This window comes from Trichosurus vulpecula, chromosome 3 (genome assembly GCF_011100635.1).
Source record: "Trichosurus vulpecula isolate mTriVul1 chromosome 3, mTriVul1.pri, whole genome shotgun sequence".
Classification (NCBI taxonomy): domain Eukaryota; kingdom Metazoa; phylum Chordata; class Mammalia; order Diprotodontia; family Phalangeridae; genus Trichosurus; species Trichosurus vulpecula.
Genome location: NC_050575.1, coordinates 204,392,060 through 204,463,517, shown reverse-complemented (window position 1 = coordinate 204,463,517; position 71,458 = coordinate 204,392,060). Strand labels below are relative to the sequence as shown.

Below are 71,458 nucleotides of genomic sequence, written 5' to 3'. Positions count from 1 at the left end.
TGAGACAGGGACAGCTCTGCACCCCTTGCCAGCAGAAAGCAGTTTCAGAATTTGAGACCTTCGTAGCTGACCCCAAAAGAATTTAGGTCCTATTTGTTTGAGGGGGGAATGATGAGGGCCCAATATCTGGGAACCCCCTCGAATCTGGAATACAATCTCTGGGAGCCCCCTTGAATTGTCCTTGAATCTTCCAACTAGATCTGGCCTTCCCCTAAGGCCATAAGCCTTACATTATCATTAGGCCCAAATCTCTACCTAGGCTTGCCCTTTATTGTCCAGCTACTTCCCCACCCTTGATATATCAGTATCCATGCCTTCAGCTACTTCCCATCCTTAATTCCATTCTCTAGATTCCTGGACTCTGACCCCACCTTATCCTCCTTAGACTTCTCCTCAAGACCCTCCCTAAACCCCTCCTCTAGTCACCCCAGACCACCCCTCAATCCCTCCTACAATCTTTGTGTATATAATCTCTATCTTGCCTCCATGAAGGTGCTCAGGTTCAATCTAGCTCAGTAGGTTGAATCTGGCCCACTTGTGGAAACAGGCGTCACAAAGGGTGGGATTTCTTAAGACAGCCCATTATGGTGAATCCCTAATAAACTTTCTCTTTTCCCTTGGCTGAGAAGGCTTGAGTCGAATTCTTTCCGCAGGACCTGGCGTGTAGGTATTTTGGGGTCACGAGCACCCCTAGAAACCTATGGTTCCATACAATCATCATTTTTACCTAAACCTCTTCAATATGATCCATTTTCTAGATGAGAACTTGAACCCCTATGGCCTTATCACTATTTACATGAGTATAAATATCCATCTGATGAAGTATAAGTAAATTCTCAAATACATCTGTGACCTCATGGACTATACAAGTCACAAGCCATCCATGCCTGCCTACCCTATTGTGTGAGGTAAATAAAATGTGAAGATTTCACAGGGAAGATATGTATAAATATATATCTATATCTATACTAAGAAATGTTTAAAAATCAAGAAATAGGGAAGTAAAAAAAAAAATCTGAGGCTGTGAGAGTTTGATGGCTTAGCCTCTGGGAAAGTTTACCCTGAAACTTTTTGTTCTTTCTTCTGGTTCTGGTTTAAAGATTTGCTCAGTAAGAATAGGGTCACTGTGACCTGCTTTCCTTTACTGTGAAAATACTGCGGAAGAATGGAGAGGGTCTCCCCCTCCCCTTATCCTATTCTCCTTCTTTACATTTATAGATGTCACCTTAGTTGTAATCATTAACTAAGGGAATGGGAATTGGAGTTTCTGTGCCTCGATTTCCTGGTTCTTTGTCTAGCTTTCGTGCTCAGATTTGAGAAGGGTCAGAGGTAGGCAGGAATTCTCTTGTGTTAGGTATAATAATTGGTGCTTTGCCCCTTGTAAAGAACCTCCTTTGCTGGTTCTGCTGTGTGCTAGCAGAGGAGCCCAATTCTCAAGAATTGAATAAAATTTATTTCTGTTCCCACCCTGAGATGGCTCCTTATTACAAATTTAATTGGTGAGGGTCTTACATCCCACACACTAGGAACTTTTGTCCATGCCTGTCCTAAAGTTCCCCACTGGGGTTCCTCCCAACCTACCAGAGGCCTTTTTTGCTTTCTCCTGACATCATGAGGATATCACTGGAGTACTCAGGTTATAGAACTCAACATTTGCCCTTGTCATGTTCTCTTTAAGGAGTCCCAATGTTCCTTGATAACATATTTTATTCCTGTTCTTTTGATAATTTCTTTGATTATATGTTGCAGTCTGCTCCCACTCACCATGTATGTTTCCCTCAGCCTCTGTAGGATATCCCTTTTTAATTCTTTGGATACTATTTTATCTCATGTCTCAAAACCCTACAGCAATGCCAGCAGAATGTTGATTTTAAGAGGTACTCTTTGCTTTCATAGGAAACTTAAGATTATAAGTGTGCTCTTGTTCAGACATTTCAGTCATGTCTCATTCTTTATGACCCCATTTGGGATTTTCTTGGCAAAGATACTAGAGTGGTTTGCTATTTCCTTCTCTAGTCCATTTTACAGATGAGGAACTGAGGCAAACAAGGTGAAGTGACTTGCCCAGGGTCACACATCTAGTAAGTGTCAAGGCCATATTTGAACTCAGGAAGATGAATTTTCCTGACTGCAGGCCTAGCATTCTGTACCATCAATTGATGTTATAAGAATAGTATTAGTGTTTATTGTTAGTAATATTTAATTATGTATTATTAGTAAAAATTTATTATTAGTAATAATAATAAATACAGTAGAGCAGTGAGTTTGGTACCCGTAGGAAGGCAACACACAGATCACTAGCTCTACCCTATCCCTCTAATTTTGCTATGTGAAATTATCTCAGTGATTTGCATGGCCCTAGGTTAGCAACCCAGGCAGGATGGGAGTTGAAAGGAGTATCCTCATCCTAAGTCAAACAATAGACTGAGCTCAGAAAGTGGCAGCTCAGGCAGAAAGCACAGAAATTCAGAAAACAAAATTAAGCTTGGCATAAGACTGGCCATAGGCAGCAATGGCTCTGACCCACAAAAAAGCTGAAAGTAGTCCCTGGGGCTATGGGTTAAAAAAAAAATCTGAGACCTCCATTTGCAAAAACCTATACAGCAAGTGGAATTCAGTAGGAAACCAGTAGATGGCAGTGGAGAATTACTTGATAACTGCTCAGCAGTGAAAACCAACAGAAGCTATCAATGGCTCCTTGGAGAAAGAACAGTTGGCAGAGGCAGAGGCAGAGGCAGAGAAGGCAGGGAAGGATTCTAGCTGTGGCAGCCCTAGGCGTATGAGTTGCCCTGGTTATGTATAGGTCCTACTAAGTTTTCTTTTGTTCTTTGCTGGGCACTTTTTTTCTCCTTCCCTCCTCTACTCCACCCTAGTGAAAGCTACAATTAAACATATACACAAACGTTACATACATCTATATCTATCCATCTATATGTATACATACATAAATACACATTATATATATATGTATATATATATATATACACATACACATGTGTGTAAAACCATACTGTACACATGTCTAATTATGAGTTCTGTCTCTGGAGGTGGAGAGCAACTTCCTTCATAATCTGTTTCCATGTTTTTCTAAAATCAGCCTGCTCATCATTCCTTATAGCATATAGCACAGTAGTATTCCATCACAATCACATATCACAACTTGCTTAACCATACTCTGGTTGAAGGACATGTATGGTTATAAACAGTCTGATAGATATAAGATGATAATTGGAAGTAGTATTAATTTGCATTTCTCTCATCAATAATGATTTAAATCATTTTTATATGACTATATGTAGTTTTGGTTTCTTCATTGACAAACTGCCTATTCATGTCCTTTGACCATTTATCAATTGGGGAATGAGTCATATTCTTATAAATTTGACAAAGTTCTTTATATATTTGAGAAATGAGACCTTTATCCTTAGATAAAGACTGTCTATGAAAATTTTTCCCAATTTTCTGCTTACTTTGTAATCTTGCCTACATTGGTTTTACTTGTACAAGAACTTTTTCATTTAATATAAATGAATTACACATTTTATACCTCACAATGCTATCTCTTATTTATTCATAAATTGTTCTTCTATCCATAAACAATACCAAAAGATGTAAATAAAATGTGAAGATTTCACAGAGAAGATATGTATAAATTATATATATATGTATATATATATTATATATACTAAGAAATGTTTAAAAATCAAGAAATAGGGAAGTGAAAAAAAAAATTCTGAGGCCATGAGAGTCTGATGGTTCAGCCTCTGGGAAAGTTTACCCTGAAACTTTTTGTTCTTTCTTCTGGTTCTGGTTTAAAGATTTGCTCAGTAAGAATAGGGTCACTGTGACCTGCTTTCCTTTTCTGTAAAAGTACTGTAGAAGAATGGAGAGGGTCCTCCCCTCCCCTTATCCTATTCTCCTTCTTTAGATTTATAGATGTTACCTTAGTTGTAATCATTAACTAAGGAAATGGGAATTGGAATTTCTGTGCCTCAATTTCCCGGTTCTTTGTCTAGCTTTGGTGCTCAGATTGTAAGTCCACCTCTCAGCCAATGGTGAGAAGGGTCAGAGGTAGGTGAGAATTCTCTTGTGTTAGGTATAATTATTGGTGCTTTGCTCCTTGTAAAGCACCTCCTTTGCTGGTTCTGCTCTGTGCTAGCAGAGGACGCCCAATTCTCGAGAATTGAATGAAATTTATTTCTGTTCCCACCCTGAGATGGCTCCTTATTAACTTTTAATTGGTGAGGATCTTTCATCCCACACAATGTTCTTCTAGTTTTCTTGTTATATCTCCCTTTATATCTAAATCATGTGTCCATTTTGACCTCATCTTGGCACATAGTTTAAGATATTGGTCTGCCAAACTGCTTTCCAGTTTTATCAAAAATTTTTACCAAATAATGAATTCTTATCCCCAAAACTTAAATTGTTACATTTGTCAGACACAAGGTTGCTATAATCCTTTACTACTGTGTGTTGTATGTCTACTCTGTTCCCCTGATTGACCTTTCAATTTCTTAGCCAGTACCAGATAGTTGTGATATTTACTGCTGTATAATAAAATTTGAGGTCTGGAACTGCTGAACCTCTTTCCTTTACTTTTTTTTCTTTAGTTCCTTTGAAATATTTGACCTGTTCCACAGATATTCCTTGACCTCATATGTTCTCTTTTTCCACCAGTAGTGTGAAAGAATGTATCCCTTTTATAAGGACTTTTCCATGTCACTTATTTCACTATGGTATTTAATTAATGCATTTTACTTAGAACTATTTAGTTAATCTAGTGAACATCAGTAAGGGCTTGTGAGCTCTAGTTTTATATGGATCTGACCCTCAAGTGTGTCTTGAACCCTAAGAGAGCTTTCCAGAGGTTCCCATTTCTATAGCACTTTAGTGTTTACTAAGGACTCACCTCACAGTAACCCCATGAGTTAAGTTGTATGAATATTATTTTGATTTTATAATGCAGGAAAACTGAACCTCAGAGAAAAGGCAATGACTTTCTTAAAATCACACAATTAGCAAATACCAGAGCCAAGATTGGAGCTCAAGTGTTCGAGACCTCCTGTTTTCGTACTTCCTTCCCTAGATTTGGTCTCCTTCCTGTTTATGGATCATCCAGAACTGACAAAGTGGGCTGATCCCATTACCTGATCTTAGGGGAGGAGAGGTGAGGAACCCACATAGGTCCAGTAGCACAATGGCCTCACAAAATTGCCACCCATTCACCTACCCTTAGGCGATTCATGTCTGGTCAAGAAACAGCTAGGGAAAGAATAATCAAAGAGCAAAGCAAGTACCCAAAGGTTATGGTGGAAATTGAGAGCCTGGGAAATGGTGTGGCCATGGGGTGGGGAGAAGCAGGAGGGATTCTCCCAGGTAGAATGGAGCTCTGAAGCTGACAGTGGGACTGTTATGCTGTAATGGTAAGAGCACTGCTTTTTGAGTCAGAGGATCCAAGCCCAGGTCCTACCTCTTTGAATTATGGCCATAGATGAGTCACTTGATACCCCTGGCTCTCATTTTCCTCATCTGTAAAAGAAGGAAGTCTGCCTAGATGATCTCTAGGACCCTACCAGTCCTCGATCCTATTGTGACTTTGTGAGATATTATCTGGGTACCCTTCCCTATACCAGAGGTCCCCAGATCCACACCACTCATCTAAAGTGTGTCCAAGCAAGAAAGGTAGAGAGACAGCTAACTTACTTCCTGTCAGTTACTTCTGTGGAAGGAAGTGTGGCCATGTATGCAAATAAGAGACTCTATACTAATAACTCCTCCCAGAGTCTTCTCTCACCACAATTGGCCAGAGAAGACCAAATGGTATAATGGCTATAAAAGTGCTTTGAGTATTGTTAAATACTTTATAGGCATGAAAAATAAAAGTGTCAATTGATAAAGGTAGAAGTGGACACATAGACATTGACACCTTAACGTGCTAGTCCTGAGAACAGATTCAGGCACAAACCTTTATTCACCAGAGGAAGATAGTCCTCCCTGCAGGGTTCTGAGGGGGATGAGTGGGTTAGGAATCAGAAAAGGCATCTCCATATTGTGTTATCATATATCAAAGGATAATTCCAACCTCCATTCCCCTTGACTACCCACCAATTCACCAATTACTGGTCACCACATCTGTTAAGACCTCAGTGGAAACTTACCTTCTCCAGGAAACTGTTGTCAGAGTCAGGATCTGAACCTAGGGCATGACTATTTCCAAGTAGCCACACACACACCTTCAGGTACATTTCAACATAAGCTTTAAGGAGGCAATGCCAGCTTTCCAGGCAGAAGCTGTTGTAAGGAAATCACTATAGAAATGGGAGCTGCTAATGGTATTACTTATTAAGGGATTATCTCTGTGGGAGTTTCGGGTCATGGAGTAGGCCAGAGGTGAGGCATCTCTTAAATCTTACTATGTAGATGATCATCTACTCTACTGAAGTGTAGAGCCAGGTTCCTATGCTGGTCCAAATGGGGACAAAAGGGAAGTGAGAGGCTGGAAGAGGGGAGAATTCTCCCAACCTGGACAAGAAGGAGCTACCTAAGCATTGTCTCTCCCCAACAAATATCATCATCCGACCGTCCCACCACTGCCTAGACCCTGGGGACTTCCATTTATAGGAGGAGGTGCTCAGAGCTCCGCACCCTTTACTGGGTCTTTGGGAGAGAGGGTTTCCTCTGGTTATTCAATGCTGGATGCTGGAGTTCCCATGGCAAGGAGGAAGGGAGTGAAGGGTGATGGTGGGGTAAAGGCTGCTTGGATAGTACTAGTGGCAGTTATCTCTAGGAAGGGTTTGGAGGAGTCTGGAAGGACCTTCTATGGGTAGGGACAGAAATAGCCTAGAGTAGGTGGTTGGGGGTAGTGATCTAGAGCCTCAAGGACAACTGAGTCTATTGTATAATCTCCCCCACTCCTAGCCCCCAAGCCTTCCTCCTTCCTCCTGCGGAGGCCAAACTGCTCTGGAGCAACTAGTGCCCAGGGCAGGGGAAATAGGGAAGGGGGATCATAAAATCATGGAATCTTAGAGTTGGAGGAAACTATAGCCCAGAAAGGTAAAGTGACTTGTACCAGAGCTGAGATTTTTTTTAAGATTAGCTAATCTGATTAAAAAGAAGAGCAGAAACTCAAATAAATGTAATGGCAAATAAGTAAGGTGAAATCATGGCAAAACCTGAAGAAATAAAAAGGAATAGGTCCCAATTATTCTTTTTTATCTTTAATATTAAGGTGGTGTGTCCACTTAGGATGTATTATGGAATAGGGCATGAGGTATTAGTATAAGTCTTATTTCTGTCAGACTGCATATAGCTGGGCAGAATATGTTCCAATTATTCATTTTTATTTCTTCAGGTTTTGCCATGATTTCACCTTCCTCATTTGCCATTATATTTATTTGATTTTCTGTTCTTCTTTTTAATCATACTAGCTAAGGGTTTATCAATTTTCTTAGTCTTTCAAAGAACCAGTTTTTAGTTTTATTTATCATTTCTATGGGTTTTTTGTTTCTAGTTTACCAGTTTTCCCTCTCATTTTCACTATTTCCTGCCTTTTTGGGGGGTGTTCATTTATTTGTTGGCTTTCTAATTTTTTAATCGTATATTCAGTACGTTAATCTTCTCTTTTCCTAGTTTGTAATGTATGTTTGTAAGGATATAATTTTCCCATGAGAACTGCTTTAGCTGAATCCCAGCAGTGTTTGATATGTTGTTTCATCACTATAATTTTCTTTTATGTAGTTATTCTTTCTATGATTTGTTGTTTGACCTATTCATTATTTGAGATTTCTTTGTTGTCTCCATTTGGATCTATATATTTTTGTTTATGGACCCTGAACCAATTACTATTTTTGCTGCATTATATTCTAAATTAACTATTTCTTCCTTTTTGAATGTGTTTGCAATATCTCTGTGCCCTAGTACATGGTTAATTTTTTTTAAGTCCCGTGTGGTGCTGAAAATTTAATCATAACTCTAGTTTCTCCAATAATTTGTTCAATTCCATATTTTTCCTTTTTTTTATCTTCCTGTTAGACTTAATCCAAAATGGAAAGTGGGATATTGAAGTCTCCTGTCACTATTGTGTTTCTGTCTATGTCCTCCTGAAGTTCAGTTAATTTTTCCTTTATGAATTTAGGTTCTAAGGCATTTGGAGCGTTACTGATACTGGTTTATTGTCTGTGGTTCCTTTTGGCATAATATAGTTTCCTTGTTTATCCCTTCTGGATTTTTGAATGTTTGTTTTTGCTTTGTCAAATAGTGTGTTTGAGAATCCAGCTTATTTGATTTAGTTAATGCATAGTAAATTTTTTCCATCCCTTCAGTTTTATTACATATATATCTTTGTTTTTTAAATGTGTTTCTTGAAAGCAACAGACTGTAGGGCTTTGCTTTCTTCTCTAATCTAATCTGTCACTTCTTTTCATTTTGTTACATTATTTAATCCATTCACATTTAAAGTTATGAAAGTTAAGTGTATATTTTCCTCTAGCTCTAATATTGAGATTTTTTTCAAGGTATGATTTTTTCCATCTTCCGCTGTAAATACAGTACTATATTCTTTCAGTTACTTTACCTTAATCTTTTTTAAGGTGACCATATTCACAGTGGCTCTCTTCTCCTTCCCCATGATGCCTTTCCCTCATTTCTTATCTCTGTCCCTTTGGGGCTTTGCTTATTAGTCCATTTTTCTCTCCTGCTTTTATCTGGTTACATTTTTCTTTCCTCCTTTTTTTCCTCTCAGTTAATTAAGTAGAACACTCCTTTCTCTCCTCCCCTTCAACTAGTCTTGTTCATTAGTTCTTAAATTTCATTTTTGTGCCCGTTTTCAAAAAGGATTTCTCTCTCTTCCATCCATCTTCTCTTTCTGTCTGCTCTAGGCTCTCATTTTCTAATTCATGACTCCTATAATTGTCTGTTCTCTCTTTTCTCTGTATTCTTCATGCAGTCAAAGTTTCTAAGATATTTATTCTAGGCTCTCCCCTCTAGGCACTCTCTATGGATTCCTCTTTTCCACTGTGTCTCAATCCCAGAACAACGCCAATTGTTTGCCAGTGCAACCTTTATTACAGGTGTCAGAGAGGACTCTGCCTCATGGTAAGTCCCCTCCCTCATCACATCCCTGATTAGGCAGCCCACCACTGATTTTTATCCTTTTCTGGTTACCTTTTTCCCCATTTGCCTCAAAATCTCTTATCTAGTTCCATACTCTCCTATTCCCCCAGGAGTCAGTTGACTCCATGATTTCCAACTCAGGTAGGAGTAGGAGACTTTTCAAGTTCCAAATTCCCTAGTGCAAGGTTCCCATCTCCCTTCACAAACCATCTCTCTTCTCCCACAGGAACATTCATCAGTGGAACCCCCTCCCACCCCTAAAGTAATGCCTCCTTCCTTTCCTCCCCTTTTAAATACTTTCCCTTTCTTCCTCATCCTCTCTTCTGCAGGCTCTTCTCTTTCTGAGACTACAAGGGAGTGGGCCCTTGGTTTGACACCAGCATATCACACGTTCTTTTCTATCCCCTTGCTCTCTTCCCCTGTTTGATATACCCTCTCATGTTACAATGTAGTCCCACCAAAAAACATTGATTTACCTGTAAGCAGGCTGTCACCAGGTTCTGTCCATAGTGCCCCATGCCTGCCTCTTCATTGCTTCCACCAGACTTCTTTCACCCCTGTCTCCTTGTGTACATTTAGAAAGAAGTTTCTTACTAGTCTCTCTGCTGTTACTCTGCTGCTGTCCTTGGCTACTGCTTTTATTCACTCCTGTACTTCTGTTGTTTGAGGTGTTCGAGAAGCAAATAATCTCTTCAGATCAGGTTTTCTTTCTAAAAATGTTTCAGACACTTCTTTACTATTGAACATCCATCTTTTATTCATTTATGATTAAGCTTAGATTTGGATTTCATCTTGAGATCCGTTGCTCTTGAGAACACATTATTCCATCTCTTGCTATATTTCCTGGTGGGTGCAAAATAGGCTTGCATTATTCAAATTTCCTTTCCTTTGTATTTATACATCTTTCTCCTAATTGCTTTTAGAACTTGTTGTTCCTAAATTGAACTGTTAAATTTAACCACTGTATGTCTTGGAGATTGTAGCTTTGAGGATTTTTTTTTTCTGGAGGTGATCTATAAATTCTTTCAATTGGAATTTCATTTTCTATGTTCAGAAGTTCTGAGCAGTTCTATTATTTCTTGTATTATGATATTAAGATTTTCTGTCTTGTTATGTTCTTCTCGAAGATCTATGTCTTAGGTTATCTCTATGAATTCTGTCTTTGAGAGCAATATGTTTTGCTTACTTTACATAGTAAATATTTTCCTTACATTTACATAGTAAATATTTTCCTTTACTGTTACTGTTTTTTGCTTCTCTTCTAAAATGCCCTTCACTTCTGTACATTTTTATTTATAATTACTTGTTCTCTCTTTTGTTTCTTTGGTGAGACTTGTCGTCTTAGGCTTAAGTTTTTCTATTCTGCCCATTATTTTTTTTTCTGTATAGGCCTTAAATTCTGCTCTCAATTCTCATGTCTCTTTGGAACCACTCAGGAATAGTGGTTGGAATGTGTTGTAATTCCATGTTCTCCTCACATTCCATGGGGTCTGGTGTCTCATCAAATGCTGGATCATTTTCCTTTGTTTTGTGGTATTTATTCATAGATGCCAGAACTTGTTTACTAGATCTGGAGGTTGAATTTCCTTCTGCTGTTGATATTTCCCTTTTGCTTGTGTTTAAGATCTTTGAGTTTTCTTCTCCCTGAGATTTTTAGTAATTTAAGTCTCTTTTCCCCCTGATTTCCCCCTATTCACTTTCTGCCTCCCTCCCCTCTGATGGGAGTTGGATCTCAAAGTGTCTCAGCCTTCTCCCCTGCTAAGAAATTCATGATTCACCAATCTACGTCTCTCTCAAGTGACATTTGGGTGGTCAGAACTTGTCCCAACTGAATGCCATGCTCCTCTTTCCTCCAGGGTTAATGGAATACTGTGTGTGTCTGCATGTACACACACACACACACACACACACACACACACACACACACACACACACACAATGTCCTGTCCTGGTTACTTGTCCCACTCCCTGTGGTCTACAATTCAATTCAAAGAGCTGCTGTGCTAGTGCTACAGGGTTATCTGCCCTGCCACCTGAAATTCAAAGGTTTGCAGTGCTGAGGTTATAGGGTTGTGGCCCTCTGTCAGGTTTTTGTTCCTGAAGGGCTGTGGCCATGTTAGTTGTCTATTGCTGGCCAGGCAGACTTCTGCAGCTGGGAACCACAGCCTCCATGGCACTGGAAAAAGGGAGGAGGGACCAGTATATAGGGACAGGTTTTGTTTTAAACCCATGTGTCACATCCTTGTGTCTGCTAATGCAGCCTAGTTGCTAGTAGTGTGGGAGGTGGGGAAGGAGGGCTAAATGAGCTCAGGGTCAGTGAGCATCAATTTGTGGGATTTGGGGTTTTTTAAATCTTCTTTTGGATTCTGAGTGTCTTAAACTGTGGAGCCAGCTAAAGTTTCTTTATCTTTGGTGCGTAATTTCTGTTTTGGAGAGATCTGAGAGGTCATGGGAATCGGAGATAATGTCTAGTCCTCCATCTTATTGCTCATGTGACCCAAAAGTAATCAGAGCTGAGACTTTAATCCAAGTCTTGTCTTCTTTCTTTATATATTTTTTTTCTGATCTTGGAGACTGATAGAAGAGAGGTTGGCATGAAATAATGGGCAAAATGATTGGATAATTTTTAGTACAACTCCCACAAGAATATATCCACTCTTCCTGAAGAATTAAAGTTTAGCTCAAAGACAATAAAAGTGAGACTGATATAGATAAATATTCTCCAATTTGTGGGATCTGGTAGAAGATATCAAGAATGTAGAATGATAGATTTAAAGGTGTAAGGTACCTCAGAGGCCATCTACTCCAACCCCATGATTTTATAGATGTGGAAACTGAGGAGCACAGAGGTTAAGTGGCATACTCAAAGTCATACAAGTAGTATCAGATCAGAGATGTGATTTGAACCTAGATCCTCCGAATCCCAGGCTGCTACTCTTCACAATGGGCTATGAAAGAAAGGAGATATAGAATAATAGCTTGAGGGGATGATAGGGTCAAGTAAAGGCTTTTTAAGTGTGGGGGAGACCTGGCCAGGTAGGCAGCAGGGCCAATGGATAAGAAGGGATTAAAATTGAGAAAAGAAAGGGAATTATCAAGGGGTACAAATTCCTGGAGGAGAGAGGAAGTAATAGTAACAAGAGCACAAGTAGGGGGCTAATCTTGGTGAGGAGAAGACATACCTCTTCATGGGAGAGAAAAAGGAGCTTATGACAGATGGCCTCATAGATTTTTAGAGCTAAAAGGACCCTTAGAGGTCATCTAATCCAACCTTCTCATTTTACAGATGTGGACACTGAGGCCTAGAATAGTTAAGTGACTGACCCAAGGTCACACGACAAATCAGGGATAAAAAGCCAAAGCTGGAACCCTGGTCTCCCAAATAGGAAATAAGAGAGCCTAGATTTGAACTCAGGTCCTCTGATCTTCTCACAGTATGAAGAGTCTTGAGTTCATGCCGTATGAGGTTCATTTGAAAGAAAAGGTGATACTTCTCTTCTCTAGAGAAAAGAAAGACATGATAGTTTTCTTTCAGCACTTATTTGAAAGACTATCATGTTGAAGAAGGATTGGACTTGTCCAGTTTGTCCATAGAGGGCCGAACTAGGAGAAACTGGTGGATAGTGTTACAAAGAGATAAATTTAGGCTTCAATGTGAGGAAAAGCTTCCTCATAATTAGAGCTGTCCATAAGAGTGTGACTGGAGGTTGGGAGGAGGGGAGGAAGGATGTCTCTTCTCACTGGGTGTGCTCAAGGAATGACTGAATGATCATGTGAGACTAAGTTTTCCCCTTCTTTATACATCTCTTAGATTCCCCTAGGGTTGAGGACAATGACAAGAACTAAACAATAATAAAAGCAACTCAACATTTCTATGATGCCCTAAGGTTTGCGAAGCACTTGCCTCCTAACAACCATGTGAGATAGACAGTGTTGAATATTATTATCTCCCTTTTACAGATGAGAAAACTGGGCCTGGACACTTGCCTAGGATGACAGACAGACCTTGGTTGGAGCAAGATTTCAATCCAGGTCTCCTGACTCCAGGTCTAGCGTTTTACAATTCCAGCGTTCTATTCATTACAGCTACCTCCCTTATTTAAAGTTCTTGGTAATGCTATAATAACGTATTTACTATTGGTCTTACTACTCTGAGCTCTGATTATTTGGGGGATGATAAAATATCCTTATTCCAAAGAGCCCTTTTATTACATCTCATGATTCATTATGAGTCAGTGCTAACTTCACTGGTGCACTTTTGCTGAATTTTGCCAACTCTGAGGACAATGTCTCAGGACATTACATTGTCATACACAGAGTAGGTGGTCGATAAATGTATGTTTAATTGAATCATTCACTGGCCCTGTGGTATTTTCAGGGGAAGTAAACTTTGGTGAAAACATTGGAGAAGGTAGTTTCCACACTAGAAATTCCCTCCAGTGATATAATCACCAGTTTCAACCACAGAAAAGGTCAAGAAAGAACAAAAGGAAGTCATCTTCTCATACACCAAAGCCCCTTAATATTATATTGAAAAAGGAAATGGGTCAAGTAGGGAAGGGGAAGTGTGACTATTCAGGGAGGAAGATGGTGTTTGAGATTCTGGATTTCTCCTGGTTTTTCTGGCACCATTCTTTGACATCTCCTTTAGAAGGGGCCTCAGAGAACCTCCTATGACTCAACATCCCCACCTGGACCTTTTCCTAGAACTATAAAAAGGCGGTAGCAACATCCTATGAAACCTGGGTAAGACTGAGGTTTTTCATTTGACTTGCAAATATCTAGGTTTATGAAAAGGAGAAACTTTACATGATCATTTAGTTTGAAAATGATCACTGTAATCATCTTTGCTAACACTAGCAACTCTTTAGGAAGTGGTTTTTAAAATCATGGTGGTTTGTCTCTTTTTTAAAAAAATATGTTATTTTTATTACTCTCTGGGGGAGAAAAGCATACTATTTGACTGGTGCACAGTTTACAGAGTCATGAATATTCTAGTGGCCTAGAAATAAGGTTCTGATGAATCAGTCCAACAGGAGCCGTTATAGAGTGGAATGACATGAGCTTCACTTCCAGGGAACCAAAGCTGAGTTGACTGCACCTGAGCTTCTTCAGTTACATAGAAACTAATGGTCATATTATTTGGTTCCCAAGAATAATTAGGAAAAACAGGAGGCCACCAGATGGCACTTCCCCAGGTGAAGTTCTTCACCCTACCCTGAATCTCTCTGGTAGCAGCCAATGTCATGTTTCAATACTGTCCCTGGCTTCTACCTTCTATATGTGTCTTCTTTAAATCTATGCATTCTCTGTATATTTACATTGGTCCCCTTAGACAATTCATCTCTAGTCATAAAGGCCAATGTCTTAATGGCCTCTGTCTCCCTAACCTCCACAAAAAAGTGGTATACCTCTACCCAAAAGGACCTGTCCTAACCAAATTTGTCTTTATAAGGTTAATCTTAGGATGCATTTGCAGCCAATTTCAGAATTTCTAATTCCAGCTCTGAATCTGAAATTCTAGTGGTTGTTATCTAAAATGAACCTTTTCTCTCCTACCTCTGGGTAGGTTCCCTTAGGGGCTAGACCAATAACATTCAATCTGGCATTTTCTCCAGGCTAAGAAGGCCTTAGCTGATTTGATGGCATACCTTGGTCCTTGCTCTGGTTCTGTACTCTAGAAGAAAGTCAGTTCTGCTTAGAGGCTGGAACTAGGAACAAGAGGGTAGCCGTTCAGGAGGTCAATTGGGTTTGATGCAAGGAGCAATCAGACCCAACCAAAATTAGAATAGGACTTTAGGAAGCAGAGTCTTCAAAGGGAGGTTTGGAGGACCACTTACCAGTAATATCATAGGATAGATTCTTTATCCTGTATGGGTTGGGCTTGATGGCCTCTGAAGTCATTTCCAACTCAAAGATTCTGTGATTCTATGAACTCATTGAAGACCACTATGACCTCCTGAACTCATCAAGGGTAACCAGATAGAGTGAGTTGAGCTGAGAAGGAAGTGGGCATGGCTGGAGCCCCATAAGAAATCCCAGCCAGGGACCCACCAATCAGGAGAGCAGGCCCCAGAGTGGAAACATCCCAAGCAAATCAAAATAGAGCAAAATTCTCACCGTCATCCTTTATCATTGACCCATCTATCCCGAGTTTTACCCCTTCTTTGGTCCTTGTCTTGCCTGAAGTATAGTTTTTAAAGTCCTTTTATCCTTACTTTCCTCACCAGCCTCAACTCATTCTGAGCTTTAGCGCTACTGATGCTTTTGCAGTCATGTTTCAATACTGTCCCTGGCTTCCACCTTCTATATGTGTCTTCTTTAAATCTATGCATTCCCTGTATATTTACATTGGTCCCCTTAGACGATTCTCTCTTTTTCTCCCCTTTGGAATTATTTTTCTTTGTGTCTTCAGAATGTATTATTGAGAACTTCTCACCCCTCCTAGGCTATAGAATTTTGGATACAGCACTGGGCTGCAAGTCAGGAAGATCCATCTTCCTGAGTTCAAATCTGGCCTCAGACACTTACTAGCTGTGTGACCTTGGACAAGCCATTTACCTCTGTTTGCTTCAGTTTCTTCAGTTGTGAAATGAGCTGGAAAAGGAAATGGCAAACCACTCCAGTATCTTTGCCAAGAAAACCTCAAATGGGGTCAGGAAGAATTGGATAGGACTGAACAATAAAAAGAACAAAACAACAGAGGAAAACAAACCATGTTGGTAAGCAAAATGGGCTCTTAGCCCTTAGTTCAACCAAGTGCCCTTGAAGAGTTTGGCTTTTGTTTCCTTTGGGTAATTCAGTGTATTTCATTGAGTCTTACTAGGTGCTAAACCCCAGGCCCAAACCCCTATTAGGTGTAAAACCTATGTGGGTTTGGATTGGTAACTAAGGTGGGGCCCAAGGTGGGGCTAACTAAGGGGAGGGCCTAGTTTACACATGAGTTTGAGTGATGTGTTTGGGACATCAGAGGCTTTTAGACCACGTGGGTTCAAGTCGCCTCTTTGTCACGATTCTAGGTCACGTGGGTGAGTTGCATGTGTGACTCACCCTTGACCCTGAAAAAGGTATAAAACCAGGGATTGGCTCTCTCTTCTTTGGAGCTCTTACCCACAGCAGTGGTGGCGCGAGTGACTCTGGGCTAGCCCATGTTATGAGCTCCCGGGCTGAACCTAGATGTTGGTAACTATGAATCTGTATTTGGTCTGTCTGTCCATGTTTGTAATTTGTTTAGGGCTCTCACTCGTGCTGGTGGGCTGATGCGGGGACTCTGGGCAGCTGTAGCTAAGGGCCCTCCAGCTTGTAACCCGGATGCTGGGACTTTGTTAAACTCTGGTAAATATGTATTAGGATTTGAATCAGACAAGGTCTGTCTGTTGATGTTTGTGCTTTGTTTGTATTTTGCTCTGAAGTTCATGGTGCTGGTCTTTTCCCCTGAACTAAATGAATGATATTTGTATGCTGAATTAAAGTAAGCTTGTCAACCCCTTAACATTGCTTTCCTTACTACAGCAGATCAAAAGAATCTGTGCTTTTGCAGCGTGCTGGTAGCATTCTTGTTGGGCTTTTACCCCCACAACAGCTGCTAGCCGGATTGTTGAAACAGATCCGCACAGACCAAATCTAGTCTTCCACCTGTTTTTGTACCGGTTACGAGCTAAGAATAGTTTTTACATTTTTAAATAAAGTTTTATTGTAATTAAAATGTAAAAACCATTCTTAGCTCCTGGGCCATACAAAAACAGGTTAGGCAAACCATCTCTAAGTCTAAGGGAGCCTACCTATCCTTTCCCTAAAAGTTTTGAAATCTCTTCTCCAAAACCCTAAAGTATACATCAGATCACACCTGTCTTCTCTATTCTTCTCTATCACAGACTATAAGATAGAGTGGTCACTCCCCCCTCACCACCCAAATCCCCTTTATTTCTACTTCAGCAATCAATTCCTAGTTATTGGTGAGACTTGGATCCAGAATAGCAGGTCTCCTTAGTGGTTCCTCTACATTTTGAAGAATGAAAGCCACAAAAATATTGATTTCTCCCATGGACAAAGAGAAAACTCTAGCAAATGTCTGGAAAACTGAAATCCCCCATCTCTCCCTCCAGGCCAGGCTTACTATATGTTTCCCAAACTTTCCAACTATTTCTCCATTTTGTCTGGAGGCTTGATGACATACTCTGATAATAACATTCCTTTGGTTTCTGTCTCTGTTGTACCTTTCAAATTCTCATTACCATGCTTCCTACCTCTGGTTGCTTGATTTCTTCATATAAGTGTAGCACCCTGCTCTGAGCTGCTCTCTCCAGAAGGTGGCAGCCGGTACCTCAAGATTCTAAGGGTAGCTGCTATTCTGAAACTATGAGCTCACAGCCCCCACTAGTGCGTTTCCCACTTAACCAGTCAGTAAACAAAATTAGCTCTCCACAAAGGCATTTACAAAGACAGGGTAGTAAAAAAAAGTACCTAAAAATTTCCTCCCACAAACCTGGGGTGCATTTTCTTACATAAAGACACAGCATTCACGGCCAGAGTAGACCCAAACTTAGAATACAATGGTAGTGAAATGTCTTAAGAAGATACCTTCGGGTAGGATGTATATGTGGCAAAGGCAACTCAGCTCCTGATTTTGGAGGACATCCTTTCTTGGTACATTGAGTCCTCAAGAAGCTTTCCTTAGGTGAAGCATCACGGCTGGTTGTGTTCCTAGTTGTTTTCCTGGGATCTGCAGGTCCCCATAGCCCAATTCTTGATTTCCACAGCTAACACTCTTTCTTGAGTCTATAGTTGGTTTTCTCAGTTGCCAGGTCTTTCTTGGAGCTGCTTCCTCCCTTCCTGTATTTGTCTGTCTGGAACGTATATCTTTGCTCTTCAATTGCGGCTTAAACTCTCAAAATCACAAACTCTTGAACTGCTGGATGGGGCTGAGAGAAAACTCTCCACCTCCTCAATCTACAAAGTCTTAAGGAGTTCATTCAGTCCCTAACATCTGAACTTTGTCCTTAGGGATAACTAAAGCCACGAGGGTCTGAGGAAGTTGCTCCCTTAAATTACACGAAAGAAAGTTGTTCACACATCTTTAAGGAACTGCGTCTTTACAGTTAAACACTTTGTGAATACATTCTGAACTTTATGTTGGAGTGGGGATGGTATTCAAAAATCAGCTCCCCTATCTACCAGATAACTGCTAAACTTGCAATGCTATTCCACCCCACCGCCATTTATCTATCCTGTTATTTTTGAATAAGGTACACTGTTCCAGAAATAGAACTGTATTTCGGTTATAAGACTCATCCCAAGTCTCAGTGATACTGATAACATTAAATGTTACTCTTTGAATTAGAATCCCTACTTCATCTATTTATTCATTTGTTTACAGACACCCAGGGCCATGGTTTTATTTCTCTTTTCTCTCATTTTGTCTCCTGGGATTTTTCTGGGCATCCTTAATGACATTCTTTTGACACTGTAGCTACTCTATGTGGTAACTGGTAGAGGAACATATGTAGACTAACTTAACCCCTCTCTGATTTCCATATGTTTAATATCCTTTTTCTTGGTTTTTTAATAGTCTAGGAAAATACATTTTACCATTCCTTCATTCCTTATTACACTCTATCCCTGACCAGAAGCCTGTTTTTCATGTACTTAAGCTATAGTTCAGAAATCCAAATACTCTTCTGAGATGATCTCTTCTTAACCAGTTGTTTACTTCTAAAATCTACCTTTCTCTTTAGAAATCCTTATCTTCAATCTGCAGCAGTGATTTAAAAAGAAACAAAACAACTATGCCCCTAAGGTCTTAGGTGTTTGCCTAAGACTTTATAATCTTTAGCGATACCTTCTAGAGATTTCTTCTAGCAATATCATTTGCCCACAAATGAATCACCCAAAGTGGATGGTAGTCATTAGGTCTGACGCGTTTGGTGAGGCTCCCTTTTAAGCCCTTAGTCCATATCCCAGAAAGATATTATTATCGTAGGGTGCACAAATAGCTGCTCTAATATGCCTCAGGGGAGTCACTACACAATACTAGTGTTCTCTTCTTCCCTGTAGATTACTAGATGCCATTTCCTCTGATAGCGCCTGTGGGCCCACATATCCACATCATCATTCCCTTAGAGCAGAAGTAGCTGCTTCCTCCCCAGAGGGTCCAGATGGTCCTTGTCTAAAAAGTCTCCTATCTATTACTCCTCTCCAAGGGTCTCCTGGTCCTTTCTCCATTCTTTACCTTTCTATCTCATTCTTCTACCCTCCAGTCTCCTGACATAGGTTAAGATTCTCCTCCCTTGGATGATAAAAACCCTCCACCCCCCTCCAGACAGAAAAATCAGAGTATATATTGAGGTATTGTTTGTTTTGGCACAGCCAACGAGAGGATTTGTTTGGTTTCACTATACACATTTGTTTTGGATTTTTCTTGCTTTCTTGATGGTAGGGAGGGGGAGTTGAGAGGGAGAGAATTTAGAATTGAAAATAAAATAAAATTGAATTTTTAAAAACTCATGACAGGGCAGCTAAGTAGTACAGTGGATAGAGAGCAACAGCTTTGGGGTCAGGAGGACCTGAGTTCAAATACAGCCTCAGATAATTATTAGCTGTGTGTTCCTGGGCAAGTCACCTAACCCCAATTACCTCCCCTCCCTATAAAAAAAAAACAACAAAACCTCATGAGGTTGAACATACAAAAATTTTTTTAAAAAATATTCTCTTTGGGGGCAGCTAGGTGGCACAGTTAGTAGAGCACCAACCCTGGAGTCACAAGGACCTGAGTTCGAATCCTGACTCAGACACTTGACACACTTATTAGCTGTGTGACTTTGGGCAAGTCACTTAACCCCAATTGCCCTGCCTTCTCCCCTCAAAAAAAATTTTTTTTAAAAAGAGGAAAAAAAATATTCTCCTTTGTTTTTTCCCCTTGGTTCTAATTCTTCTTTACAACATGACTGATATAGAAATACGTTTAGTATGATGGTACATGTATGGCCTATATCAGATTGCATGTCTTGGGGAGGGAGGAGGAGAAGGAGAGGGAGAAAATTTAAAACTAAAAATCTTATAAAAGTGAAAAACCAAAAATAAATAAATAAATATTTTTTAAAAAAATTTATTCTCCTCCAATGATCAACTACGAATGACTTAGCTATTCTCAGCAATGCTATCCATCTCCAGAGAAAGAACTGATAGAATCCGAATGCAGATTGAAGCATACTATTTTTCACTTTCTGATTTTTTTTCATGTTTTTCTTTTCCTTTGAGTCTATGTCTTCTTTCACAGTATGACTAATATGGTAATATGTTTTGCATGATCGAACATGCATAACCCATATCAAATTGCTTACCATCTCAAGGAGGGGGCAGGTGAGGGAAGGAAGAAAATTTAGTACACGAATTTTTTTTAAATGAATGTTTAAAACTGTCATTACAGGTAACTGGAAGAAAATAAAACAAATTTTTTAAAATGAAAAATATTTTCCTCTCTCTTCAGAGACTTCTGTATTTTTGCATTGAAGGCTTTCTACTGCTTTTCCAAAGTATATTTCAATCTCACTGATAAAATCATTCTAAGAGCTCCTTTGCCTTATTCTCTTCTAGGAGGTAAATCAGGCTGTTCTTTGAGCATAGACAACAACTACTTGACCAGGGAGGAACAAACATTGTATACTGTGCAAGCTACCACAAATTTCTCCCTACTCTGCATAATTTCTGGAAGACAGCTCCTCAGTCTTTTGTCCTTGTTCTTCTTGCTAATAGTTCTTGCGGCCAACTTCCCTAGAAAGCAGCTAACTACCTGGGGATGGAGGAGAGAGGCTCACATCCAGAAATGTCATTTTACTCATATCTTTTGTACCTTTTTCACATTAACAATTTAAAAGGAAACTGAGGTTCAGAGAAGTTATGACTTCTTCAGTGTTGTAGGTTCAACATTGGTAAGCCATCTTGGAGACTTCATTGGTCCATGGGACCGAGGTTTCATTACCTGGGTATCTTCCTGGTTTTGTTTTTGTCATTCAGTTGTGTCCAATTCTTCGTGACCCTATTTGGGGTTTTATTGCCAAAGGTAATGGAGTGGTTTGTCATTTTCTTCTGCAGCTCATTTTGTAGATGAAAAAACTAAGGCAAACAAAGTGAAGGGACTTGTCCAGGGTCACACGGCTAGTAAGTGTCTGAGCCCAGATTTTAACTCAGGAAGATTCCTGACTCCAAGCCCAGCCCTCGATCTACTGCATCACCTAGCTGGAACCAGAAAGATTGGCTGCTTAAGTACAAAAGCCAGTACACAAAGAGTCAGAGGCTCCTTGAGCCTGTCCCACCATACCAATAATGCCACCATGATCAAACAGAGGCAGAGGAGCTGTGCTCAGCCTAGACCAATGCTGTATCCTTACTGAATATAATTTCATATGTTGTTAAGGGAAGCTCCTTTTGTTAAATGTTAGATGGTCTACTGGTGTTTTCTTTCTTTCCAGTCTAGAGTCTAGAGTCTCTAGACCAACCTGAGTCAGGCTTGACCCAGAGCATCAAGGTCACATAGCTAGTTAGTGTCAGAGCTGGGACTGGAACCCAGCACTCCAGACTGCAATTTCTGTTAGGCCATCCTGCCTCTTGGATGATATTTTACCATCTCATCTGTCCAGCTATATATCTGACCAGGTGGCAGTATTTGGGGAAAGGGAAGGCAGTGCTCCTACTCCTAAGTGCTGCCTCCAGCCCAGTACCTTCCAAACCACCAGCCCCTTTATCCAGCCAAGCTCCTGAGGCCAACATCCAGGAGAGCAATCCCCATGGAGAAAGGAATCAATAATCCAAGACCAACAATACCACCTGCAGACCAACTGTCACTAAGTAGGCAGGAATATGCCAGGTGGATCAAACTACTACCACCACCTCAACTTCCACCTACCCTCATAGACAACCTAGTGCGCTGAGCCTAAGAACCCCAGAAATAGCAGTCTCACCCCACCCCCAGAAACCCTGCTTCCAGCCCAGCTCTCATAGCCGTTGTACAGGGAAGAGATCTTTGGGGATTTATGACCTGGCAACTGACTCCTAAGGCACTGCCACTGCTGCCCTCTCAGAAGACCCAGATCTACTGGGTCTTTCTATTGAAGACCGAGTCAAGAAAGTGCTCAATACCAGCCTCTATGGTACTATGAAATGGTGCAACCTCAGACATAGCTATGGTTTTATCATTGGGAATGACGTTAAAGAAGATACATTCTTCTCTGCTATTGCACCCTCATAACCACAGGGCCTTTCCAGCTAACTTGAAGCTGAAACCTCCCGTATATGTTGTCTTGCCCTATTAGGAAGGAGATGAGCTCTTTGAGCGTGAGAACTGTCTTGCTTTTCTATTTATCTATTTTTTCTATTTGTAGCCCCAGAACTTTGCACATTAGTGTTTTTTCAGTCACTCACTCATTCTTTCATTTCATTCATTCCATGAATTTTGGGAGGATTTGCTGGTCAGAGAAACAGAGGCAGGGGAAAATGGGAGGGCAGAGAAGGGCTCTAAGAGTAGAAGTGAGTGGATGTCTACTTTATTCCTTCAGAGTTCTTTCTATCCTATCTAATGAATGAAAGAATGAAAATACCTTTATTAATGCTTACTATATGAATTATCATCAGCCACCAAAACAGAAGGAGGACATAGATAAATTTAGGAAACAGATCACAAGGCAGGTATGGAGGCAATGATGGGGGATTTCAGTTATCCAGATATCCAGAAATTTGCTGAAGCTATTTCTTTGGAGAAATCAGAGAAGCCAATTCTTTCATTGTTATTATAAATATGAACTGGTTATTGAAGTAGAAATATTGGTGACTTTGGAGGAAAGTGAGCCCTCTTTCAGATCTGGCACAAGTGAAAGCAAGGCCCCTCATCTTGGTATTAGATGGGGTCTCCAGTCCTGGTTCTGCCATTGACTCACTATATGACCTCTAACAGGCCATCCCCACCTCTTCCACAGGCCTCCTTTCCCCCCATGTATAAAATGAAAGAGCTGGACTAGATGTTCTCTGTGGATCCTTCTATCTCTTACATTTTAGGATTCTCTGTTTCTTGTTTTCTCTTCCCATAGCCCACCACAAGGAAGCAGGAGATGGTCAGAGCTCACCCTGAAATGTTTGCCTAATAGGCTGGACCCCTACTTATGGAGCAGCCTGAGGTACCATGAGGAGCCTGGCAGAAGGTATGGCTGGGATTTGAGAGTGGCTCCCTCCCTGCCTCCAGCCAATACCCTCTTCCCTCAGTACAACCCCGAGGGCCTTGTTCTCCCCTCACACTAAGGGCTATAAGGAAGGCCTCAGGCTGAGGGATCCAGTTGGGCCAGATGGTAGGGAGTAGAGGCTAAGTAGAATAACACCCCTTCCCCTTATCCCAAGGCCACCCTCAGGGCAGCCTCTTTCTGGGTTCACTTGGCTCAAGGGCAATGAATAGCTCTTATGGTGCTGGGTCAGAATGGCGCACACACCACCACTTCACCACAGCCTGGCCTGTGGCTGGCCAATAATGTCCAGGTTCCCAGAATCCTTTATTCCTCCCAATAAGGATACTACCTACATGGCCTTGAAAAATCTACTGACAATATTGGGAGGGCTGTGAAAAGTCAAGCACACTAATGCATTGTTGCTAAAGCTATGAATTGAGGGGGAGGGGAATTGTAATGTGGTAAAAGTCACTAAATTCTTCATACCTTTTAACCCAGAAATCCTACATATAGACCAAAGAAATGGAGAACAGAAACAATGGTCCAAAAAATATCAAAATATTCATAATAGCACTATTTGTCCTACCATAAACAAGCAAACAAACAAAAACCCTAAAACTCAACCTGGAACCAAAGTGGGGATCTATTGATTAGAGAAGGGACAGCTAGGTGGCACAGTGGATACAGCACCAGGCCTGGAGTCAGGAAGACTAATCTTCTTGAGTTCAAATCTGGCCTCAGACACTCATTGGCTATGTGAGCCTGAGCAAGTCACTTAACCTTGTCCGCCTTAGTTTCCTTATCTGTAAAATGAGCTGGAGAAGTAAATAGCAAAGTACTCCAGTATCTCTGCCAAGAAAACCCCAAAATGGGGTCATTGGAGAGTTGGATGTGGTTGAACAGCATTTCCTAGAGAATGGCTCAACAAACTGTAGTATATGAATGATGCAGAGCAAAGTAAATAAAATCAAGAAAACAATATATAAAATAATTACAATGATGTAGATGAAAAGAACCCTAAAATGAAGTAGGATACTATGTGATTATAATGGTTAACATCGGTCCCAGAGAAGAGATTCACCTTACCTCCTGCTGCTTTCCTCTATGCTAAGCATAGCTTCCCCCCACCCCCTGCTAAAAGTCATCAATCAATGTATCAATCAATTAATCACTTAATTCACAAGACTTATTAAGTGCTTCCTATGTGCTAGATGGCTCAGTGGACAGAGCTCTGGGCCTTGAGTTGGGAAGACCTGAATTCAAATCCAGCCTCAGACACTATCTGTGTGACCCTGGACAAGTCACTTAACCTCTGCTTGCCTTAATCTACTAGAGAAGGAAAAGGCAAGCCACTCTAGTATCTTTGCCATGGACACTACAGTCCATGGGATCAAATGTGCCAGGCTCAGTACTTGATGAGGACATAAATGGTGCCCTAAGGGTTAGCCCTTAGTTTATTCTCTAACTTGGAGGCATCCTAAAGTCTCTTCCCCTTATCTTGAAATATCATAAAACGTCCCCCCTATAAAATTCCTTGTCTCCTCCCATCCTGGGCCATAAAATTTTCCCTGTCCCCCTTATCTCGTGTCTCCTATCCTGTCATCCATCTTCCTCAGCCTGTCTCTAATCTTCAACCCCCATAAAAACCTCTAAAGCTACATCACCATTCTGAAACCTCTATTTAAGCCTAACTCCCCCAGATATCAGAGTCTCACTTAGCTTTCTTGCTCACGTAAAATAAAAGGCTCCCATTGGCTAAAAGAGAAGGTCTAAGTGAATTCTTTCACACCTGAACCAGCTCTCCCAGCTCCAAACCTCATCATACTGAGGGTGTAAGTACAAAGAATGAAATAATCCCCACTCACAGGGAGCTTACATTCTACTGAAAGAGACAAAGAATACATATAAAGTATGTACAGAATAAATATAAGAAGAATAAATACAAAATTGTTAAATACAAGGAAGGGCACTACCCGTTGGTGCCAGCAGGAAGAGGGGAGATATAAAAAAGGCCTCGGGTAGAGGATGATGCTCAAGCTGTTTCCTGAAAGAGTGTGGCATTCTATGAGGTAGAGGTGAGGAAGGAGAGGACATTCCAGGCATGTGGGATGGCCAGTGCAAAGGCCCAGAGGTGGGAGACAGTGTCTTGTGTGAAGAACAGAAAAAACAAAATTTTTAAAATGCCAGTTTGGCTTGGGTTACAGAATAGTTACAGAATATACAAAGGAGAGGAATGTCCAATGACAGGTTGGAGCCAGGTCTCAGAGGGCTTTAGAAGCTAAATGGAGAAGTTTAATCCTAATCATAAAATTATCAAGGGTCTGGGTTACCCAGGTCCTTGGAGACCATCTAGTCCAATCTGCTTGGAGGCACCTAGATGGTTCAGTGGTTAGAACACTTGGCCTGGCATCAGGAACACCTGAATTCAAATCCAGCCAAAGATATTTGGGCAAGTCAGTTACCTCTCTCAGCTTACCTATCATCTATCCAGCCATCTATCTATTTATCTATGAAAAGTCACCAAATTCTTTATGCCTTTTGACCCAGTGATCCCACATATAGCCCAAGGAGATGGAAGACAGAAACAAAGGTCTAAAAAAATACTAAAATATTCATAGTAGTACTATTTGTCCTACCTCTAAAACCCCAACCTGTTACCAAAGCCCCATTAATTAGAAAATCAGCCCATTTAACTAGAAAATGGCTAAACAAACTGTGGTATATGGATGATATAGAGCAAAGAAAACAGAACTAAGAAAACTACATATAAAATGACTACAATAATGTAGATGAAAAGAACACTAAAATGAAGGAGAATCCTATGCAATTATAAATTATATATAATATAATAATAGATAATTTTGTTGTCACTCAGTAATTTTTCAGTCATGTCTGACTTTTTGTGACCCCATTTGGGATTTTCTTGGCAAAGATACTGGAGTGGTTTGCCATTTCCTTCTCCAGCTCATTTTACAGATGAGGAAACTGAGGCAAACAAGGTTAAGTGACTTGCCCAGGGTCACACAGCTAGTAAGTGTCTGAAGCCAGATTTGAACTCAAGAAAATGAGTCTTCTTGACTTCAGGATTGGTATTTTATCCACTGTACTACCTAGCTGCCTTGATATATTATACATTGCATATTATAATGTATAATAATTAACTATATATAATATATAATAATTAATTTTATAATATAATAGTTACATTATAATGTTTATAATAATTATATATAAGTACATTCATATGAGATTATATATAAATGAGATTATAATACATACATGTATCTATAGCTGTAGATATGTAGCAATATAGATATAGAAAGCAATTTAAGATTTGTGTATATATGTATATATACAAACTTTAGATAGCTACATAAATGTTAGCTATTTTACAGATGAGGCAACTAAAGTCTCAAGAGATAAGTGACATGCTCAAAGTCACAGATCAAGCTGGGGCAGAATTAGAACCAGGACCCTGGCATCCTGATTCTTGAGTCAAACTCTGTACCACCAATAGACCCAGAACACTAGGATGGGTCAGGAGACCTGAGTTCTAGTCCAGACTGATGTGTAACCTTCAAAGCAAATCCCTTCCCTCTCTCCCTGAACCTTGTTTTTCTCCCCAGTAAAATGAAAGAGGAGGTTAGTAGGTGCCCATCCATCGGAGAGCAACTGAACAAACTATGATATATATACGTGGGCTAGGGAGTAGGGAGCCTCCTATGGGGAACTCCCTTTTCCAATGCAGTTCAGCATTTTTTCTTAAACTTAGGAGTCTTAGAAAGTTGCCTGGGGGAACTAGGGTTAAGTGACTCGCCCAAGACCACATAGCCAGTGTGTATCAAAGAGACTGGACTGAATCTCATTTTTTTTTGGCTCTGAGGTGGTTGCTGCTAGCTGCCACGCCGCCTAGAGATGAATGTATGGGAGTGTTATTGTACGGTACCAAAAGACAAACATGACAAATTCAGAGAATATTGAAAGATTTGCCTGCAATGAAGCAGGATGAAATAATCAGAACCAGGAGAAGAATACACACAGTGATTAAAATAATATGGATTAAAAAATTACTAAAAGGGAAGTCAAACTCTAAAAAATTTTTAAAAATTAAAAAAGGTCCTCAAAATCTGATAACAAAATATACCCCTGGTCTCTCGCAGAGAAGCTGGTGATTAGGTGGGCAGAGCATTTTCAGATACAGTCCCTGTGATGGCCTATTTATTTGTTTGTTTGTTTATTTATTGGTATAAGGAAGGATTCAATTGAAGGAATTTCAGGGTGGAGAGTGGGATATCCAGCAATGACTATAATGTGAAAATAAACAAAAAATCAATAAAACTTATTCTTTAAATTAAAATTAAATACAATTTTAAGAGAAAGGGGTTGGATGAGGTAATCTAAGGTCCTCTGGGCTCTGATCACCTATAACTCTATTCTCTCCCTCCTGGACTAGAAGGGGAGCTCCCTAAAGGTAGGAAGGACATCTCTTCCTTCTTCCCATTCTCCACAGCACTGAGCACAGGCCCAGGCACACGGGGTAGGGAGGGACTCAATGAGCACTCAGGAAGATACACCAAAGGTAAGGTAGTAAGAAAAAACACTTCCCTGGGAATGAGAGGACCTGGAGTCAAGTCCAGGCTCCACCACTGACTAACTATGTGACTGACAGCAGCTCATTCAGTCTCTTGGAGCCGCAATTTCTTTTTTAATGGGAATAACACACAGAAGAGAGGAGTGGTGGTGTTAATATTCGCACTGCCCACATCACAGGATTTTTGTGAAGATGAAATTAAATAACTGGTATAAAGAGATATTGTTAACCATAAAGTGCTATATAAATGTCACCAATTACAAAGAGCCTTGTACAGTGTGTCCCGATATCCAGGAACTTGAGTGGGTTCTAATCCCATAAATCCTACCAAAGGTATTTGAGGCATCAGTGCCTCAAACCAAGGGTCTGGCAGAGTGCCCAAGCTATCTCCTGTAGTATGGAAGCCAAGAAGACTTCAGAATTCCTGGGGGAGCTACTGGGGTGCCAACTAGACAATGAGTGAGCATGTGCCACTCAACTCCAATACCAAATTTTTCCCCTCTAGGGCACCTCAGGTCTTAGAGCAGAGACATCCTGCTCAGCCTTAGACAAGAAGAGGGATAGAGATGGGGAGGCAAAGATGAGGATGGAACCCTGAAGGTCAGGGAGCCACGTTTCTGTGCCCAACCATCAGGGTTTGCCATTGCCCCACTTTGTTCCCCTGGGATATGTGCCAGCATATACCAGGAGAAACCTCTGAAGTGATCCCAGTCATCAGCTAGTGGGGTTGGGGCCAGAGAAAGATGGGGATTGGCAATGGGGGAATCTGGCTCCCCATCAAATGAGACTATTGGGCAGTCTCCCAGGACTTCCTGGGCCTTATGATGAAATAGCTTCTCCCCATCCTGAGCTTCCCAGCGCCTGAGGCAGGTTCTGGGAACTGCTAGACTCCTAGGCTTCAGGGTGTCTTGGAAAGAACATTGGAATTAGAGTCAAAAGACCTACGTTAGCTTCCTCCTCCACTAAATGAAGATTTGAGTTCTAAAGATGCTGTGCTTCCTCTCTGCTGTCCTAGCCCAAACTAGACCTATGCATCCCTTCCTCCCATCCCTTCTTCCACCATACCTTTCTCCACCCTCCCTGTCAGTGGGCCGTGTTCCAGGAAAAGCCTTTGGGTCAGAGGACATATGTGCCAGGCCCCCTTGGGCATCACTCCATGTGTGTCTAGAGGTTAGAAGCTTTTCAAAAGTGCCTTCCCATCCATTGCCTCATTTGTTCTTCATAGCAATCCTGAGAGGGAAAAGGACAGGGATTATTATCTCTGTTTTACAGGTAAGGAAACTGAGGCCCAGAGAAATGAAATGACTTGTCCAGTTATTTATTGGTAAAGATGAGGAACATGGGTATCATGGAGAGCTGGGGGTGAAATATTCACCAGCACACTACTGTTCAGTTTCCTCCACTGTAAAATGATGGCCTCTTAGGTCCCTTCCGGCTTTATGCCTATGATCCTCTAGTCCTCTGTGTTACAAATGAGGAAACAGACCCAGGGAGGCCAAGTGAATCAAATATTTTTTTAAAGTGACTTGCTGAGGGTCACACAGGCAGGAAATAACAAGTAGAAATTATGAACCCAGGTCTTCTGATACGAGATGTAACATCTTTTCCATCATATCATGCTGCTTCCTGCCCTTCAAAAGCACCTAGATTCTCCTGGATCCCCATGAATCCTAAAGGCTTTAATCTGTCTGCCTCTGGTCTCCAAGCAATTATCTATGATCATAGGATGTCCCTCAGTTACACTTCCCATATAGTCCAGGCATCAAATACACAGGCATCAGCCCACATGCAGCCCACAATACTCCCTAGTGCGGCTGGAACAAGCTTAAAATGTAATTGGGAAATACTGAACAAAACAGACCAAAATACAGTAAAACATAGATAATGTTAATAAGTGGTTCTCTAAGTCAATATGTAGCCTTCAGAGATCCTTAGGTATAGTTTAGTGGCCCATGTTTCTATCTGAGTTTGACACCATTGACCTAAACAATTTCTGCCCAGTGCTGAAGGTAGTGCTGAATTAGGATGTACACATGCTTTATGTTTCTTTAAATTGAATTAAAAATATATATCTGTACATCTGGAAGGGACCCATGAAATAGGATGTTAGAGCTGGAAGGAATCTTGCAAATTAAATAGTCCAACTACCTCATTTTACAGATGGGGAAACTAAGGAGTCTAGAGAGGTTACTATTAACAATAATCTGATATTTGTAGGACAAGGAAAGGACCTGTGATTTTTTTGGTAATGGGAACCTCCTTACCAATACAGGTTGGCATCTTCCTCAACTTAAAAGTCTTTGAGAGTTGTCTAGAGCACACAGTCAAAAGGACTTTCCCAGGATCACAGTATGTGTCAAACATGGGATTTGAACCTTAATATTTGTAGATCATTTTAAAAACATTAAGTATTTGCTATCTCATTTGAACCTCAACAATTTGGGTAGACAAATAGGGAAGATCTTATTATTCCCTTTAACAAATAAAAAAACTAAGGTCCAAAGATGGTGGTTTGGCTGAATGGTCATCAGGGCTAGAACTCAGTTCTCCTGACTTGAAGTCCATGCATCTGCCTCTGCACACCCCTACCTCATTGGATACTCTCACCTCCCAAGCCAAGGCTACCCAGATTCCTTTCAGGAGCACCTTCCATCCACCAGACTTCAGGAGCTCCAGAGATGATGCCAGCTTTCAGGTAAGGCTGATGCCTGGGCAGCCCAGAGGATAATTTGGTTTTTACTCTAATGGGGTTTGCCCAATCCATGCCCAGCCCCTCCAGGCTACCTGGGCCAGAAGCTTGCCAGATACCCCAAGGGTAGGGGCTGGGTTCCTCTTGCCAAAAAACTTTTTGCCTGGAGGTGGGAGGTGGGGAGCATTTCCTCCTCCAGATCATATGATGGGTATGACCAATCCCTCACCTACCTTGCCCCAGGATATAGTTTCCCCCCTTTCTCCCCCACTTTGGTTGAGGATATAAAACCAATCCCAAGAGCTCAAGCCCCCTAATCAAGTGTTATCTACCAGTGGCACCATGAAATTCACCATCATTGCCCTCTGCTTTGCCCTCAGCCTGGCTGGCATGACCAGTTCAGAAAAACTTCTAGGTAAGTAGCACCCCCCTTCCCCAGGAGAAAGAATAGATCATGGCAGCAGCTGGGACTATTAAGATGCTACTCTTACCTCCAAAGTTGATATTATTTGAGAGGGAGTCAGTGTAGAACAGTTCCATATGAAGAACACTGGGCTGAAAGCCAGGAGAACTGGGTTCTAGTCTGACTTAGTGGGCTCATGAGTTCATAGATTTAGGGCTGAAAGGGCCCTTAGAATCACTCTAAACCAACATTTGGGCATCTTCTTTCTAAATTTCCATTTTCTCCTTTATAAAGTGAGGAAATTGGACCAGATGACCTCTTAGGTATCTTCCATCTCTGACATTCTATATTCTAAGATCTCTCTCAGATCTGACAGAGTATGACTTTAAAAGGAAGTTTGTTGGGGCCATTTGCAGAAATCAAATCAGTTTTTACATGCCGGTCTTTGGGAAGTTAACTGAGGACCATTGAGTGTATTTTGCCTTTCAAAACCATATTCCCCAATTCCTCATCCCTACAGTTAGAATGCTGAAAAGATCAGGAAGGAATTTTAGAGGTCACCTAGTCTAAAGCTATTTTACAGATGAGGAAACTTACAACAGCCCAGATTTTGTGGTCTTCAAAAGTCATCATGATACCACAGAATCAAAGAATGTTAAGGTCTCTCCCAACTCGAAAATCCTGTGATCATAGAGTTGGCAAGGCCCTTAAGATATAGAACACTGACTAGGCAGGAGAGGATCTTAGATCATAAAGTGCAGAATGTCAATCTGCCAGTAGTCAGCTCTGGAAGGTGCCAGAAGCATCATGCAAGCAGAAGACCACATTGGGAGGCAGAGAATTCAGCTTCACCTGTCTCTTCTACTGCTCTGTGCCTCTGACTTTGGACTCCGTAACTACATCTCTCTAGGTTTCAATTCCTTCATCTATAAAATGAAAGAGGTTGAACTAGATGGTCTTTAAGGCCCCTTCCAGCTCAAAACCTATGATCCTTCCAAGACAGGATATCAGAACTGGAAGGAACCTTAAAACATAGAACAAAGAATGTCTAGGAGAGATTTCAAAGGAGAATGTCAGATCCAGAAGGGACCTTGGAGATGATCTGATCCAAACCCCTTACTCTAGAAATAAAGAAATTGAGCTGAAGAAAGGGAAATGACTTAGAGGAAGTCACATGAGAAGTTATTGTCAGGGTTAGGACTCAAATCCAAGGATCCAGACTCCCAACTCAGGATTATTTTTTAACATCAAATAAATAGTTGTTATCTACTATTCAAGTGTAAACAACAAATCAAATCAACAAATAGTTATCGAGCATCCAGTTTTTGAGTCATGAAGTCTTTGGCAGATTTAACTGAGAGCACAGTCCTTTTTTGGGTGGGGGGAGGAAAGAAGGTGATGAGGAAGTGATGAGGGGCTGTAATAGGATAGATGCCATGTAGCAGAGAGTGACCAGGAGTAATGTAGGACAGGAACACCTCAGATGGAAGTGGAAGGAAACCAAAGTCAAAAGTTACTGATTCCACAATTTTGCTCAGGTCGGACACTACTCTAAGGAGAAGAGGCCTTTTTTGTGCAGAAAACAGTCCAAGGATACCAAGGAAGAGCCTCTCCTGTGATCAAGAACCCCCAATAATGTTTGCTTAGGTCCCTGAGCCACCCCTGCCAAGGTCAGAGCTAAGAGGGACCTTTGGATATAGAAGGTGGCAGCCAGAGAGTCTTCCAATAGTAGAACCTATTCTCGACTTAAAAGATCAATTGGAGCTGGAAGAAACCTTTGAGATCACCTAATCCAACCCTCTCATTTTACAGAGGAAAAAAACAGAGGCCCAGAAAAAATAGAATCACTTGTCCAAGGTTATACAGGTAGTAAGAATAGCAGAGTCAGGATTCAAACCCAGATCCTTGAATTCCAAATCAATGATGTTCCCATGGCCTTTCTTGATGACTTATTTCAATGACAGAAGTGCATTAGCATATTCAAATGATATGCGTTGGGTCTGTCAAAATCTTAAACTGCCTTCTTTTGCTCCCAAGTCTAATTATTGTCTATATGTACCACATCTCTGTGTCTGAGTCCATTGGTAAAAGGAATCCCTAACGGGGAAAGGAAAGAACCCCTAATGGGGAAAGCCCTACTCCCAATGTTCTGCGCCTGAGTTTTAAAGAGTTGTCTGGAACATTTACGTTTTCATCTCTCTCTCTCTCCATTTATCCATCCATCCATCTATACTATGTATATACAAATGTGTATATGTGTGTATTTGTGTGTATGTGTGTATACGGGTGGATGGATATCACTATTTTGACTCATAAAAAAATTTCTAATGAGTACAATTGTCTATTTGTTTTCTCAACCTCTGGTTTTATTGGGGACTTTAGCAGTGGTTAAGGGCATTATAAAGTTAGCATGACATAGTGACTAGAATCTGGACTCAGAGCCAGAGGATCTGAGTTCTAGTCCCCCATCTGATACACACTGGCTCTGTGAGCCTGGGTAAGACTCTTAACTGCTCAATGTCCCTAAGCAAATCTCTGAGACTATGAGTTTCAGAGAAGTTTGTTGATGAGTTGTTTCAGTAGTGGCTGACTCTTCCTGACCCTATTTGGGGTTTTCTTGACAAACATACTGGAGAGGTTTGCCATTTCTTTCTCCGGCTCATTTTACAGATGAGGAAACTGAGGCAAACAGGATTAAGCAACTTGCCCAGGGTCATACAGCTAGTATGTGTCTGAGGCTGGATTTGAACTCAGGTCTTCCGAACTCTGGGCCTAGAGCTCTAACCACTGTACCATCTAGCTTCACCTTCAGAGAAGGTGCTGATCTATATTGGTAAAGGGAGTTTCCTTCCTAGGAGTTCCCCAAAATTGATGATATCCAAGCCCAATCCTATTCCTATCCTATTGGCATTAACCAATTATTTAAATGGATGTTAGCCAGCTACTGATATACATTATAACACCTATTCACACATCTATAGACAGAATTTAAAAGGATCCCTAAAATCATCCAATCCAACACTGAGCCAAATTATGAATCCTGTCTACAATGTTCCCAGCAAGTGGTCATTCAGCCTCCACTTGGTGACCTCCAGTGAAAAGGAGCTTATGGAGCACCAATGGACATTAGCTGAGTTTTTCTACTCATCCTACCACCTTCTTCTTCCCCTCATCCACAGACCGAATCCGAGCGAACTCCCTGGAGAACCTATCCCGATTGGTTCCATCTTTATGCCTGCTCCCACCTGCGAGGGGCAACTGCGATTCTCACATTCTTCGCTACTTCTACAATGCAACCTCTCACACCTGCGAGGTTTTCCTCTACAGTGGCTGTAACGGCAATGGGAACAATTTTGACTCGCTGGAATGCTGCTTGAAGACCTGCAGACTCAACAGTAAGTGACTGTCACCTACTTCCTCAATGCCTACCTGGCGCTGGAATGAGAATAGAAAAGGTGATGTTGATACTAAGGGTAATGGGGTAAGGGGCAAGGGGTGATGGTGATGATGATGAGTTTATAATGACGATGATGATGGTGGCCATAGTGATAAGCATGATGGCTGGGACTATGATGGTGAAGGTGGTGGGAAGTCTGTTGAAGATGAGGTGATAGAAGCAACTGCAGTAGCAGATGTCTGGGGGAACTTTGGTCTTAGATCAAGGGCCAGTGGGGTGACTGACTGTGACTTCCATTACAGAGTACAGGAACAATAACTGAAGGTGACACTGACCATTCTGGGAGCAGCTAGACTTCCACATCACTTCCTTGACCAGCCCAACTGCCACCCAGACCCTGGTGATGCTGTCTTGTTTCTTTCCCTCTATGATTCCCTCTTCTGGTACAATAAAGCATTAACAGCACTTTGGGGTCTTTGCCTCCATCCTTCACATACTGAGGAGATCATCATGGGCTTTGCTGCTTACTCCTACCTCAAAGCCCCTGAATGTTGCCCCTAGAAATCTGTCCCTTCTGTTTGCCCAGGTGACTCACACAACCCAGGATGGACTTTCCAGCCCCCACTACCACGTCACAGGCAAAATAAAAATAAAGAGAAACCCTATCTGTTCTTCCTGGCTGATATCCACCTGTGAGGCACAAACGGAGCACTGAGTGGCAGCCACCAGACTGGCTCCAGCCTCTTCCTCTGTCCCCCAGTTCTAGGGACAGAGCCATCCTGATCAATGTCTCCAGAGGAATGTAGCAGGGTGGCCATGATGGTGGAAGGCGGAGAAATTCAAGAACCCCATGGCTAGCCAAGGGCAGGATCACCACAGGAAGATCCAGGGAAGAAAGCAATTAGAATCCTATAGAATTTTCTTTTTCAGATTTTAGAATGTCAGAGCAAAAAGTGACCTTAGAGATTATCTTAGGGGCAGCTAGTGGTGCAGTGAATAGAGCACCAGTCCTGGAGTTAGGAGGACCTGAGTTCAAATCCAGCCTCTGATACTTAACACTAGCTCTGTGACCTTGGGAGAGTCACTTAACCCTAACTGCCTCACCTCCCCCCACCCCTTAAAAAAAAGAGAGAGAGAGATTATCTTGTCCAACTTCTCCATTTCACAGATTGGGAAGCTGAAACCCAGAGAAGTTATCATAATAATAATAATAATAATGATCTCTACTTTCATGTAGCACTTCTAAAAACACTTTCATCCAATCAATGGATCACACAAAATGTCAGAAGACACCTCAGCAGCCATCTAGGCTGACCTATTCACCAAAGGAATCCCCACTAGAAGTGATTCTCCAGCCAGGGCTTGAAGACCTCCAAGGAGGCAGCTCATTCTGCTCTTAAGCAACTATAATTGTTAGGAAGCTTTTCCTGTCAGCAAGCTAAACTGTCCTTTTTTGAAACTTCTGCCCATTACTCCTGGTTCTGCCCTCTGCGTCCAAACAGAATGTCTAATCTCTCCTCTATATGACAACATCTCACATACCTGAAGGCAGCTATCCTGTCCCTGCCTCCCCCCACACACCCCCCCAGGTCTTTTCCAGGCTAAAGACTCCTTGCTAGCCTGGTTGCCTTCTCCTGGATACTCTAACTTGTCAATGTGGTGCTGAGAACTAAACATGGCACCCCAGGTAAAGCCTCACGCATGCAGCCAGTGCAGTGGGACCATTGCCTCCCTATTCCAGGAGGCTAGTCCATGGTCTCGTTAGCTTTCTTGGTTGCCACATCTTATTGCTGACTTACACTGAGTTTGCCTAGATCTTTTTTCAGAATAAGTGCCATCTATCCATATTCCTGCATCTCATGCCTCTGAAGTTGATTGTTTTGTAGCCAAGCATAAGACTATACATTTATCTCTATTGGAGTTCATCTTATTGGAGTCAGCCCAATGACTTTGATCCAATATGTTCATTATTTTCCAACTCTTTTGTCTACAAACTTGATGAGCTCACCATCCATAACTTAATGCATTCTTTTTTTTTTAATTTCATTTGAGCCTTGACAATTCGGACAGAGAATTATGGGAAATATTATTTTGCTTTAAGAGAAGAAGCTCATAAAAGAAAAATGACTTTCTAGAATATGATTCTAAGGGCTCTTAGAACAAAGAATTAAGAATTGGAACAAATTTCAGAACACAGAATTGAAAGCTAGAACCTAGCTAGGAACTCTAGAACCTTCTAGGAACTCTAGAAGATAGGATTTGGAACTGTAAGAGCCCTTAGAGATAATTTAGTCTAACCTCCTCATTTTAGAGATAAAGCAATTGAGAACCAGAGAGAAGTGGCTAATCTAATCCTTAACAGTTTGGCCCAACATCCTAGCTTCCACAATCCCTTTAGCTCTCATAGTCCCTAAGAGGTTGATGAACCTTCATAGCTGGGGTTCTCTTTCATCTTTAATGAAAAGTTCCCTGCCCCAAAGTCCCTCTCTCTTACACTAATTGGTTAAGTGGCCACCCAGACATTTGACCTCACCTTCAACCTCCCAACTCTGTTTACTGAATGCCTTTTAGGCTCTGCATTCTACTGTGGGGGACATGCAAACATGAAAATATAAATAATAATAGAAGATTCAAACAACACTTTAAAATGAAGATAGAAGAGAGATCATTTTTACAATTGAGAAAATAGTGGTCCAGAGAGATGGCAGAGTTGTTGTTCGTGTTTGTTCTTCATTCTCAAAGAGGACCAATGACATCAGGGGGGTGATGTCATGACTTACAAGTGAATTGGATTTAAGTGGAGGCAGGGCTGTGCAAAGTCACCAGTCTCACTCTTTCCTCCAGAGTCATCGGAATCCAGTGGTGAGACATAGGTCAAGATGACTGGTGATGGCCCTGGATGCAGTAGGAGACCTTGGCCTTTTAAGCTAAGGTCTTTCCCAGGTATGTTTGTCTGAGGCAACACCCATTCAGAGATTAAGTAGGAACCAAGATAAAAGATGGCTTAGTTTGCTTTCTCAAAAGACGCAGTCTAGAAGGGGAAGACCCTCAGAGTTTCAGGCTAGAACAGAAACAATTGCTTTCAGACAGTGTTGTATTTCAAGAAATCATAAATGAAAACTATATGAGACAAAAGGGTTAATTGTCCATTTTTTGGAGGAAAAAAACAATGATAAAATAAATAAGTAGGGAAGAAAAAAATCCATCTTCCAAACCCCAAGATGTCTTGCAAAGTATAACCAATCAAAATTTATATTCCTTTGGACAGAGCATCCACATGTAAGGGTATGACCCTCCTTGTGGACAGAGTGAAAGGAGGAGAAAGGGAGGGAGGGAGGAAGGGAGGAAGGGAGGGAAGGACAAGGGAAGGACAAGGGAAGGACAAGGGAAGGACAAGGGAAGGAAGGAAAGAAGGAAGGAAGGAAGGAAGGAAGGAAGGAAGGAAGGAAGGAAGGAAGGAAGGAAGGAAGGAAGGAAGGAAATAGCAACATCACCCAACTGGAAGAGGCCACTTGCGTCCCCAGTGAGGCAAGATTGTTGTTCATCCTTCATTCTCAAAGACAACCAATGACACCAGGAGGGTGATGTCTTGACTTGTAAGTGAATTGGATTTAAGTGAGGCAGGGCTGTGCAAAGTTATCGGCCTCACTCTCTTCTCCAGAGTTATCAGATCACAGAATGAGCCTGAGGCAGAGCCAGAAGTCAAATCTAATGCTCTTTTCTCTGTATTGCAATGTCTAATCATTAGAGGCAACCTAAGAACCTTGCTTTATGAGGAGTAGACAGCCAGGGCTATTCAGAGGACAAAGAGAAAGAGAGATCCAAGTGTACTATGATCAATCGATAAACATTTATTAAGCACCTACTATTTGCTAGGCACTGTGCTAAATACTGGAGATACAAAAAGAGATAAAAGACAGTTTCTGACCTCGGGGAACTTACAATCTAGTAAAGACTGTTGATCAAGGAAGGCTTCCTGGAGGAGTGAGCAACCTGAGCTTGAATGGAAATATGGTACATTGGACAGAGCACTGGATTTGGAGTCAGAAAATCTGGGTGTGACATCCTGACTCTGACCTTAATGATTTGTGTGACCTTGAACAAGTTATTTCACTTCTCTGGACCTCAGTTTCTTCACCTACAAAATTAGAGGGCAGCTAGGTATCGCAGTAGAGTGTGGGCCTAAAGTCAGTAAGACTCATCTTCTTAAGTTCAAATCCAGCCTCAGACACTTACTAGCTGTGTGACCCTGAGCAAGTCACTTAACCCTGTTTCCCTCAGTTTCCTCATCAGTAAAATAAGCTGGAGAAGGAAATGACAAACCACTCCATTATCTTTGCCAAGAAAACTCTATAGCAGAGAACAAAAGAAAACCTACAAGTGTTGTAGTTTAGGGGTGCTGGTGTAATGGTAATCAGGCTGGGATTTTTTGCTTTTCTTCTCTTTTGGGATGCTAAGAGTATCAAGTGCCTTTGATGAGTCTGGCTTTTGTTTGAATGGAGCAGGCAAAGTGGAATCTTTTGTTTTGTTCTGCTGTGCACGTGACATATTTTTTTCTTTTCTTATTTTATACTTAGGTTTATAATGTTTCTTTTTCTTTTCGTATTATATATTTGAGTTTTAATTTAAAAAAAAGAAAAAAAAAGAAAACTTCCAATGGAATCATGAAGAGACAAACACAAATGAAAATGACTGAACAACAACAAAAATAAAATTAAAGGGACAACAACAACAAAAGATCTGTGAATCTCTCTGATGTTCACTCAGTTCTCTCATCTGTAGAATGGGGGTAATAATACTCACACTCCCTATCTCCCTGGGTTGCTGGGAGGAAAGCGCTTTGCAAACAGGAATCAATTTAGAAATGGGAACTATTATAATTCTCTAAATTATCTTCAAGTTCTTCTAGATCCTATGAGCTATTATGGTTGACCCCGAAGGATGGGTAAAGTTTGATTAAAAAAAAAAAGAGTGAGTGGATGTGTGAAAGCCAGAAATAGGAAAATGCTGGGAAAGTTCTGGGAGAAAGCAACAAACATTTATTAGTACCTACTAATTGCTAGGCACTGGAGAGAGACAAAAAGGAAACAATCTCTTCCTCCAAGGAATTTACATTGTATCTGGGAAACATTATATTATAGCACCACTTCTGTGGACACTCCCCCGGTCAAACAGACACTGACAGGTCCCCAGAGGGCAATGACTACTCCTCCTCTCCAGAATTCTACCCCTACAATCCTAGGGGCTTGGTGTTTCTAGCACTGTTTCTCAGGAGCCCCCACTGGTGTGCTTCTTGTTATCAATCAGAATTAGGAAAGGGGGTATGTGGCAGGCACTGTGTTAAGCACTTTATAAAAATTATCTCATTTGATCCTCACAACAACCTTGCAAGATAGATGCTGTTATGGTCTCCATTTTACAGTTGAAGAAACTGAGGCAAATAGAGATTTTTTTTTTTTAAAGTGGCTTGCCTAGGGTGTTATAAGATTAGGCCTGATGGTCTTGAGACCACTATGACAGTTTTCCCTTAAGCAAGGCTGTAGCTTACAGAATCTATGCATGTTAACCATTGTTATAAGATTAGGCCTGATGGTCTTGAGTCAGTAGTAATGGTCTCCCCTTAAGGGAGGCTGTAAGCTTATAGAACATACAGAAAAATACTGACAATAATGTTTTTTGAAGGTTGGTACAGCTATGTGCCCCAAGTAACATTTTGTCTATCACCAGCTTGTTTTTCTCCCTGATAACAAACCTCCAAAATAATATTTTGCCCTGACCTTTATGTGTAAATTGGCCAACTCCAGGGGAGGGCCACCTAAAATCAGAGTACAAGAACCCCATTCTCAGAATGGCACTTTAGAGCATATCCTCTCCTCCAGTGGGAGCATACCTTCCTGTTGGAACACCCCCTTCCCGCTGAACAGATTTGTATCTCAGTGCTCCCCAATGCGGTGCTGCCCCAATGTGAGTTATTCTCTGTGTTAGTGTATGTGTCTGAATTGTAAATTCAGTCCCCTTCCCCTCTTCCCAGTTGCTTGCAATAAAGCTTTGCACTGAACTGATTCCCACTGTTTTATATGTTATTCTCAGCATCTGAATTCATTAAAGGGCCATTTTCCCCAATGTCTCTGACACTAGAGTTGGTACTATATTCACCACACTCCCTAGCTGCCCAGTTAAATTCTATTAGCTTTTAGAAAATAGATTTACTGAGAAGGTATAGTAAGAACAGGAACAAAATATCCCTGTGGGCAAGGCTACGAGTGTGTGTACACACACACACACACACACACACACACACACAGAGTTTAGAATATACTGTCCCCCAAGACGTCCCTGGAAAAAGATGGGCAACTAGGTGGTGCTAGGGATAGAATACTGGGTCTGGAGTCAGGAAGACCTGAGTTTAAATCTGGCCTCAGACATTTCCTAGATGTGTGACCCTGGGCACATCACTTAAATACTATCACTTCTTTTCTTCCTTTTTTTTCTTCTTAAAATTTTTATTTTTTTTCTACTCATGTGTAAAAAAATTTAACATTTATTTTTTAAAAATTTTGAGTTCCAAATTCTCTCCCTCCCTCCCCTTCCTCTCCCCTCAATGAGAAGGCAATCAAGTTGGTGTAGGTTATACATGTACAGTCATGCAAGACATATTTCCATATTAGCCATGCTGTGAAAGAAAACACAAACAACAAAAAAAAAAGAAAAAGAAAGTTGGTTTTTTTTAAAAAAAAAGTATGCTTTAATCTGCATTCAGACTCTGTCAGTTCTTTCTGTATAAGTAGATAGCATTTTTCATCATGAGTCCTTTGGAAATGTCTTGCTGAGAATAGCTAAGTCATTCACAGTTGATCATTGTACGAAGATACTGTTACTATATACAATGTTGTCCTGGTTCTGCTCATTTCACTTTGCATCAATTCATGTAAGTCTTTCCATGTTTTTTCTGAAACCATTCTGCTTATCATTTCCTATAGCACAATAATATTCCATCACAGTCACATACCAAAACTTGTTCAGCCATTCTCCAACTGATGAGCATCCCTTCAGTTTCCAATTCTTTGCCACCACAAAAAGAGCTGCTACAAATATATTAATACATATATGTCCTTTTCCTTTTTACAAAAATCTCTTTGGGATACAGACCTAATAGTGGTATTGTTGGATCAAAGGGTATGCACAGTTTTATAGCCCTTTGGGCATAGTTCCAAATTGCTGTCAAGAATGGTTGGATCATTCTAGAATGGTTTGATACAACAGTGTTTTAGTGTCCCAATTTTCTCACACCACCTCCAACATTTATAATTTTACTTTTCAGTCATATTAGCCAATCTGATAGGTATGTAGCTCAGTTATTTTAATTTGCATTTCTCTAATCAATAGTGATTTAGAGCAGTTCTTCATATAACCATAGATAGCTTTGATTTCTGTATCTGAAAGCTGTCTGTTCATATCCTTTGACCATTTATAAATTGGGGAATGATTCATATTCTTAGATTTAACTCAGTTCTCTATATAGTTGAGGCCTTTATTAGAGAAGCAAGTCACTTCTTTTCTCTGAGATTGTTTCTCCAACTGTAAAATTAAAGAGCTGAACTAAACTATCATCATTTGTCTATATTTTGACATTCTAAGTCCTTTTTGACTATGACAGTCCAGGCCCTAAGCTTTCTTCCAGCTCTTCCATTCTAACACTCCATTACTGAATTCCATTCATTCTCCTAAACCTCCCCAAGCCTTGAAAATATGGGCAGCAGTTATGGCCAAGAGTGCAAAAGGGACACAAGTGACTGCTGAATCATTCATGACAAAAGCTTTAGCCCTGGGGAGGGATTTCAGATGGTCCCCAAGACAATGGCAGCTGGTGTGGGGGATCTTCAGAGCTTCCTGGACATGGAACCCACACACACTTCCAGCAGCACTTTCCAATGGGACAGGAAACTGGAGGCGTGGGCACAGAATGCTTGGACTCCAGTTCCTGCCCCTTTAGACACATTCTCTTCCTGCTCCCATATCAGGGCCCCAGCAATGGTATGGTGTGGGTGGAGAAGAAGCCATAGGGGGAAAGGTACATACCCTGGGCTCAATTACATTCAGTCTCTACTCAGAGCACCATGAAGCTCATCAGCCTCCTCTCATTCTTTGTGTTTGGTGACCCACCTGCTTGGTTTGAACAGGTGAGTAGGGAAATGTAATAGGGAAAGGCTAGCAATAGCCTCCTTTTTGAGGTCAGGACAACCAAGATCCTTCTTGTGTTTCCCCTTATGCCATTAACTGATGGCATAGTTGTCATCTTTATCCAGCCTTAGAGGGTGGAGAGGGCAAGAAGGGACTAGAAAAATAAGAATAAGATTATTAATTAAGATGGAATAAGGTAATAAAGTGCTAGCATCCTTAGAGTATAGAATGTTTGAATTAGAAGAACAAAACTTCCAAACTGGAAGTGAGCCTGGAAGCCATCTAGCTATCTATCAAAATCCTCATTTCATAGATTATTAAAATCTGGTGAAAGTGAAAGTCGCTTGCCCTGAGTCACTCAGGAAGCCATTAGTGGACTTTATACTAGAGCCTGGATCTCCTAATTCCAGCCCAGCGTTCTTGACACTACACAAAGCTGCTGCTCCTATGCAGGGGTCCCCACCTGAAGAGCTGTTCTCCTCATTTCTTAAATGTAGAAAAGCCCTTCTTGACTCAGAGGAACAATATGAGCCTAAAATCTGAACATCTCATTACCATGATGCCACTACTAAGCTGTAGCTCATCTCTTCTATTGAGAAAGATTCCTCATTGATAAAATGGGGATAATAACATTTATATCCCCCTTCCAAATACAGTTGTTGTTAATGTAGCACCTGAAATACCACCCTCTCAGAAGCAGGGTCCCTAGAATAGGTAACAATTTTCAAAGTGCTCTATGGATTCTCATCTATTTTTTAATAGCGCATGAGCCCCCACCAATGTGTTTACCTTTTTCTCTATTCAGCCAAAGGATATGACTAGCAAAGGTATTTAGTGAAATAACATAAGAAAAATCCCAATACAACATTCTCCCAATTAAACATGGGATACGCTCCTCCACAAATAGAAACACCATTAATAAAGAGTATGAGGATGTCTAGAGATCATAGGTGAGGGTCACACATTTATGAAATAAATATGGCCAGGGTTGAAGGGGGCAATTCATACCTTTGACACTGCAGCACCATTAAAATCTTCTGGTAATGTCACTATATGGCTGGCACTGTGGTCCCTATTGGATGTGGCATCTCAACTGAACACGTTGCTCCATTGGTCATAGCTGATACAGTGATGATTGCTGGTGAATCTTGGGCACATGGTCTCAGCTTCCTGCTACCAGTTTCTGGACCTCTTCTCTTCAGGGTCAAGTGCTGTCCAGATGCTATGTTAAGACAGTGACTAGGACCTCTCCTTAGTATCAAGTAATCAGGAAACGTTTGAAGTGCCTACTATGTGCCAGGCACAGTGCAAAGTGCGATATAATAATATAATAAGTATAGCCTCACAGCTTTTTAATCATAGATACCACCCTAGACTAATAAAAGCCAGGCAAAGTGCTCCCAGACTATGAAGAAATCTTCTCCACCTCCTGGGCAGAGATGACAGCATTCTTGCCTTCATCATGTAGCAAAACCCAACTGCTTTCATGCCACATGTCAGTCATAAAAATGTCCAAACTGTCTCCCTCTGTTAGGTGGGTGTTTTGTAAATTGCATTATCATACATAGAAAGGTGAGTTATAATGATTATTATTGCCTTACCCCCAACTCCATCCTCCCCCAAAGCTATCCCCAACTACTGCAAGTTGCCTTTGAAAATGGGTCAGTAGGGAACAGCTAGGTGGCACAGTGAGTAGAGCACCGGCCCTAGAGTCAGGAGGACCTGAGTTCAAATCCGGCCTCAGACACTTGACACACTTACTAGATGTGTGACCTTGGGCTAGTCACTTAACTCCAATTGCCCTGCCTTCTCCCCTCCAAAAAAAAAAAAAAAGAAAATGGATCAGTGCAAGAACAAGCTCCAAGAGACAGAAATCCGATTCTTCTATAACTCAACCGCCGGCTCTTGTGAGGCCTTCAGCTATGGGGGCTGCAAAGGCAGCCTCACAGCTGCAGAGAATCAAGTGAATTGTCTTCTTCCCACCCACCCATTCCCAGCGTTTTGGGCCTGGGCCTAGATTTCAAAGTTGCTCAGGGCTGGGGGCTGCCCCCATGGGTTGAGTGGGCTCAAGCAATCTGCTCTTTTTAATAGCTCATCACACTCACACTCACTCCTCTCCCTGGTTCTCACCACCACTGCTCCCCAGACAACACCAAAACTAGGGAGTCTATTTCTTGCCTCCCCACTTCCAACCCTTCTCTAGGACATTTTGCAAGGCTAAGAAGAGGCCTGAGCCATCTCAACTCACTTATTTTTCAAAGAAGGGGAGGGAAGGAGTCCAGAAAAGAGATATCTTACTTGTCCAAAGTCACACAGCAAGTGAGAGTGGCAAAACCTAAGTCTCTTGCTTTCTAGTACGGTGTCCTCTCTACTATACCGGGCTGCCTCAGTTGTCCGGGTAGTGACGATGACTGGAAATTAAGGGGTTGTATCACTTCTCTTACATTGTTTCTTCATTTATAAAAAGGAAATCATAGTCTTTACACTACAGATAGAATTGTTATGAAAAAATTTTGTAAACCTTAAAGCATTATAGAAATGACATGTTAATTAAGAATGAATGAGTAAATGAATGAACAAGTATTTATTAAACACTTACCATGTGCTGTGGATATAGATACAAAAGTGAGACAGCCCGTGCCCTCAAGGAGCTTATATTCTAAAAGGAGAAGACAATATATGCGGCGGACTGGTGGCCAGAAAGGAATATTTTACTTTGGAAAGTCACAAAGATGATAAATGTAGCCATAGGAGAAGAGATTGACACATCCTCTGGAGCAGTGATGGAAATACTGATTTGATTATAGTTCCAAAGATGGAAAGGGGAGGGAGGAATGAGGGCATACAAGACATGAGGGACAATAACAAGATGACTGGGTGTAAGGTGAAACATAGCCATGAGTAGCTAGCAGAACAAACTCCCCTACCACATAGCCCTTGCCACTTCCATGTCCAGAAAGGCCAACCTGCTGCCCTCCTCACCATCCCATGTCTTTTATTCCCAAATCTCACCTGTGCCCAACTGGAGCTGATGAGGGTACAGTCTCTGGGAACCCCCTTGAACCTGGAGTACAGTCTCTGAGAACCCCCTTAAATTCTCCTTGAATCTTCCAACTAGATCTGGTCTTACCCTAAGGCCATAAGCCTTACATTATCATTAGGCCCAAATCTCCACCTAGCCTAGCCCTTTATTGTGCAGCTATTTCCCACCCTGAAGTCTGACCTCATCCCAGTCCCTGGAGTCTGACCTCATCTCAGTCCTCCTTAGACTCCTCCTCAAGTCCCTCCCTAAACCCCTCCTCTAGTCACCCCAGACCACCCCTCAATCCCTCCTACAATCTTTGTATATATAATCTCCATCTTGCCTCCATGAAGGCGCTCAGAGTCAATCTAGCTCAGTAGATTGAATCTGGCCCACTTGTGAAAACAGGTGTCACAAAGGGTGGGATTTCTTAAAACAGCCCATTATGGTGAATCTTTAATAAACTTTGTCTTTTTCCTTGGCTGAGAAGGCTTGAGTCGAATTCTTTCGGCAGGACCCAGCATGTCTGTGTTTTGGGATCTTGAGTACCCCTAGAAACATATGGCTCCCTACCATCATCATTTTTCTTTAACCTCTTCAGAGCCTCACCTGCTCCAGAGTACTGACTGATCATACAGTCTAGTCAGATCCTTCCCCTTCTCAGTCCCTCTACCCCTGAGTGACTCAGCTGTCCTTGTTGGGTCCTAGTAATGGGCAATACTGTTATTTAGATTGGGATTGTTATAATTTTCTTTTCACATACATGTCTTTCAACTAGACTATGAGCCCCCAGAGGGATGGTCAGTCAATCAACAAACATTTATTAAGCATTTAATGGTGTTTTTCTTCTTTGTAACCCCCTTTTGTGCCATACATTTAGAGCTGGAAGAGACCTTAGAGGTCATCTTTACAAAAAAAGAAATCAAGGCTCAAATTAAACTATTTGCCCGATGCTGCATGGTTTAGTAAATAGCAAATCTGAGATTAATACCCAGAATCTATAAATGGAGATTCAACATTTGTTCTACCACATCCTACTGCTCCCTCCACAGTATAGTCGTAAAGCAGGTTTTGGTCAAGTTGTTGAGGATATCTTTACACAAGTTCAATTAGTTCCCTGACTGGGGAGTCAGTAAATAAGCATTTACTATGTGCCTATGTACCTGCTGTAGCAGGTGAAAGATGAAATGACTGAGGAGACAAAGATTGGATCTTCCAGGCATGTTGATTTATTAAGTAACGCATGCCAATTGCCCAACAAATCCTGACCAGATCTTGTAACCTTAGGCCTGGACCCCAGATACAGGGGGAGATAGACTTTTATACATTAAAACAACTAATCAAATAAGGCCAATTAATTAAAAGGAAATAATACAAGTTTGGACCATTTGATTTCTAATTGGATAAAAGATTAAGGACTTTCCAAGTTGGGAGGGGAAGAGTGAGCAGGCACAATGCCTTGAAATCAGAAGGAGGTGTCCCATTCCCTCCAATTGTCTGTAAACAATGAAAGGAATATGGAAACAATAAGTGATTGACCAGTACAGGGTCAGTTTTCAGATAAGACACATGGGTTGCTTGAGACGTGCAATTGTGAGAAAACTCTTTGCATCGAGTCTTTGGGTCTGACTGGGTTTCTGGTCAGAGTAACCTAGGTCCACAGTTAAAGGTCTCTAAGCAGCAGGTAGGGGTGGGTCCAGTTTCCCAGCCATGCAGGGCTAGGTTCAAACAATACAATAAGATTTTCTCCCAATTCCACAGTTAAATAAAGTTTTCTCACAAGAGAGAATTTGGACTAGATCCATAATTGAATGGAAAGGGAACTGAGCTAGCTCCAGAACTGAGTCACAAGATGGAGTCAAGGTGTTTCACTCAGTTCTCACAATTAGCCACTTGCTGTCCTAATCTCAATTTTCTCACTATGTGGCAAGCACTGTGCTAAGGCTAGGGATACAAATGGGGATGTTTCCTGCTCTCAAGGAAGTCATAGTCTAATGAAGAAGACAACATGCAAAATGCCAGTTAGTTGATTGAGCACCTGTTCTGGCTCTCCTGCATCATGCCTCCAAACCCCTCCAGCTCAGGGTTGCTCAAGTCCGATGGAAAGCAGGAGCAAGGCATGGCCAGCTCCCAGAGTAGAGGAACTAATCCTGGATTGAGAAGGCAAACAAAACCCTACGAGTCATTGCTCTGCCACCAATTTGTGGTCCCTACCTTGAATAAAATAAGACTCAGTGATCGCTAAGACCTCTTCTAGCTCTACAATTCAAGGGTCTGCTCAAAGTGTGGATCCATCAGTCTTCTTTTGATCCCTCAAAAAGGGCCAGAGAAGGGGGGAAATCCTCATGCAGGGGAGAGGAAGCCTGAGGAAAGCTTTTCAGGCTCTGAGAGCCAATGGAGTCTCACCCCAAATGTAAACAATCCTCCCCAAGCCACCTCCCTATAGGGCACCTTTGACACACACCTCTGTTATTGTGAACGATGCCATCCTTCCAAACCCTCTCACCACCCAGGAGTCATCCCACATACCTCACTCTCTCAGGCCCCACCTGTTGGTTTCACCTTTGTATCATCTCCTGAATATCCCCACTTCTCTTTTGACATTATCACTACTCCAGTGCAAGTTCTCAACACTTCAGGCCTGGATTATTACACTAGCTCTCGTGGTGGATCGGCCTCTCTCAAGTCTCCCAATTCTGGTCCATCCTCCATTCAACTTCCAAAGTGATTTTCCTGAAGCACAGGTCTGACCCTGTCACCCTCATACTTATGTACTGGAATCAGTGGCTCCCTATTATCTCCAGGATCAAATACAAAATCCTGTTTGTCATTCAAAGCCCCTTATAACCTAGTCCCTCCCTCCCCCCCCCACCCGCCACTCCACCCTACTCACCTTTCCAGTGTTTTTACACATCACGGCCTTCCACGTAACTATTCAATCCGGTGACACTGGCCTCCTCCATAAAGAAGACCCTCCACTCCTCAGCTCCTGGCACTTTTCCTGGCTTTCCCCCATGCCATGAATGCTCACCCTCCTCACCTCTCTGGGCTTCTCTTGTCCCAGCTTCAAGTCCCCCTCTACAAGAAGTCTTTCCAAATCCCTCTGTTAATTACTTCCTATTCATCCTGTATACAGCTCTCTCTCTCTCAAGGACAACGCCTGTCTTTTGCCTTTCTTTGTATCCCAGCACTTAGCACAGCACCTGGTACATAGTAGCGAGTGTTTATGATTGGTGCTGACTAGCCCCTATAACAGGTCCTTGCAAAGCTAAGATGGCCAACTATTTCTACAACTCAAAATTGGGCCACTGTCAAACTTTTATCTATGGTGGCTGTAGAGGCAACAGAAACAACTTTAAGAAGATCTCCTGCTTGAGGGTCTACAAACACCAAAGTAAGTGCAGATGATGCTGGGGATAATGAGAGTGATGGTGCTGGTGAGGATGGTGATGGGACCATTCATGGTGAAGAGGCTGGCAGAAACATGTTAAGCCACTTGTAGGTGCAGCCTTGCAAATGCTGTCTACAGCCCCTGCTCCATCACTAGCTAACAGGGACTTAAGATGCCCTGGGCGACAGCTACTGCCATGTGGAAACAGATAGGATTTATTTCCCTACCCCATTAGGAGTAGGGTTATGAGATGTACCAGCTAAGGGGCTGATTAACTAGGGAAATTTAGTGGTCCCCTCTCCCCAGCTCCAGCAGCATCAGGACACTCAGGAAGGGGTCCGAGGATCCCTTCAACCTTGGGCCCCAGTGTGCGAGGTGAGGACCTAATGATGGCTCCATTCAGAGACCAAGGCAAAAAATGCAAACAGGGAGCAGCCACTGGGACAATAGGAAGCAGAGATCTGACTCGCAGTCCTGACTCCCCCAAGTCATCATGGAGGGTCCTACCTGCCCAAACTGGCAATAAGAAAGCATTTTTAGCAATTTCAGGGGTGGAGCTGTTGCACTTGGTGCCTGATCCTTCAAGGAGGCATGCTGTGGGCTCTGCCGCCTTCCCCCACCCTTGCCCTCCAGAGGAGGAGCACAGAACCAGGCAGTGTGCAGAAAGAACTCTAGTCGAAGGCAGGGGTCTAGAATTCTAGTCCATGCTCTGTCACTAACATGTTCTAAGACCTTGGCCCAGGTCCTTAACCAGTCTGTTGGCTTCCTCCTTTGCAAAAAGAGTGATGAGGTGCTCTCTAGTATTTCTTAATGCCCTAAAATTATATAATCTGTTAATCCTTTGTTCAAATCAAAATGAAGAAAATGACACTGACTGTGGCCTCTTCAGTTACCGTGGCTGCCAGCAGGGGACTCTAGGTATTGTAAGTGATGAAACCCTAACCCCCCACTCTAAAAACCTGGAACTTTAAAGCTGGAAGGAATCTTAAAGCTCCCCTAGTCCAACCCCCTTTCCCTCATGGAACTGAGACCCAGAGGGAGAAAATGACTTGTCCAAAGACCCACAACTATGCCTACCTAGCAAAGAGGGTCCCTCTCATAAAAGCTAAGCCCCAGAAACAAGAGGACACAGAGCCAGGGTGGCAGTCACACTTTATTCTGGACATCAGCTGCTCAGCAGCAAACAGGCTCCACCTACCTCATAACGTGATCAGGAAAGCCCAGTCCTGCTCCTCCCACTATTCCTCTGGCCAATCCTGGGGAGACCCAGGCCTCTGTATGACTCACGATTCCTAGAGGGTTAGGCAGGTAGTAGAGAGAGTCAGAGGGCACCAGGTAAGGGGCTCAGAGATGAGAAGACTCTGATCTATGGAAGAGGGCAACACCTTGACGGAGCAAGGAGGGCAGAGAGGGTCAGACGGGGGGAACGCCTCTGATTCGGCGGATGATATTGGCCAGCCACCTGACGAGCCTACTGCGTTTGGGCTCCTCTAGGTGGAAGGTACGGGTAAGAAGGTTGTAAAAGGAGCCGTAACAGACGGCCACGACGGTGCAGGTGAGGCAGATGACGTTGTAAGGCATGCTGAAGTCCGGTGTGGGCAGGTTCACCAGCAGTGGCTCAGTGTAGAGTCTCACAAAATAACTGGAGCTGTCAGAGACAGGAAACCTGCCAGGGAGAGAAAGAAATAGGTGGAAATCTCATGAGAGCTCAGAGCTCTAGGCCTCAGCCCTTCTCCAGCTTCACAACAATAAGAGCTTTCAGATCTGTGAAATGCTCTGCTCACAACAACCCCACCTTACCAACGCCACAGGTACCACAATGCTCACATTACAGACTCACAGCTGGAGAAGGCCAAAGCAAACATGAATCCACCTCTCCTGATCTCTACACCACCCTATCTACCCACTACCACCCAAAGCCATCAGCTTGGTGAACTGACTTTTGTGGATGAGGAACTATTTAGGAAAAACGTGACCTTAATGAGCCCCAAATGTTTTTACTATTGTTCTGACCATTCCAACCAACAACCCCCTGGCTGCCAAGGAGACATAAACCAAAAAGCACTTGTGAAAAATGCCCTGATTGGAGTCTCTGCTCCCACTGCCCTTAGGGACACGCTGCAAACATGACATGGGAAGGCGCCATGGTGCAGAGCCCTGGCCTTAGTCTCCAGACCTAGGGTGCAATATCAGCTTTGTCCATTAACACCTCCATGACCCTGAACTGGCTAGTTCTCTTTTCTAGGCCTCAGTTTCCTTACTTGTAAAAAAAGGAACCTAGACTAGATGGTCTTCCAGGCTCCTCCAAGCTCTCAAAAGCCATGCTCTTAAGCCCCTTTCAGCTTGGACACTCAATGTAGTTCAACTCAATACACTTTTCTTAATAAGTACCTCCCAAGGGGGGGCAGAGCCAAGATGGCAGCTGGAAAGCAGGGACTAGCGTGAGCTCCCCACCGAGTCCCTCCAAAAACCTATAAAAAATGGCTCTGAACGAATTCTAGAACAGCAGAACCCACAAAATAGCAGAGGGAAGCAGGGCTCCAGCCCAGGACAGCCTGGATGGTTTCTGGGTGAGGTCTATCCCGCACAGAGCTGGGAGCGGAGCAGAGCCCAGCGTGGGTGGCGCAGACCAACCAGACCAGGAGCCAGGCGGAGCGTGCCCTAGTGCCCTGAATCAGTGAGCTGCAGCAGTTACCAGACCTCTCAACCCACAAACACCAAAGACAACAGAGAAAGTTAGTGGGAAAAGCTACTGAGGACAGAGTGAAAAAAGGAGTTCACGGTTTGGCCACCACCCTGGGGGCAGCGGAGGTGGGGCAGCTACAGAACTACAGCTGCAGTTGCTTCCGGCCCCAGGCCCACCTGGTGGGAGGAATTAAGAGGCAGATCAGAGCAGGAGTGAAGAGCCTGCTGAAGATCGAAGCCCGGTCCGGGTTGGGGGTTCTTGGGGAAGGAGGAGTGCTGGTGTGACAGAGCTGGCACATCCCCCCAAGCTTGGAACATAGTTCTCTTACCTCTACAAGCAGTCATACCCCACTGAAAAACTCAAGGGTCAAGTTAGTTGGCTGGGAATATGGCCAGCCAGCAAAAACGCACCCAGATTCAGTCTCAGACTTTGGAATCTTTCTTTGGTGACAAAGAAGACCAAGACATACAGACAGAAGAAGTCAACAAAGTCAAAGGGCCTACAACAAAAGCCTCCAAGAAAAACATGCACTGGTCTCAGGCCATGGAAGAGCTCAAAAAGGATTTGGAAAAGCAAGTTAGAGAAGTAGAGGAAAAATTGGGAAGAGAAATGAGAAGGATGTGAGAAAACCATGAAAAACAAGTCAATGACTTGCTAAAGGAGACCCCCCAAAAAACTGAAAAATATGCTGAAGAAAACAACACCTTAAAAAACAGACTAACTCAAATGGCAAAAGAGCTCCAAAAAGCCAATGAGGAGAAGAATGCCCTGAAAGGCAAAATTAGCCAAATGGAAAAGGAGCTCCAAAAGACCACTGAAGAAAATACTACCTTAAAAATTAGATTGGAGCAAGTGGAAGCTAGTGACTTGATGAGAAATCAAGATATTATAAAACAGAACCAAAGGAATGAAAAAATGGAAGACAATGTCAAATATCTCATTGGAAAAATCACTGACCTGGAAAATAGATCCAGGAGAGATAATTTTAAAATTATTGGACTACCTGAAAGCCATGATCAAAAACAGAGCCTAGATATCATCTTTCAAGAAATTATCAAGGAGAACTGCCCTGATATTCTAGAGCCACAGGGAAAAACAGAAATTGAAAGAATCCACCGATTGCCTCCTCAAATAGATCCCAAAAAGAAATCTCCTAGGAATATTGTCACCAAATTCCAGAGCTCCCAGATCAAGGAGAAAATACTGCCAGCAGCCAGAAAGAAACAATTTGAGTATTGTAGAAACACAATCAGAATAACCCAAGATCTAGCAGCTTCTACATTAAGAAATCGAAGGGCTTGGAATACGATATTCCGGAGGTCAATGGAGCTAGGATTAAAACCAAGAATCACCTACCCAGCAAAACTGAGTATCATGCTCCAAGGTAAAATTTGGACTTTCAATAAAATAGAGGACTTTCAAGCTTTCTCAGTGAAAAGACCAGAGCTGAATAGAAAATTTGACTTTCAAGCACAAGAATCAAAAGAAGCATGAAAAGGTAATCAAGAAACGGAAATTGCAAGGGACTTACTAAAGTTGAACTATTTTGTTTACATTCCTACATGGAAAGCTGATGTGTATGATTCATGAGACCTCAGTATTAGGGTAGCTGAAGGGAATATGCATATAGATATATATGTTTATGTATATATATGAGAGTATATATATGTATGTATGTATATATGTATGTGTGTGTGTATATATATATATATATATTTAGAGAGAGAGAGAGAGAGAGCGCGCGCGCACAGGGTGAGCTGAAGATGAAGGGAAGATATCTAAAAGAAATAAAATCAAATTAAGGGATGAGAGAGGAATATATTGAGAGAGGGAGATAGGGAGAAATAGAATGGGGTAAATTATCTCGCATAAAAGTGGCAAGAAAAAGCAGTTCTGTAGGAAGAGAAGAGAAGTCAGGTAAGGGGGAATGAGTGAATCTTGCTCTCATCATATTTGACCTGAGGAGGGAATACCATACATACTCAATTGGGTATCTTACCCCACAGGAAAAAAGGAGGAAGAAGATAAAAAAAGGGGGGGATGATAGAAGGGAGGGCAGATGGGGGCGGAGGTAATCAAAAACAAACACTTTCAAAAGGGGACAGGGTCAAGGGAGAAAATTCAATAAAGGGGAATAGGTTAGGAAGGAGCAAAATATAGTTAGTCTTTCACAACATGAGTATTGTGGAAGGGTTTTACATAATGATACACATGTGGCCTATGTTGAATTGCTTGCCTTCTTAGGGAGGGTGGGTGGGAAGGGAAGACGGGAGAGAATTTGGAACTCAAAGTTTTAAAAACAGATGTTTAAAAACAACAACAAAAAAGTTTTTGCATGCAACTAGAAAATAAGATATGCAGGCAATGGGGTGTAGAAATTTATCTTGCCCTACAAGGAAGAAAGGGAAAAGGGGATGGGAGGGGAGTGGGGTGACAGAAGGGAGGGCTGACTGGGGAACAGGCCAACCAGAATATACGCCGTCTTTGAGTGGGGGGGAGGGTAGAAATGGGGAGAAAATTTGTAATTCAAACTCTTGTGAAAATCAATGCTGAAAAGTAAATATATTAAGTTGAAAAAAAAGAGAGAAAATAAAAATAAGCACCTCCCAAAGGCACTGGGTTGGATGCTGGATGTTCTGTTCCAAAGTATCTTCCACTCTTAACATTGTATGTTCCATGCTCTAAGTTCTCTTCTAGCTCTGCTATACTCTGAGTCTTTGATGATACCAAAATAACAGATATTTATAGCAATGAATGAATTACAATGTAATGTAGGTAAACATCTTACCTGATCCAATGAGATCAAACTAGATGGTGTCTAAGGTCCTTTCTAGCTCGGATTCTATGACCCTATGTCCCTTAAAACAACCCTATCAAGGAAACAGTCCAAGTATAATCTTTCCCATTTTAGAAATGACTTAATGGAGGCTCAGGTCTTAAAGACTATGAAAGTCACACACTTGCTTAGGCTGTACAGATGGCCTGTAGATGGCAGGGTCAGCATCTGAACCAGGGCTTTTTGACTCTTAAATCCACAAGGTCCTGTTCAGGTTCAATCAAGCTTTTGGCAGCTCTGCTGTGGTTGGGGTTCAGCATCCTACTTAGGCCCCTTCCCCAAAGCACCCCAAACCCTGATGCTGCTCTTTATTCCATTTGACACCACAGATGAACTGTAGGAGGTTATTCCAAGGTGTGTGTCTCCAAAGGACTCCAGGTAAAGGGCAAAAGCCTCCAGAAAAAAGATCTCAAATATTGGCACAGCTTGTCTGGACATCACATTCTCTGAAAGCAGAAGAGTACTAAGAGACAGGCTTAGGAGTGTGTCACTGCACCCAGGGCAAAAAATTTTGACACTCACATTGTGCTGAAAAGTGGGCTTTCTTCCCAGTTTGCTGGTTTGGCTCCCACCAGGTTGGGCACCAGGGCACTCAGGACGGATGGGCTGCACACAAACACACAAACAAAATGTGTCTCTGACTTATTACCACCTTTTGGGGCAAGCTTCAAAGAGGCTGGGGCTGGGGAAAGGACAGAGAAAAAGGACAAGGACAGAAAACAGAAGACTTCCCAACATACCTGACATAGAAACCATGATTTGGGTCAGGTGTGTACTCAGTCCACTTGAGCAAAGCACGTTCAAATTGGATGGAGACCTTGGTTACAGAATTGGCTGGCAGCTGAATAAGCATCTCCAAGAGGTGGGGGCGCAACCGGTCCTGTGCGGGCTGGTAATGAATGTAACCTGGAGCAAGAGAGAGTCATCAACTTCTCTCCCCTCATCTTGGGGGCTTACACCAACCCGTGTACCCATGCCATCCTCAACACCAACCCTTGTACCCATTTCCTCCTCAGGGCTACATTCTTTTTTTTTGTTTGTTTTTTGGCAGGGCAGTTGGGGTTAAGTGACTTGCCCAAAGTCACACAGCTAGTACGTGTCAAGTGTCTGAGACTGGATTTGAACTCAGGTCCTCCTGACCGGTGCTCTATTCACTGTGCCACCTAGCTGCCCCCAACAGGGCCACATTCTTAGCAGGTAGGGCTGGGGACTAAGGCAGTCTGCGCAGACAGAACAATGTTTTCGGAGATTAAAAAGCTCTTGGACAATCTGAGTTAAAACCTTCTAAGAGTGGAAAGGGCTGCTTCCTGAAATATTGAATTCTCCACCCTGGAAGTGTTTCAGCAAAAGCTGGATTCTTCTTAAGGGTACCACAGATGGACTCTCACATGGCAGGATGGTTAAAGTAACTTTGAGGCTCCATGAAAGGGTTGCTGAAAAGAGAGGGATGTCAGGCACAGAGGGTGGCCAGGGTCCTTACTTGGCTTGTTTTCCTTGCCCTTGGTGGTGATGACCAGTGTATGAACATAGAGCCGTAAGTACCAGGGCACGGTCTCCAGGAGCAGAACAGGAAAGGCTCGGTACGGGTGTGTGTTGTGTAGCACGGTGCTCAGCTCCCCTTTCTGCAGCCCGTAGCCACTCACATACCGTTGGGCATGCAGAAATGGAACTAACTGAGACCCTGTGGGAAGGATGGGGAAGCAAAGGGGTCAGAGTGAACAGGTCATCAAATGAGGCCTAAGCTAAAAAAGGGAAAAGGATCGCTTCTCACACTTTCTAACTCAACATTCTCCCCAAAGATGGTGCAGTACAAAGAATTCAGAACTCAGGATCACGAGGCCTGCTTTCTAGTCCCAACTCTGTCACTAACTTGCTCTAGGACCTTGGACAAATCATTTCCCTGCTCTGGGCAGCAGTTTCTTCACCCATTAAATGAAGGAGTTGGAGCGGACGGTCTGAGGCCCCTTCAAGCTATTAAATTTCATGACAACACCGCAATCCATCCCAGGGCTCTAAAGCCTAAGAGCATGTTAGAAAAGCCTTGGAATCAGCGCCATGATGCTTTGGGTTCCAGCCTTGGCCCCGTCCCTTGCTAACTAGCTATGCAACCTTGGCGGTTATTTAACCTCTCTGGGGACCTAGAAATGGGGAGAATAACCCATACTCTGCCTGCCCCACAAGGAAGTCCTGGTCCTAGAGAGAAACTGAGATAACAGACAAAAAACGGACATGTATATTTGTTTATGACTATTAAGATAACGGATAAAAATAAAATAAAATTACGTGAACAAAAAGGAGACACATCGCAGTACAAGGCAAAGAGCACCAACTGGACATATGTCAGCTCTGACCCTCAGTCACTTAACCTCTTGAGCTTCAGCGACACCTACATTACCAAACTGTTGTGTTCTGAATCTTAAAAGTGTTATAGAAATGTGGCTTCTTATTATCCTTCCTATCAACTTAAGAGGTCTCTGTGTCTTTCCCAGATCCCCCATAAGTGTCGTCTCCAAGCCCCTCACCTATATCTTGGAGCTGCTTCCACCTGAGCTGCAGGTTGAGGCTTCGGGAGCCACTGAATGTGGCAGGGTTAAGCAGGTCATAGACAGCGTAGGTCTTCCGGTCTCCCAGGACAACTGCCTGGTACGTGGACGTTGGGGGTGGGCTCACCTCAAGAGTCTCATTCTCCTAGGGACATAGGAATAAAGGTAGCTAGACCAACAATACCTCCGGCCAAGAGGAAGGAAGAATAGAGATATGGAATGTGCTGCACACTCAATGTGCATCAGTTTCTTTCTCTGTAAAATAGGGAAAAAAACACTCATTCCCCATTTAAAAGGATTGTCATGAGGAAAATATTCTATCAGCCTTGAAGTGTTACGGCAATGTGAGCTTGAGCTATTACCTGACCGTTTCTGGAGATATCGACATAGACATAACTTTGTGAGGCCAAAGGACAGGCCTCAGTGATAGTTCGAGAAAACATCCGAAAGAGAGACCAGTCTGCAGAAACAAGCAGAGAGCAGAGTTAAGAGAAGTACTTAGATGGAAGGACGTTAGGGTGGAAGTCAAGAGTTATTACCTTTCTTCCCTTGGCCTGTTGTATAGGCATCAAACACAACTGTGAGGGTCTGCCTCAGCTCCCAGGAGACACTGACACAGTGGGCATCCTAAAAATCATAGAATATTAGAGCTGGAAGGAACCTAGGAACAGGGGCAGAAGACTGGTAGCAGTGAGTAGCATTTCCCATCCCTACTCAAATTGTCTCTAGACTTCTGCAGAATCGTAACATCATAGGTTTAGAACTGGAAGGGCTCTAATCCAACCCCTTTATTTGACAGATAAGAAAACTGAGATCCAGAGATGTTACATGACTTGTGCAGTGTCAAAGTATCTGAGGCAGGATTTGAATCTAGGTCTTCCTTACTCCAAGTCCAGCATTGTAACCTCTCTACTATTCTGGCTAAGGTCTGGTTAGTTAAGACTTTTCCTTTAACAGAAGTGACCAGTACCCAAAATGCCTCACAGCATTGGTACAGGGAAGGGCTCATGCCACCGTCAAACTTACCCGGCACACAGGACGGATATGCACTGCCTGGGAGTGATAGCTGGTATGGAACAAGCGCTCAGCTTTAAGAAGAACAGAAAGGCCAGCCTGGGAAGCAAAGGAGGAGAGAAGGTTTAATACCCACATAGGGAACTTCTTCAGATGCTAGCTGGTAATGTGGGAGGTGTCTCTCCAGACATGTTCACTGCCATCCCAGAATGAGGCAGTGCTTCCCCAATTTCCCCAGTTCCTTGGTAATGGTGAGAGTTGGAGAGTGAAACTAAATAGTTCCAAATCACTCATTTCACCTTGGAACTACAAGGCAAGAGCTTCTTCCATGGAGTGAGGTTCTCAGTGCACACCACCTCTCGGGGAAGGACAGCATAACGCAGGAAGTGATGGTTGGTACCTACAAGAAGAAAGATCAGAGCTCAGGGTCAGGCTGCTCTCTGTCACTTATCCCAAAACTATTCTAGCCAAACTCTAGATGATAGAGGCTAGTGCTCTTCCTACTCCACCCCCCCAACCCTGCCCTACCCCAGGTTCCCCAAGCCCTGCTGCTACTTCTTTTCATCATCTCAAATATTAACTGCCTACTATGTGCAGAACGTTATACTCAGCACTAGAGGAAACACAAAGTTTTAGATAAAACATAGTCCCTTCCTTCAGTACGGAGATCAGTCATTTACACAAATAACTAATACATAATATTATAAAATAAATGCACTTGAGAGGTACAAAATAAAGAGCTATGTGAGGTCTTGCCATTGCAGGATTTGCATTAGGCCTCATTTCACTAAGTCTCAGGAGGAAGGCAAGGGTGAATTAACTCTTCTCTTCCTCTTAGAGTCCTTGCCAGGTCTCGTTACTAGGAAAGAGGAAGCCGTCCTGGCTTTTGGAGGGCAGAATATAATCTCTTTCCACCATCCTCTGGGATTCAAACTCCAACAGTAGAACCAGAGACCTTTGTTATTCACTCTTCTCATACAGTCTGGCTTCCAGGACTCTCAACTGCTATTCTATCCCTTCCATGGGGTTGATAGTAACAATGATATATGTATATAGTAAAGCACTTTGCAGCCATTATTTTTATCTAAGTGTCACAACAATCCCTGATAGTTAGCATTACAGATATTAATCCTCACTTTTACTGATGAGGAAACTAAAGGTAAAATGACTCTCCCACATTTACCCAGTGAGCATGAGACAGAATCTGAACCCAGGTCTCCAAGAACCCAAATCTAGCACTATTTCCAATCCACCCCCAAGGGAGTCCTGACTTTGCCTGTCACTTAACTACTGAAGTTACTTTCTCTCTCTGGGTCACAGTTTCAATACAAGGAAGTTGAATTAGATGCTCTTTAAGGTTCCTCCCAAGTCCAAAATTTTAGAATCCTACAGGGAAGGGTGGAAGGATGTGGACTGTTACTCAGAACCACAGGATTCAGAGCTGGAAAGGACCTTAAAAATGATAATCTAGGGCAGGGATTCTTAACCTTTTTGGTGTCATAGTCCCCTTGGGCAACCTGGGGCAGTCTACAGACTCCTTAGAATAATATTTTAAAATGCACAGAAAACCCCAAAAAGGATTATAACAAAAACCAATTACATTGAAATACAGTTACCAAAATGTGGTGGGGGTTTTTTAAACGTATCCTGGAACCTAGGTTAAGAACTCTTGATCTAGTCATAAAATCACAGACTTGGAGTGGAAGGGGCTTTATAAGGTCATCTTCTGTGACACTCATTTTGTGGAGGAGGAAGCTGTGAGAGAATTAGTGACCTGCCCAAGGACATAAGGACAGCAAATAGTAGGGTTAGATTTGAAGCCACGTCCTCTGACTCCAAGTCTGGTACTCATTCTGCAATGTCACATCCAGGGTGTCTGGGACTATCTCACCATTGGCCAGCCCCAAGGGTTTGAAGGAAGCAGTAGGAGTGACAGTATTGGTGGAGTCAATGAAGTTGAGAGAGGCGCAGAAGATCCCTGAGAGGATGTTACTGAGCTCCTTCCAGGCTGTATCAACACTAGACAGAAAAGAAGGGGGAAATATCCTAAGTCAGTCTTGGGACTGCTTCTGTGTGTCTTACACAGAGATCTGACCCCCAGAGTGAAATCAGGGAAAAGTGTAGCAAAAAAAAAAAAACCCAACCCCCAAAACAAAAAGGCTTGCCACCAAGGCAAAAAAGAGAAAATGCTCCACACCCCATCTCTCTATTCTGGCCATTCCTCCTATAACTTCCACTCCTTATCCTCCCCTCCAGCTAGGCCAATTTTTTTGTCCTCTTAAACATAGGGGTCTCATAGTCATCATCAGTATTATTATTATTACTAAGAATAACAACTCAAATTTAAATGGATTTTTTTTCATTTACAAAGGACTTTCTTCACAATAATTCTGTGAGATAGGGGCTGAAAGTGCGATATCTTCATTTATAGAGGAGGAAGCTGAGATTCCTGGAGCCTGAAGTGATTTAGGATCCCAGGATCTAGAGCTGGAAGGGATCTTGGAGAGCATCTAGTCCATCCCTTATTATTTTGCAAATGAGGAGACTATAGCAGAGAAGGGAAATAATCAAGGAAAGTTAGTTAAGGATATAAAGTAAAGGACAGAAAAGAGTAGAAAGAAAACTGGAGAGAGAAAAAATGAAAGCTAGAAGTTGGGAGAAAAAGGTAGACAGACAGCAAGGTTCAATAGGTCTTGAGGTTAGACACAGAGGTTACTTTGAGCTTCAGGGTTTTCCAGACCCTTCCCAAAGGTGTCCCAAGTCTCCACAGAACATTATGAGAGAATAAAGCTGAACAAAGACTGATTTTCATTGACTAGGATCTTAATCTGAGGGTCCCCAGTGTCTGAGGCTCATCTTACAACACCCAAGACACACCTGCACACCTGGCAGCTGGGCTGGACAACCTGACCTACTCTGTTGGCCCCCACAGGCACCAGACACAATTCCTCTCAAAGCAGGAGAAAGTGTCTCCGGGAATCCTGCACTGTCTCCCTTCCTTCACACCTAACAGCAGCCAGAGGCAGGTACTTACTCTGCAACTGAATCTTGGAACCAGACCCAAAGCTCAGCCCCAGCCGGGGCCTGCAAGAAGGGCTGGCCCCAGAAACGCGTCCTCCAGAAGCCCTGTGTGAGTGACAGATGCAGCTCCTGCACAGAGTACTTGGAGATCAGCTGCCCCAAAGCCTTGGGGAAAAGCCTGTAATGAGAAACTGGGAGGGAAAGCGTTGAGCTGGCTCAGCCCTCTCTCCTGTGCTCCCAAGTCACCCCTCAAAAAGAAGGCATGGGCCCCAAAGAGAGGGCTGACATTGAGGAGAATAGGTAGGTCAAGTGCATACCCCCTTCTTTCTCACCCTTGCCCCCCATTAGTGACTCTGGTGATCTAGGACCACAGCCCACCCTCATACCTTCAAACAAAACCATCCCAGAGTTCGGTTCTTATTCAAAGCCCACCCCTAGAAGAACCCTTCCTCTTGTCTCCAACTCTACCCCTGATATCATGACACTTCCTCCACCCATCGAGATGAGATGTCTCCTACAACAAGCATCCCCCTTGCTCTCGCCCCAATGTCCTACATCTCCTTGGGTACAGGTCCCCCATAGCCCCAAGAACCACCCCGAGGCCCCGCCCCCACAGCAGAGGCCCCGCCCCCAAAGCCTTCCCAATCCGCTCCACCGTTGCAAAGCCCCACCTCCCACCAAGCCCCGCCCCCTCTCCATAATCCAGAAGCAAGGCCGCCCTAAGGAATCACCGGACCCGTCCCTCTCACCTCCTTCAAGCTGCAGCTCCGAATCCCAACGTGTGCGGAACTGAAAGGTGGCCGACACGTCTCCGGAGGGGAGCGGAGTGAGGACTAGTTCCTCCCGCAGGCTATCCCGCTCTGGCTCTGCCCTGCTCTGGCGGCCCAGGCCCAAGAGCAGAGCCAACAGCAGGTGCAGCACGAGCGGCGCCGCCATGGCCATGGCCGCGGCCGCCTCCGCCGTGGCCGCCACGCAGAACCCGCCCCCAAGGGCCCATGTCCAATAGCGAGAATGAATGGCGGCGACTTCCGGGAGAGGCGCCGGGTACCCGGATTGGGTTACCAGGGCGACGCCTGGCAGGAGGTGGGGCGCGCTTCACTTCGCGGAGGCTGCCGGGAGAGAAAACCGACGGAGAGCGGAGTCTCTCCTCGATTGGGCGCAGTCGTCGTTGTCAGGGTCTTCGTGCGTCGAGCTCCCACTTTTACCCGGGTCCCAGTCTATAAAATGAGACCCAGCTTTTTTTTTTAAAATATGAAGACCTTCCTTTTAACAAAAATTTCCCCAATGAGAGCATTAATATCGCTGTGGATATCAACACCCACCTTTTTCATCGACCACCTCCTGTAAAAAGCTTCCTCCGTTGGTGCTTCCGCTCCCTCTCCTCTCCCTCTAACAAACTCTTTACAATCAGCCATCTGACCGTACCCCCCAATCCGTCAGCCAACACCAATGAGCATTTAGTAATTGCCCGCCGCACGCCAGGAATGGGGGAAAAAAAGATGCAGAGGTGACATTCTAACAAGGAAGACAAGAAGTACATCTTTGTGTATGTGTGTGATGTGTGTGTATGTATACACGAATAGACAACATACACGCGTACATATATGGTAATATACATGTGTATGCGTAGTCATGTGCATGTAGGAAGTGTCACGTCAGGATGGAGAAGGGGGAGACCAGGTGAGATGTTGGGAGTGGAATTGGGGAGTGGAGGAAAGGTTCTTCTAGGAGTGGGCTTTGAATAAGAACTGAACTCTGAGACCGTTTTTGTTTGAAGGTATAGTCATATAAATACATAAATATAAAGTGAATAGAAATACAAAGTGGTTAAATACAAGATAGGGAGATGGAACCCAACAGTTTGGGGAATCAGGAGAGGCTTAATGCACAGAGTCGTGCTCTAGCTGCAGGTTAAAGAAAGAGACTCAAGTGGAGATGAGGAAGGCATGTATTCAAGGCATGCGTGGCAGCCAGTGAGTGCAAAGGCGTGGAGATGAGAGATTGACTTTCATGTGTGAGGAGCAGAGAGAAGGCCATTTTGAATAGATCACCACTGGGGATTAATGTCCAATAGAGCTGGAAAGGTGAGTTGGGACTAGTTTGAGTAGGGCTTTAAAAGCTAAACAGGGGAGTTTATATTTTAACCTACAGGTAATAGGAAACTTCTGGAGTTGGTTGAATAGGGGAGTAGTGAGGTCAGACACTCAAGGAGAATCATTTTGGCAGCAGTATATAAGATCACACAAGGAGTGGTAAGAGACTAGTTAGAAAGCTGTTACAATAACCTGGGTTAAAGATGATGAGGACCTGAATAAGTACCAGTAGCATTTATATAGTGTTTTTTAGGGTTGCAAAGCACTTTACAGAGTTTATTATAACAACCCTATAGGGAAACTGAGGCTGACTTACCCAGGGTCACAGAGCCAAGTATCTGAAGCAGAATTTTAATTCATATTTCCCTAACTTCAAGTCCAGCTTTCTATGTATAGTACCTCTTAGCTGCCTCTAGTAAGTTAGTTGTGTAAGTAGAGATGGAAATAGGAACAGTGCAGTTTGACAACTGATTTTGTATGCGGAAGAGTAAAGAGTTATGGCTAAAACATGGGAGACTGAAAGAGAGGAAGTTTGGAGGAAAGATAATGAGCTGAATTTTGAACAGTACTGAGTTTAAGATATGTCTGGGACATCCAGTTTGAAATGTCCAATAGGTAATTGATGATGCAAGACTGAAGCTCAGGGAAAAGACTCTGTGTGTGTGTGTGTGTGTGTGTGTGTGTGTGTGTGTGTGTGTGTGAAGACTCAGGTTTTCCTGATTCCAAGTCCAGGATTCAATGCACTGCACTCTCTTAGTTGTTTCCTATATAGGAATCATCTGCACAGAGATGATGGCAACATCCATGGAAAGAAAAAAGCTCTCTCCAAATTCAATAATGATCTCTTTTTAAAATAATTTTTATTTTTGTGTAATGCAGTTCTGGTCCGTGTGCAGACCTCATCAGCTTGCTAAGATGTTGTCTCTGAATGGAGGACACTAGGGAGCAGCTTCTGGAAGCACTGTGATGACGTATGAGAGAAGTGCTTTGGACAGACTGGACCATTCGGTAATTGGTTCTAGTTAGCCTACCACATGGTTGGGAGTAGCCTTTTTCTATTGGCTGTGTAGCTGGAATTGTCACCATCTTCAAATTCCAGCTCCAACTACCTTTTGGCTACTGAATCTGGGGGAAGAAGGTATCTTCTTCACCCAGCATCCAGTGAGACCATATGCTAAGAAGGAAAGCCTAAGGGCCCCCTCCCCTCAGGCCATGTGGCCTTTCCAAAATGGGGCTTTCTTGGCCTCTTCATTCATTCTTTTCCATTCTAGGTGCAAGGAAAGGAGTCTACAATCTTGGGAGTTTCAGACTCCAGGAGAGCAAGCCACAGGGAATCCAGGCAAGTTTTGCAGCCAGTACAGCATCAGCGCTCCAGCAAGCAAGGGGTTACCTTCAGGACTCCATTCAGCCCAGCAAAAGTACCCATCTGGCAGCGATGCCCTCTCTGAAGATGAACTTGGTGGGATCAGTGCTATGTAGGGACTGAGTTCAGTTTTGAGCCTAATTTCCATTTCTTTCTTTTTCCCACCGCCTCCACTGAAATGGAATAGTGGGGATTATGACACATGATGTTGAGGCAAAATGCTTTTACATTTGTTTTTGTTGTGTCTTTTGGGGTAAGTATCTCTTTGTAAAAGTTATCCCATGCTAAGTGGTTAAGTGCCAGTCACTGTCCTCCTAATAAATGGGAGAAATGGGTGGGAACTTGAACCAACAGCACCCTCCAGGGTGCTCTAGAATCCTGAGGGGGAAGATATTATAACCTGGACTTGAGCAGAGCCAGAGCATTCTTGTTACCTTTGTTATTCTGAACCTGACAGACGTTAACAAATATGAACATTTTTATATGAGAATGTAACATGGTACATGTGTAGACATTCTCTGTGTAGTTTGGGTTCACTGCATGAGAGCTTTGGAACAGTTTCTGGACATGAAGTAACCAATTACTGAAGGGACTTGGTGTTTTAATATTATTTGATAGACCTTTGGTTGTCACCCACCCCCACGGTAGTGGTGGGGGGCAGGGCATGGTGGTATGGTTCTGCATCTATTAGAAGAATTCTGTTTCCATCTGGTGGTTTCTGATCTGTAGCTCTCCAGGTGGTAAAACATGACTTCAGTGAGGGGTCCTTCTCTACCCTGGTATTAGGGTAATCCCATCTACATTGGCAACTGATGCCAAGTACCACAACTGTGCAAGCTTGCCCCTGGGAACCTGGCTTCTCTTACCTCTTTGATGTTTGTTCCTTCCTGATTTTGAATACTCTGAGATAAATGAGATGGATTTGTCCTAAGGACCTTGAAAATTTGTAAGTTCTACTGGTCTGGGAGTTGGCAGCAGCATTATCCTCCCCAGCCCAACCTCCCAGCGATGGTGTCTGATGACAGGGATAAGGTCTGCACTGGGGAAGGCCACTACCCACAGGTCCAAGCTGAGGTGAATGGAAATACAGATAGGTTGTGATTAATGCACATTATGAAATGGTACTAGGTCTCATTTAATGCTAATCAGAATTCAATTAATATGACAAGTGTGAGCTTATCAGTTTACACTTTCCCATCATTGGGTGTGGATGTAATATACTGATGCATACCATATTAACCAACAGTTGTGTTGATTTTCTTAAATACCTTCACATAAAGGACAAAAGGAGGAATGTTTCAGATGGAAACAATGCCAACACACGAAAGAAGAAGCTCATTATTACATTAGAACAAAATCTTGATGTAATTGAACAACATGAACATGGTCATAAATCACTTTAAAGCAGAACAAGATGTCTGAGTGCCTGAATCTATCACACAAAATATTATAAATCACACAGGAAAATAAAAGACAAAGGCAAATCCATGTCAGCTTTTTGGTTTGCAAACAGCTATGGGGAATAGAAGTGTTACAACAGTAGTTTTGAAGATTGCAGTCAAAAACACATTCCTCTTAGTAGAGCAGCCATTCAGACAAAAGCTTCAAATTTATTTAAGGCAATAAAAGAAACTAGAAATGAAGTGGATAGTGAAGAACTCCTACTGTAAGCATTGGTTGGTTGGACTGATTTAAAAATTGAGTCCATTTGCATACCATTAAAATTATTGTAGAAGTGGCCTGTGAAGATTAGGACGTGGAAGCTAAATATTTTAATATTTTAAAGACTTTAAAGGATTTTAAAATATTTTAAAATAATCGAAGGCAGATAAACCGATCAACAAATTTTTCATGTGGATAAAATGTGCTTATTCTGCAAAAGGATGCCTTCCAGAACTTAAATTTGTAACGAAGAAAAAACTCAACCTGGATTTGAAGTACCTGTGGTTCGCCTAACATTTTTATTGAGATGCAGTACAAAAGGGGAATTTAAATGATAACCAATACTTGTTAACTTGAGAAACTTACAACCATTAATGGCTTCCAGTTCTTTGGTAGTCAATTAAGAAAGCATGGGTGACGAAAGCTGCTTTCAAAGACTAGTTTTCAGGTTATTTTAGTCCAACTTTTGAAAGATACTTCAGGGACAACAATATCCTATTTAAAGCATTACTGATTTTAGATAGTACAGCCATCCAACTATACTTGGTTTGTTGTGGGAGAAAGTGAGCGTGCAAATTTGCCAAAATGTGGATAAAGATCATTGCATCTACCTGTACATATATGAAGATTTAAAGGTAGAGAAGATAGTTCAGTCTGTACTGCTAAGATATTTTAAATAATAGCAATGTTTTCATCATATTATCAATATAGATATGTTTGTATTTTTTCTTCTTTTAAATTTTTGCTTTCTATAACTATTTGTAATAAGCTTGAATCAGAAATACATTTTCTTTGGCTTTTTTATTACATTAACAAATAGTTAAAAAGTAATTTTTTAATATTTTCATAGCACATTTCCCTTGGTCTGGAACAAGTTATCACATTTTCCATATAATTATGTATCATATGAGATCAGATAATGAGTTCACTTCACGAAATTCATCATTGACATTAATTGGGACCCATCTATAGACAGTATAGAGCAGTATTGCAAAACTACGTTGTGAGGCTTACATGTTAATCTCGCATCCCATTTTAACCATAGAAGCTGTTACTGAATCCTATTCAACTAAGGCACGCTAGTTCTTTATGCTTAGCATTCCCCTTTTTGTGTTAAATAAGATGCCTGTTCCACACCTGATTCATATTCCACAGAGCACCTCTTTTATTTTTCCCATTTTGAAAGGAGTCCTAGGCTTGTGAGCCAGAAGTAAAAATGAGTGGGAGAAAGGAGAGCCAAATATCCCTGTTTAGAAGAATGCTTCCCAGGGTGGAGCCAAGATAGCGGCTAGAAAGCAGGGACTTGCTTAAGCTCTCCCCCAAATCCCTCCAAACACCTGTAAAAAAATGGCTCTGAACAAATTCTAGAGCTGCGGAACCCATGAAATAGCAGAGGGAAACAGGTCTCCAGCCCAGGACAGTCTGGATGGTCACCAGGAAGGGTCTATTGCACGGTGCTGGGAGCAGAGTGCGGTCCAATGTGTGCCATTCAGCCAGCCAAAACAGGCCTTGGGGCCATGAATCAGTGAGCTGTGGCAGTTACCAGAGTTGTCAACCCACAAACACCAAACATCAGGTTAGTGGGAAACTGCGGGATTGAGTTCAGAGTTCAGAGTGGTCCAGCCACCAGCCCTAGGGGTGGCGGAGGTGGTGCAGCAGTGGCAGTGGCAGCAGCAGGAAGCTGCTTCCAGAGCTCCAGCTTCAGCTACTTCCCGAGTCCCTGGCTCACGTGGTGGGAGGAATCTAGCAGCAGATCAGAGCGGGAGCATAAGGAGTGCTTTGTGGGCACAAAGGCAGATTCTCTTGCTGTGCCCTGCTTGGATCTGTATTGTGGTCCTGGTTGGCGGTTCTTGGGAGAGGAGGAGCACTGATGTGACAGAGCCTGGGGTGATGGTGGAGCAGCAGTAGCTCTGAAAACAGCAGTGCTTAGACCCTAAAGCTTGGGACAAAGTACTCTCTACACTACAAGCAGTCATATCGTGACAAAAAGCTCAAGGGTCAAGTAGTTGGTTGGGAACATGGCCAGACAGCGAAAACAGACTCAGATTCAGTCTCAGACTTTGGAATCTTTCTTTGGTGACAAAGAAAACTAAAACATACAGCCAGAAGAAGTCAACAAAGTCAAAGAGCCTACATCAAAAGCCTCCAAGAAAAATATGAATCGGTCTCAGGCCATGGAAGAGCTCAAAAAGGATTTGGAAAAGCAAGTAAAAGAAGTAGAGGAAAAATTGGGACAAGAAATGAGAGTGATGTAAGAAAACCATGAAAAACAAGTTAACAACTTGCTGAAGGAGATCCAAAAAAATAATGAAGAAAATAACACCTTAAAAAATAGACTAACCCAAATGGCAAAAGAGCTCCAAAAAGCCAATGAGGAGAAGAATGCCTTGAAAGGCAGAATTAGCCAAATGGAAAAGGAGGTCCAAAAGACCACTGAAGAAAATACCAACTTAAAAATTATATTGGAGCAAGTGGAAGCTAGTGACTTGATGAGAAATCAAGATATAAAACAGAACCAAAGGAATGAAAAAATGGAAGACAATATGAAATATCTCATTGGAAAAACCACTGACCTGGAGAAGAGAGCAAGGAGAGATAATTTAAAAATTATTGGACTACCTAAAAGGCATGATCAAAAAAAGAGCCTAGATATCATCTTTCAAGAAATTATCAAGGGAAACTTCCCTGATATTCTAGAACCAGAGGGTAAAATAGAAATTGAAAGAATCCACCAATCGCCTCTTGAAAAAGATCCCAAAAAGAAAACTCCTAGGAAAATTGTCACCAAATTCCAGAGCTTCCAGATCAAGGAGAAAATACTACAAGCATCCAGAAAGAAACAATTTGAATATTGTGGAAACACAATTGGAATAACCAAAGATCTAGCAGCGTCTACATTAAGGGATCAAAGGGCTTGGAATATGATATTCTGGAGGTCAAAGGAGCTAGGATTAAAACCAAGAATCACCTACCCAGCAAAACTGATTATAATGCTCCAAGGCAAAATATGGATTTTCAATAAAATAGAGGACTTTCAAGCTTTCTCAATGAAAAGACCAGAGCTGAATAGAAAATTTGACTTTCAAATACAAGAATCAAGAGAAGAATGAAAAGGTAAACAAGAAAGAGAATTCATAAGGGACTTACTAAAGTTGAACTGTTATGTTTACATTCTTACATGGAAAGATGATATATGTAATTCATGAGACCTTTCTCAGTACTAGGGGAGTTGAAGGGAATATAGACAGAGGGCGCAGGATGAGTTAAATATGAAGGAATGATATCTAAAAAAAATGAAATAAATTTAAGGGGTGAGAGAGGAATATATTGAGAGAGGAAGAAAGAGAGAGATAGAATGGGGTAAATTATCTCACATAAAAGAGGCAAGAAAAAGCAGTTCTGTTGGAAAGGAAGAGAGGGCAGGTGAGGGGGAATGAGTGAATCTTATACTCATCGGATTTGACTTGAGGAGGGAATCACATACACGCTCAATTGGGTATCTTACTCCACAGGAAAGTAAGGGGAGGGGGAATAAAAGGGGGGGGATGATAGAAGGGATGGCAGATAGGGGGAGGAGGTAATCAAAAGCAAACACTTTTGAAAAGGGACAGAGTCAAGGGAGAAAATTGAATGAAGGGGGATAGGATAGGATGGAAGAAAATACAGTTAGCCTTTCACAACATGAGCATTGTGGAAGTGTTTTACATAATGATACATGTGTGATCTATGTTGGATTGCTTGCCTTCATAGGGAGGGTGGGTGGGAAGGGAAGAGGGGAGAGAATTTGGAACTCAAAGTTTTAAAAGCAGATGCTTTAAAAAAAGTTGTTTTTTGCATGCAGCTGGGAAACAAGATATATAGGGAATGGGGCATAGAAATCTATCCTGCCCTACAACAAAGTAAGGGGAAAGGGGATGGGGGGGGCAGTGGGGTGAAAGAAGGGAGGGCTGACTGGGGAATAAGGCAATCAGAATATATGCCATCTTGGAATGGGCGGGAGGGTAGAAATGGGGAGAAAATTTGTAACTCAAAATCTTGTGGACATCAATGTTGAAAACTAAAATATTAAATAAAAATGATTAAAAACAAAGAAGAAGGCTTCCCCAGGAATGAACCTGATCCACAAACTGGTTGATAGCAGAAGGAGGGTCAAGTGCCTCAGCCCCTGTGGGCTCAGCCAAGCAGTTAGCTCAAGGTTATACAAAGAAGTACTAAAAAAGAAGGTTGTATATGTATAATATACATGTACTGTGGCCACATAATATACCTCTGGTTCAAATGTGGCATATATAGACATGTGTGGGATCTGGCATACTGCTTCTCCAAAAACAGCTGCAGTTTCTCTTTCTGCAGACAGTGGGAATAGGATTATATGACAAACCCTCCAGCAGCCTGTCTGTGGAGGGGAAAGCAGGTTCTGGTACTTACTCTCTCCAAAAGAATTTTACAGAATATTCCAAAAGTCTTGGTACAAATTTAAGTCATTTTAAGCTATTAAAGCTTAAAACTAGATGAAGACTTTTTGAACAGCCTATGTCTACCACACACCAACTATCTGTAGATCAGGCCTATGTTAGGTTCAGAATAAAAGGCACTTCCCCTAATTACTTTCACAAGGAGGGTAACACCTAACATACTATCATCAGCTTAGTTCCTTCTCACCAAATACTAGTTAAAGATGAGTAAATCTCTTTCTCAAAGTAAGCAGTAAGTAGTAATCAGAGAAGATATGTAGATTAAAATAAACCCTCTTCCCCCCCACTCCCAACCACCACCACCAAAAAAAAAGAAAAGGTCACATAAGTCAATGAATTCTTCAGTTGGGAGAGACAGAAAAATCTCAGCTCAATTAAAAAGAACTCTCACCAGGAAGTCTGTTCTTAGTCTCTGGTAGAGGTGTGTTGGAGGGGAGGGGCAAGGAGCTACTTCCCCAAATGTCTATGGCTTTGGCATCTCCAGTCTATAAATTGAAAGTCTGAGCCTTGCCTCTCATGTACTAGATTCAACTCCTCTGTTGCCTATCTTACAGTCCTGGCTCATTGAGGTCTCTCAGCAATCAGCAATAGCATCCCTTTTAATACATGCAACATCACAGAGCTATCCCCCAGGATAGATTTGTGTGGAACTGGAGTTAAACATATACAAAATCAAGAATCTCTATTACGTACAGCATTTTTTAAAAGTAAATTTAACATTTCAAAACTGTCCAGCTTGTTTCTCTCTCAGAACTGCCTTATTTTTTTCC

General features: G+C 42.4%; 2 protein-coding genes and 1 long non-coding RNA gene across 5 annotated transcripts; 2 read left to right on the top strand and 1 right to left on the bottom strand.

The window, feature by feature from the left end:
• The first annotated feature begins 30,935 nt into the window (after positions 1-30,935).
• Positions 30,936-34,778, top strand: LOC118840695 (early lactation protein). Its single transcript, XM_036748036.1, has 3 exons — positions 30,936-31,016; positions 34,184-34,399; positions 34,704-34,778. The coding sequence occupies exons 1-3, from the start codon at positions 30,944-30,946 to the stop codon at positions 34,721-34,723; spliced, it is 309 nt and encodes a 102-aa protein (XP_036603931.1). The 5' UTR covers positions 30,936-30,943; the 3' UTR covers positions 34,724-34,778.
• Positions 34,779-50,129: 15,351 nt separating this feature from the next.
• Positions 50,130-62,096, bottom strand: PIGT (phosphatidylinositol glycan anchor biosynthesis class T). Of its 2 annotated transcripts, none has more exons than XM_036751087.1 (12): positions 61,845-62,096; positions 61,109-61,286; positions 59,966-60,093; positions 58,374-58,474; positions 58,087-58,173; positions 57,600-57,687; positions 57,423-57,520; positions 57,040-57,205; positions 55,998-56,198; positions 55,258-55,423; positions 55,040-55,123; positions 50,130-50,661 (listed from the first exon to the last, which is right to left on the bottom strand). In XM_036751087.1, the coding sequence occupies exons 1-12, from the start codon at positions 62,035-62,037 to the stop codon at positions 50,409-50,411; spliced, it is 1,743 nt and encodes a 580-aa protein (XP_036606982.1). In that variant the 5' UTR covers positions 62,038-62,096; the 3' UTR covers positions 50,130-50,408. The 2 variants fall into 2 exon arrangements, with proteins under 2 accessions (XP_036606982.1, XP_036606983.1); XM_036751088.1 differs by lacking the exon at positions 61,845-62,096 and adding an exon at positions 61,482-61,733.
• LOC118843441 lies at positions 61,793-66,866 on the top strand. 2 transcript variants are annotated; one of them, XR_005009915.1, is made up of 3 exons: positions 61,793-62,775; positions 64,068-64,196; positions 64,460-66,866. It is a non-coding gene; the product is annotated as an uncharacterized LOC118843441 (long non-coding RNA). The 2 variants fall into 2 exon arrangements; XR_005009916.1 differs by having other exon boundaries at positions 62,159-62,641.
• The last annotated feature ends 4,592 nt before the right edge of the window (positions 66,867-71,458 follow it).

Coding starts and splice junctions, on each gene's coding strand:
- LOC118840695 (XM_036748036.1), top strand. CDS start 30,944: ATGAAATTCACCATCATTGCCCTCTGCTTTGCCCTCAGCCTGGCTGGC. Junction 31,017..34,183: donor CAGTTCAGAAAAACTTCTAG/GTAAGTAGCACC, acceptor CCTCATCCACAG/ACCGAATCCGAGCGAACTCC. Junction 34,400..34,703: donor GAAGACCTGCAGACTCAACA/GTAAGTGACTGT, acceptor CTTCCATTACAG/AGTACAGGAACAATAACTGA.
- PIGT (XM_036751087.1), bottom strand. CDS start 62,037: ATGGCCATGGCGGCGCCGCTCGTGCTGCACCTGCTGTTGGCTCTGCTC. Junction 56,199..57,039: donor GAAGCAGCTCCAAGATATAG/GTGAGGGGCTTG, acceptor TCCTTCCCACAG/GGTCTCAGTTAGTTCCATTT. Junction 55,124..55,257: donor AATCATGGTTTCTATGTCAG/GTATGTTGGGAA, acceptor GTTTGTGTGCAG/CCCATCCGTCCTGAGTGCCC.